The following is a 62,367-nucleotide window of genomic DNA, read 5'->3' on the forward strand; positions in this document are numbered from 1 at the left end:
TGGGTACGATCGCAATCAAAACCCTCTTCAAAATGTAAGCCAATAAAACTCTGATAATCATATTTGCTTAAAGTGGTACCAGCGCTAAAGGATTTAGATTTCACCTTTCATCCGATCGTGTTTGTGTTGAAATCGTAGCGTTTGACCGAATGGAAAGTGACAATGTACTTTTCTTAGATTGTATTTGTACATGATGTGAGGTGTACTTCGCCCGTAATTCGGAAAGATACTGGATTAAAAATCGCCTCTAAAGTGTTATTTCCGTCTTACTCCTTGTCGGAGAAGATTAGTCAGTGTCTGTGTGGAGGAGAAATATATGTCGAGATGATAATGACCTCCTCCAAACCACCACGGAATGCATCTCTTTGTTGTTGTTTTTGTTTATTATTCTTAGCCGTGAAAATGGGTAGAGAACGAGAAGTAACGGTAAGGATGTATGCAGTATTTCATCTCTACCACTCCATGTGGCTGGATGAGTCCAGTGAGTAAAGTTGATGAGAATGGATCCGAATTAAAGTCGCAGGCAAATCGTAACTCTCAGCAGTTTGTTTGTTTGGTGTTTTTTTTTTTAGATTTCTTTAACAATGAGATAGATGATGATGATAACAATAACAATGAAAATGACAGCACCAATAATATAATAATTCAAAAAATGACAACGAAAATAATCATTATCACCATCTTGAAAGTTTTAATGAGAATTGAAATGGAAGGTATTGTTGAGATTATTGGCAGATATAATCAAATTGTGTATTTGATGAATGTGTGTGTGTTCTCTGGGGGGTTTTGTTTTGTTTTGTTTTGTTTTTGTTTTGTTTTTTTATTAACGTGTTACCAGTTAGTAACATACAATCATACTTGCGCAATCCTTCAAAGATACGCTCCGGAAGTACATTTTGCATCTGTATTATATCTGGTCATTTAAAATGCTGTTCATTACCGAAAAAAAAAAAAAGAATTCTACGATCAATTTACACGTTCAGACTTAAACACACCAAAACATCGTCATCATCATCATCGTCGTCGTCATCATCATCATCATTATCATCATCATCACAGGCCATTTCAGACACACAGACACACACACATACCTACATACAGATTTCTTACAGTATCCTTTCCAATTAACTCTATTGTTCCGTCCGCTATCTCGTATACTGTAGTATCTATTCTGCATCAAGCGGCATTCTCCCCGCTTTGTGTAAGTTGCTACCCGTGTTTTGACAAGCAAAACCTGTGTCGCGGACTTCCTTATTCTGCGCACGCTTGAGAGCGTTCTGGCGACCGAGTGCACATTTTAGTAGGCGCGCGCGGGCGTAAAGTGCGCTGTTTTCTCTTTTTCCTCATGGCTGCATTCGGCGCCTCCCATAGGCGTAAGATTTGAGTTTGATGATGATATTAGCGGCGGGAAAGGTGTGAATTTCATCGCCGTACTCAATTGTGGCTGCTCCAAAAGTGTCAAAGATGCATTATTCAAAGATGGGATGGATGGGGATAGAGAGAAGACCAAGTTAATACTCAAAACATTTCCCTACCTGCCATATAAATGTCAACTTGATATTCATTACCTCACTTTAAATCACTTTGATTCTCATTTATTATACATGCTTGTAGAAAACGTTTGCAGTTTCTATCCACAAAAAAGAAAAAAAAAAGTGGAAAACGGAAGGTATAAGGAAAAATAGGAAAAGTGAATCAAAGCTTTTGGTATACTCAGAGAGAGAGTATCCGAGTGTAGGAGAAGAGAAAAGGAGACGTTATTAGGGAGTAAGTACTGAACAAAAAAATATGAAAAAGCATACAACAGAACTCTTGAATTATAATTAAATAGTACAATATATTATGCAAATGCATATAACTACATTCTACTACAATCTAAAAAGTAAAGGAACCATTTTGTTCCAGATTCTACGTTTACACGTAAACCCTGATCACGAGAACACATCCATCGTACACACACACACACACGCACACACGCACACGCACACGCACACACACACACACACACACACACACACGAATAGAAAGAATATACAGTGTATACATATGACATTACATAATGAATAGGTTTCTGCTCGGATTCCAACAAAGTATTGGTAGATCACAACAATAGTAATTAAGAAAACTCGGTGAAAGACGTTGTTTTAAGGAATTTTCGCTCATAGGGCTTTGTAAAGTCAATGGCAGATTTTATTAAAAAAAAAAGAATTATTTTGCAAATAAATCTGCCATTGACTTGACAAATCCCTATGGGCGAAAATTCGTTAAAACAACGTCTTTCACGGAGTTTTCTTAATTACTATTGTTGTAATATATGTGTATATACATATATACATATACAGTATATATATGAGATAAAAACCTAAAATGGCACTAGAACGCTTTATCCTGGCGAGGAAAGCGCATGTTTTTGAAACAAGACACCAAACATATATATATATATATATATATATATATATATATATATATATATATATATATATATATATGTATATATATATAGTTATAGGGTATGGAAGACCAAGCATAGCTTGGAGACCTACTTTCTTGTAGAAATTCTTTGTGTCCTTGATACAACTTTTCAACTTTTCTAAGATTTAGGGAGAATATAATTGAAAAGATAAATACTCGAGAAAAAAAATTGCGAAGCATCACTCAAAATTAATGACGGAGATACGTCGGCCGAAGTATGAAAAATGGCTTTTTATATTATAGACATGATAGACATACTATGTTTGAATTCTCATAAAACAACTATTGAATGAGTTGCCAAAGTTTGTAACGTAGAAGGACTTCATTTTGTCCGATTCTGCTCATATTTTCACCTCTCTGTTAGTAGCCATTAATCCCCCAGCGGACTAACAGACTTTAACATCTCCATTAGATGGTTTCAGAGTCTTTCTACATTATCATTTTTCACTCTAAAGCCCTCCAACTTTTGTTATAGCTTTTTATCACCTTTGCTTGCATTTCTTCAACGCCTGTTAGTTGAAATGACGCGCCCGTACAGTCAAGTCTATGTGGATCACATGACCCTTTGGAACTGTATTTGCCGCATTTGGGTCAAATTTTGATCAAAATAGCAATGTTGATCATACACCCGCTCTAGATGACTCAGGGCTATAATAATGGGGATGACATTTTGAGCATTGTCATCTTAATCCCTGGGCAGCGTGGTGTTGTTAGTCCCGAAGGAAGAAGCTAGCACAAATCCAGGGGACATGATAGAGGATTATCCCCAGGCCGAGGGGGTCAAGGTAGCTCCGGAAAACATGAACCATCAGTGTTCCTAATCGTGCTAAAATCCTTTCGTTCATTCGACAACAGATACGGGGGACTGCCTAATTCCCGAAGGTAATTGGATGCGGACGTTGCTGGTGCTTTTAGGAGCCTTCTGCCCTGCTAAGGGAGGCTTTACTCCGGCCACTTTCATTGTTCCAGCCGGACACTCACCCGATGCCTGACCACCGCAGCATATGGATAGCTGCTCAGACATGAATGTTCGTTTCTTGGTTTCAAGAGATTAGAAAGTCTTGCAAGTTTGAAGAGAGGAAGAGAGAGAGGGGGGGGGGGGATTTCGATGGTTTTTGAAATTCCCATAATGGACATGGTTAATCCTTTTTTTTTTCGAGCAGGGAAACAGATTTGCATAATAATGAGGCACAATATACAAAGTACTACTAATAATATATCATTAATGATAGAGTTTAATAGACGACACAATAGCCATGTTGTGTCTTTAGTTCAAGCTTTAATGACAACACACACACACACAAATGCACATTAAAATAAGTAATATGACGTCGGGATACCAGCTGTCACGGTTACCAGAAAGATTGTGTTTGCCACATCATTTCATGAAAACGGAACATTATGACGTTTTTAACAATTACAATACACTCGTTTATGATAATTGAAGAAGCTAGAAACTAAATGTACAATGCCACAAATGCTCGATACACCGCGACAATGACAATGACTGTATACCTTATAGTTAGTGGTTACATTAAGACAAACATACAAATCATTAATGTGGCATTCATTTTCATGTGCATGTTTGTGTAATACTCACTTTTTCTACTGCGCCTTGAGCACGTTAGTTATGTGGAATTGGCGCGTGATAAATACCCTGTATTATTATTATTATTATTATTATTATTATTATTATTATTATTATTATTATTATTATTATTATTATTATTATTATTATTATTATTATTATTATATACATGTATATACATACAGCTGTATACATAATATATACATACATATATATATATATACATGTATATATATATGTATTATATATATAGATAGATACTGCATTTAGTCTAGGTACAGTTTATTTCTTGATTCTTCGTTATATAGATAGATAGATAGATCGATAGATAGATAGATAGATAGATAAATAGATAGATAGATAGATAGATAGATAGATAGATAGATAGATAGATAGATAAATAGATAGATCGATAGATCGATAGATAGATAGATATAGATATGTAATATGCATGAAATAAATTAAACCGTTCTCAGGAAAAGAAACAAAGGTTTTTTTGTATGGGTTTGTTAGTACTTCGTCAACGTTCAGATGCAAGAAGAGGTATCCTTGCACGCTACATGGCATCCATGGAGTTGCCGGCAAACTGCTTTTTCGACAAGTTGTCACAATTACAACCTTCCAACGTGTGGCTCATAATCATTTTCTTAGACTTTAGCATTCACTCTTAAGCCGTTGAACTTGATGCCACGCATGACTTGGTCACGTTGGTTGCTTCATCTAATGCAACTATATACCAACCACCAATGGAGACAAAGAAAATATGACTCTACGAAGAAACGGGCCAGGCGAGAAATTTGACCAGCGGTAGGGTGATAACTTGTGAACCAGGCAGGTATTTCGTGTCTTTTTTTGTCTAAAGACGTCCTCCGACAGTGATTAAATGCGCTATTTGATTATACACACTAATTCGAACTTGCGCTGCAAAGTGAATCCCCTCAACGGCACTGGGGGTGGGGCACCGAAGGATATTAACCAGTTTTTGTGTTTGAACTTATTCCTAAGAAAAAGAATGCATTAGGATGTAAAGGGAGCTGGAGAGGCGAACAACACCGTTTTTCTATCTCAGATCCCTGTTCTCCATCCCTTTCGTTAGGTTACGGTGAAACTGCCCCTAAAATTGATCAAACTATTTGTCTGTCTTTGAGCCATGGCATGCCCCGCTGAACGGGTTCATCCCTCGTCTCTGCGCCTGCCCTCCGGGCTCGCCCGCGGCGTCGCTTCGCTAGTACCCGCGCGGCGTCCACTGATCTGAAGAAAGATTTGATATTATCTGACTGCCACGGTAAGTTTTCTCTTGTCCAGCCCACCTGACTCTATCGGCCTAGCTTGTTATTTTCTCTCTCCCAAACCCTTCTAATATACTGCATCGCGTTAAGACCTTTACTGGCCCGAGGCAGTGCCAGAATTAAAGATACAAGGGGAAAAGAGTCATACAAGAAAGTCTGCTTTAAAGAATCAAAATGTGTAGTGAAGTCGCTTAACTCGTTCCCATCTCTGTTCCATGTGAGAGATTGTCTCAAAAGAATAGGAGGCGAGAGAGGAAGGGTTGGGATCCAAATATTACGATTTCAAATCTAATTTGTCGACATCACTTTCTAATGCTGAACCGGATTTGGGAGGTTTAATAGAATTGGAGAGAGATCGTTACCCGATGCATGGGTCCTGCTAATGGCTAGGAAAAGCGACAGTGAAAGCTTTTATTTCTCGCCACCGAGTCCTCAGGTTTAAAGAAGACTAAGGCGATCCGACAGATGTGTGAAATGAAAGAACGAAACTGTAGACCTGCAAGGCGAGACATCCTTTGGAAGGTTTTAAAAGTCACATTCTACAATTTAAGTGAATTACGCAGAAACCACGCAAACAAGTCAGGACAAAACAAAACAAAAAACCTAGGGGAACAAACACAAGACAGAAACCTCTCTTTATCAAGTCGCATGAAGATGGTAAAGAAGACTGAAAGACTTTACTTTGTTAACAAACTTTTCTCATAATATTAAGTTTCTTGTAAAGTTGTAAAGGTCACAAGGTCACCAAGGAAAAGATATCAAACGAGAGATAATGAACTAGTCTTCTAAACAAGCAGAAGATTACTTTAATCATGGTTTTATTGCATTTTAACCAATACCATTGAAGGCCATCTACAGTGAACTAGTTAGTAAAGATAAAACTTGAAAGTACTGGGGGCCGTCTTGAGGTAGACAGTCATGTCGGTCACTTTGTTGTCACGTTCCTAATTAAAGGGGTTGTGTAGTTTGGATTAGGATGGGGCTTCAGGTTTCCAACTCTTTTGTGAGATTATGATAAACTTTTTATGAAATATGAAAGAGCATGAGGAATTGAACATTTTTTGAAAATGGGTTCTGAAATGGCTGAGATATCCAAAAACAAAGAGATCCCCCCAAAGATGGGGCCCACCATTGGTTTCAATAGGACCGCTTTGTTTTACTATGTTTTTTGACATCTCAACCATTTCAAAACCAATTTCATCAAATAGACTTTTAATTCCTATTAGAGTTGTGATATGCTCTTTCATATTTCGTAAGAGGTTTCTAATTATCTCTCAAAAAGTTAAAATCTGAATACCCCACCTCAACCAAAACTAGACATCCCTTTAAGTTTAGTATTCCCTATTCATTTCCATCACTGAATAATTTTGAAGTCATCTAATGGGTCAAGAAAGGCTACTTCGGTTATCTGCGCAAAGTATGTCTGAGTTAATAAATAATTAAATTGTTTCGATTCTTCAAAAACAAATAAAATAGAGGACTTAAAAAAGGACACGGGTTTGTTTGTTTGTTTATTTGTTTGTTTGTTTGTTGTTTTTTACTCCATTTTCCATCATACGATTCAAAATAACACCATGAAGAGTATTTTTCTAACATTTCAATACAAAATTATGACATCAATAATATTTTTCAACATTACGGACAAGAGAATATACAGTGCAAACATGACTTGCAAATCTATTATCAACGATGATAATCGACGCCAGATAAAAGGGAATGTTTATAAGGTGAAAATGCATCAGACCACATATTGTAAGCGTGTGCTTGAAATGATAGTGGCTTGAGAAAGTGGTAGTTTAAAAAAGGGGAATCGAAAAAGAAAAGGTCTTGTCAAAGCGACATTTATGACACTGTAATAGACAAAAAAGGAAACTATTTAAGCAGATTCCCTATAAACGGAGATGTCACATTTTTGTCTTTATGACATAGGAATAGACAGAGGCAATGTAAATCTAGAGATGTTACAGTTACTCTGAAAGGAAGAGCATCAATGAAATGATTTATACAAGTGTAAATGATATGAATTAAGGGGATATTCAAAATTACGTTAAATTTCCTTGGGAATGTACATCATAAAAATCAAATGTCTTTTCTTATTAACAGTACGTTAACCCAGTGAGTGCAGATGAGGCATATACGCCATGTTTTCAATCTACAGCATTAACTTTACTTAGCTGGCAAACAAGACACACTTAATCGCAATCGTTCATCTGATCCAGACTGGTGAGGAGATATTGTTATACATTGTATAAACATTAAGCCTCAGTATTATGGACAGGCTTGAATTCAGAATGACTGACATAATGGTATAGTTTTCTTTTTTTCTCTCTCTCTATTCCGAAGACGAATGGAATAATTAAAATCTATTATTCATTGTATCTGTTAGAGAGGGAGAGAGAGAGAGAGAGAGAGAGAGAAAGAGAGAGCCGCAGGATTCGACAATAATAGAATGAAACATAACGAGATGGCAGTGTATCAAAATCAGCATCAGCTTATAAACATTAAATGGGCTTTTGATATATAAAGGGGAGTGACGAAATGTGAATAAAGTGCATGGAAGTAATCAATAAATCGTGACAAAAAGAATGTATAAGCATTTTGTGTATTACACACACACACACACACACGTATATCACATTATACATTATATATTTCATAATAATTATATATATAATAGACGTGTCTGTACAGCTGTACGTGTGTGTGTGCGTGCGTGTGTGTGTGTGTGTGTGTGTGTCTGTCTGTGCTACTAGGTATTATGTACAGACAGGCTTGAATCAGCGCGAGAGAAAGAGAGAGAGAGGGGGAGGGAGACTTAATAGATCATGTTGATGAAAAATGAATGTTAAAAAAAGACTGCATTTCTTTCTCATGAATAAAAGTTTAACATGTTTTACATTACCGATGTGGGTAATGACCCCAAGACGTAGAATGTATGATGTTTTTTGTCTTGTCACATTGCAACATTCATTTACATGATCATCCTATGTATATCTGATTCACATTAACGTATTTTTATTGCCGACAGATAATTTGAAGAGGATTATTATTAAGCTCACTACATCTTCAAAAACTTGAGAACAAGGAGGGGGGGGGGGGTGCTATGTTTGAATAGGTATTCATAGCTCACAGCACAGCCCACATGGATTTTCTCTCGATGACACACATGAGCCCGGCGGGATGATTTTTTTTTACACATAATGATTTCAAAAAGCTGTTATTTCACTTAAAGAGGTAAATAAGAATGATCATTTCTGTCAGATTATTCGAGAAGCAAACAGCATCTCAAAATAATAACATTCACACCATTCAGCATAGAAAATGTGACATGCTATCTGCATTTATATTACGTTAGAATGTACAGTATTCATTATTTCCCCATTTACACATGCGCAAACACAGCACACACACACACACACACACACACACACACACACACACTTACAAACACACTAATCAAAGGCACGTGAAGAAAGAAACCGAAGCCTTGCCTGAATTACCTCCCAGAGTTACATTCTCGACCTGATTTAAGGCTTCAGCCAATCACAGAGCTCGACAGCGTTCGAGAGAAGGCAGAAGATATCCCGTGCTTTATCCAATCGCGCCGCAGCTATTACAATCGCCCCCCCCCCCCCCTCCTCCACCACCAACGCATTGAGGTTGGGAGGCTGGTGAGAGCCCACTATGAGTTCACGAACCAGCTACCTATCACGCACAACGTGTCGCCGGTCAGTCTTCGAGCACTGCTTGACCTGGTTTTGGCGTCCAACGTTCCCGCGTCTGCCCCCTCTACGTCTACTGAAGATTTCAGCGTGCCACCTCCGTAACCAACATTCAGAATACTTCACCCTTTTTGACGGAACATTACTGAGCATTGCAAGAGGTAAGTAAAATCATGAATGACAGACTCTGCGAATACTAGTAGGGGTTTAAAATTCAGACTCTGTATGTCCTAAGAAAAGTAAAAATTGCCATGTTTCTTGGAAAATCTTGCCCCGATTTTTTAATTTTCAAAAGGTTTCTTTTCTCTCATGATACATCGCGAGTGTAGTATGATCCACAAATATCTTAACGAGTTATCTAACATTTATGAATGTACATACCTGGCATTGTAAACTTCTCAGCAATATATACCATAAACCTGACTATATTTTTATGTACATGTACGTTACTATGATCTATATTAATTATGCTACATAACTGATGAAATGTAGCGTGATGATTAAGATCAAACGAAAATGTGTATGTGTGTATACGCGTAAACGTTCATGTTTCCCCATTTCGATTATGTCATTTACCTAGAAAAAAAACTGAAACCGGAATTTCGATTTACAATAACGAACACCCCCATCCTTGCACATGCCAGAAACCAAAATGGATTGTCATGTTGGTGATTGAGGTGATTTCAAAGACGATATAGGATTCTAACATATTTCTTCTAAATCTTGCGTTACTAATGTGTATATTTTTAACTTAATTTTCAGGTGTTGGACGGAGTGTAACGAGCTCCGACGCATTCAGCAAACGATCAATGTCAGGGCAGCTGAAATCGAGTGCGGTCAAGAGGCCATCGACATCGCCGAAATTCCCGCCCTTCTTCACCACTGCATGCCGTACGGGGCAATCCAGCTTTTATTTTCTGCAAGCGGAGGCAACAGCCTTAATCGTATAAAACTTTAACGTCATTACGCACGGAATTGGCAAAAATTTGAAACTTGATTCAAGTGGGTACAGTATTTTGACATTTTAGGTCTTTTCCGTTTCACTTTTCTACCTGGGAGATCTAAAGAGTTGAGACAATAGTATAGCGAAGAGTGTAACATCACGATGAATGGTGATCACAGAGACGGACCACTCTCCATTGGCGCGCCGAGAGATCTGGGCAACGAACCACGTAAGTACCCGCAAATATTTCCTTTCTCTTCGCTTGATTTGCACCTGATAAAATGTATGTGTATGGCATTATTTGTGTGCCGGGTCATGATCTCACGCAAAGTAGGATTATAATGATAGTCAAGGCTATTTTATGCATGAAGATTTTACCAAATTGAAGAGTTCTTGTATACTTATGATTACCATTGTTATTATTGATATCATTATTACTATCATTATCATGTATGACTTATAAATATGTCACTTATGTACGGAAACATGGTTGCTCGCAATCAAAATGGTGTCTATTTGATTTTGACTGATTTAATTCGTTACATTTGTAGATAGGCAACTGCTGTGTTATTTCTTCTTTGATATTTCTATTGCTTTCTTTAGTAGAAACATGAAAGTAAAAGATTATTTCTTTTACTCACAACCGAGAGTCAGGTTCTAAACTGAGCATAATATTTTCGTTTTGTTTTTTTTTTTCTTGGAGGGGGAGGTTAAACCCAATTTATGTTATATTGCATATCGTTCATTTTGATTGTTTATTACAGGTATGCAGGGTGTAATTATCATAATATTTCTCTATTGTTGTGTGCACTGTTCGTTTCATAATGTATCATTTACAGTATCCCTTGTTACAGAAGAGTGAGATGTATTTGATATGTTTTGTCAAAAAATAATAAAAATGAATGAAAAAATTGAATTGAATTGAGTGAATGCAGAACCTTTCATTTACAACTCCATAATTCAGAAGTATTTTGTCTTTTTTCCGTACCACTAAACCTATAGGCAAAATTTCCTCATCATAAAATTATGCTGACATTTAACGTAATCCTGGTTTTGAAATATCTATTTTGTAAATGGTGGGAATATATGATGACGACCAGAAATGAAAAATCCTTTCTTAATGTGCCATATATTCTAAACATTTTTACCATCAATATTTTCTTTCTTTTTTTAACTCTATGTCTTTAGCATCAAGTGGCTATAAGATTGACAAACTTCATTTTTTTTTTCTTTTTGATGACGTAGGGTTATCGCAAAAAGAAAAAATACTATGAATGATATCCATTGTATCAGTGACTCCAACCCCAAGCACCTTCTGATCTGGAGATTCTCCCGCCCGAAACCCCTAGCAAACGGGAGACTCCAAGTTGATGTGTGCGAAGCGCGAAGTTCCTAGGGTTCTAGATGTTCTCTGGTACTATCTAAGGCTTATTTTTTCAACATACGATAGCAATAAGTAAGAAATCCTTTCCACCGGGAGACACAGAGCTAGGGCGGGAGAAATCAATAATCTCAAGCGGGAGAACGGGAGATTTTGCAAAAATGGGCTTTCGGCGGGAGATCTCCCGTCGAAAACGGGAGAGTTGGAGTCTCTGCTATATTATAAACCGTACAGAAGACTTATGTTATAAAATTTCACATGCTTGCTTCTTGCTAGACAGGAAAACATTTTTTTTTAATTTCCAAGAATGATATCTCGGAATATGCTTACATTTGCATCCACAAATAATTCCTGTGCTTAAATAGGCACATCAGTGGAAACCTGAATAAATCTTGTGTCATACGATGAGAACTATATTGAAGGAATGTGACAGAATGTTGTATAGAAACCCCAACGTGCATGTATAATGTTCTTTCATAAAGGGGAGTTTTGACGAGCCAGATTCCTATCAACATATCACTCAATTTTTTCCTAAAGTAAGTTTGCGATGAATAATTACAATTCCAGCTTTAGATTTTTTTTTTTCTGTTTCTGACTTTAACTTGGAAAAAACATGGAACTCATTTACGTCTGAAATGGATGTTGGAGGATGGGGATGTTTGTCGCAAATTGACTTTGGACAAAACAAAATGACTTGGGTATTAATCTGCCGGGAAAAAGAGAGAAAATGCGGAGAAATGAATGTTTCATGAAACATTAGCGCGCATTTCCTACACCTTTCAAAGTCTACAAACTCTGAAATGAGAGGAAAAAGTCGCATGTACTTGGGAGCTTATAAAGACTTAGGGGGATAGAGGAAAAATATTATAGCTTCCAGTGGATGATGTTTCGTTCCATCCTGTTTTCACAAAGTGATTGCAAACGATTTCTTCTCCTCTAAACTGCGAGTCCATAGCAATCATTTCACTTGGCATTTAATCTCACCAGGGTTCATCTTTCTTTTTTTTTTACAAGTATCAAAGCGTAAAGTTGACTTTGAAAACCAAAAATATCTCACTCTGTTACAACAAAAGATTAAGTATTATGATTGCATCCAGTGCAAGAAACACTTTATTTTTAGGAAGTACGTAAATGAGAGAGTTTTTGTGTGTTTGTGTTTTTGCATATATATATATATATATATATATATATATATATATATATGTATATAGTTGTGACGGAGGAAGAAGGGCTGCTAGCAAACGTTGCAGTAGTTCACTTTGCCTTTTATTGCTCAAAAGATTTCGACCCTGTTACAGGTCTTTTTCAAGAGTTTGGGACGTAAACTTATATATGTTTATATATATATATATATATATATATATATATATATATATATATATATATATATGTCAGTGTTTAATTGGTATTGATTTTCAGATTATCTTGCTTAAAGAATCGGCGGTTGTTATTTGAATCAGCTGAGGGAAATTGATATTAACATCACGGTGTTTACGTGAATGATGCGAAGCGATTAAACAAGTTATTCCCACTCCCGTCAAAATGAATAGGTAGTTACACACAACACTGATAGTATAGAGGAAACAAGAATAATGCTCAGTCATATTGAGGCATTTATTCAATGTGGAACTTAAAGTATGAATGTGACCAATACCTGGTTGAATCAAGTGGCTCAAAGATAAATCTTAGAGTAACACAAAACCCTACCCGCATGGATGAAAATGCGTCTGACACGGAGAAGGCGGGAAGCGGTGATTTAATGACCTTGACGTCACATTTATGCAATATTCCGCAATATCACGTGACTTCGAGATTTTATTATGGCAACCATTTCATGGTGGGAAGGATGTTTTAACATCCAGATTAGCAAACAGATATGACATGCCGACTTAAACCCCAAATTCATCACGAACGAAGCAAAGCAACTTAGAGAATTAATGTAATGTACAACTTATAGATCTAATGGATTATTTACCATCAAAGCTTGAAAATTGTGTTTCTGTGGAAGTCACCATGTAAACTGCTAAGGCTCCAGCAGAAAAAAAGATTATGCTTCGTCTGCGTTGTATTCATTTAAAGTTTTTTTTTTAAGTTTTTGATAGATTTCTGTTCATGGCTTTTCTTTAGCCCATGATGCTTGATCTTGAAAATAATGTCAGAATGTAGTATGAAATTATGCATCAAAACACTGGTCAGCGATTGAATGAATAATGATTTACTTTTCTTCAGTTCAATTCAATTCAATTCAATTTATTAAATCACATTCAAAATAATCACAGCGATGTGTGAGTCAAAGGAGGAACTCATGCAAAAGCCTGAGGCTTTGAAATGGAGAGTTCCTTTACAATACACTTTAAAATCAGTTCTGAATAAACATATAGGTAAAAATGTACATAAAAAAGGATTAGATTATGATGACTACAGAACAATATATCATTTTATTAGACAAAACGAAACAAGCAAAACTAAACTATAGCAATAAAATACGAAACAAAAACAAATATGCAGGATAATTGATAAAAGTTTGTAAGATAATTGCATAATTGTTTTCTTCATTATTCAGGAGTATGTAGTTAATGCAAGTTAGGACTAAGCTGCTTATATTTGGTCATGAAATATTCAGTGTGTTTAACAGTTTTCAGTTTAGTGCTTAACGAATTTATTAGATTGGAATGACTGATTTTAAGGAGATAAAGTGGTAAAATATAACATTTCTTATTTCCAGTGTAAAAGTAATGTTTCGTGGCATGAGAAGAAAAATAGTAATTCAATAATCAGGTAAGAATGTGCAAACATACATGTACCTATACCCATGAAATGTATACCAATTTTGAATGAAATTCTGTCCCGAAGATTTATTGTTAATAAGGATCACATGACAATGAATTTTGTTGAGGGAAATATTCTATATATTCTATATATATATATATATATATATATATATATATATATATATATATATATATTTATATATTATATTTTGTTGAGGGAAATATATATATATATATATATATATATATATATATATATATATATATATATATATTTAGAGAAAGAGAGAGAGAGAGAAGACATGAAAACGGTGCAAGTGTTTGGTTTTTTTGAGACATAATAACTTTTTGAGATGTTTTGACGAAAATATTAGAATATTAGACAGTCTGTCTTCCTTTAGGAATGCTCTTGATTCAGTCGCAAATTTTCGTAGAGGTACTCATAGTTCATTTTGAAGTGTTTGCTTAACCTGGATGAAGATAATCACCTCAGATGATTGTTGGTGTTTTATTACAATTTGTATATTGATATTGATATTGATTTTAGAGTATGTTTAGTCTTTGTTTCGTTGTTTTTGTGTTGTATTTGTCTTTGTTTCGTTGTTTTTGTGTTGTATTCATGTTGTATTTTATATTCATGTCACCTCTATGTTTGATTTGATTTTGCTTCGTTCTGTATCTTTGATTTGTTCTGTTTATGTCAAATACCTTGTTTACGGCCTCTCTGAAAAACAGCCTCTTGGCTGATTGAGGGCTTTTAACCCCGTGATTAAATAAAATAAACAAACAAACAAACAAACAAAATCAACTGGACACCCAAGCTTAGATCTACACAGCGGAAAGTGTGGAAATGGGACACACCCTCCCACACAAATACACACACACACACACACACACACACACACACACAATGTAGGTAAAGAGATAGGTAGAGCTAGATATCTGATGTGGGGGGGGGGAGGAGGAAAAAGGAGAGAGAAAGAGAGAGAAAGATGATGATGTCGGCAGATCTATGAAAGAAATGGCACCTCGATGCATAATTGGGTGTAAAAATTCATGTTTTTTCAGCTCATAATTTGGAAAGGGTGGTTGCTCTCACACCTTATTATCGCGGGCCGTAACTGGTTGGTGTATTGTACCCTAGGGCCATGGACACGGCCTTTTCTCCTAGCTCCTGTCCTCTCCTTGTTTGTCTATGTCTTAACCGCTCCCGTCCCCATCCCACCCTTTTGCACAGTCTCCCTCCCCCGCCCCTCTCCCCCTCCCCCTCCCCTCTTTGCCCCGCTCCCCGTCTTTTTCTCTCGCACTCTCTCCTCTTTCTCGCATGCTTCCTATTAGCTCTCACAACTGCTACATTTTCGTCGAGTTCTGTCGGTGCCCAGATTTGTTTGTTTATTTGTGTGTGTGTGTGTGTGTTTGACTTTTTCATCATTTCTTGGAATTCTCCTTTTTATAAATTACATATTTTACACGAAGTATGATGGATATGGGATATATAACATGTTTCAAAGTGATTTATGTATAAAATTATTTTGGAAGGGAAAAAAATTCAGTCAATCAAACAAACAAACAAATAAAACGTTGCCAAGTCTTTCCTTGACCCCTATTCAGAAACAAAACCTACACTCATTTAACTTTGCAATCTATGGCGATGGATACCTTAAAGACACTATTTTCAAAAGCCCGATGATTGCTACGGTACCAGTGGTTTAAATCGCCCTTGTTGCTACATGGTCTTTCTCATTTTTTCCCTCTCTTTATCAGGGGTCTTTATTGCCCTGAAAGAGTTTGGCTACTCCCGTGACTTCTAACTCCTCGTTTCGTCAGCTAGCAGGCACAAAAAAGAAACAAAATTAGCAGTTCATATAATTAATGTTGGGCAATTTTTGCAACCGTTGTGTTTTCATAGTCTTCAGCGTTTCTGAAATATCATGGAAATGAATCAGCAAATACTTTGGTAACTTGTATCTGCTCCGCGTTGTAGGTCAACGTCTTTGGACTATCTGCAAACTAGCATACGAACACAGGATTTAGAAAAATCGAGGGTACAGGATCGAGATTATAGAGGCCTATAATTGTGATAAAATATACTTATTACAAAGAGAGATAGGTACCTGACCCAGAGAAAAAACAAAGAGAATAGAATAATGAGGTAAGAGAAGGGATGATGTTCCAATGAGAAAGAAAATTAATACTAACATTTATAGATTAAAAAGAAAAGAAAAAACAACCAGAAATAAATAGAGTACAACATGAAATCAATGATGCATGTCTTTCAAGAATTGCCTTGAGAAATTTATGCAGTTCCCAGATTTGAATTCAATGTAGTTTTCTTTTTGTTATTCTAGCGTACTTATCAAATACATGTATTATCCTAACCTGATGTAAAGACCGTTTCTTTTCCCCCATCCCTCTCTCTTCCTCTCACTATTTCTTCTCTGCCACTTTTATACAATTCCCTATTACCAAACTTATCTGCTGTGTCAAGTCATTGATATGTTTATTCTATGTTTAGGCGGGATTTTACAATAATTTGCACTTCTTTCATATTGAAGATTTTCCCACAATAACTTAATTATTCTATCAATCACGCAGCAATTATTCCATGAAAAGTCACATGTATATAAACAGACAAGATGATTATAGATGCCTGAATATATAATCATCACATCCTCTTGTTCGGACACATGTTGGTGCAAAACTCTGTAAGTCGGTGGTGGTTGCCTATAAGAACTTAGATTTGGTATTTTCAGCTCCGGAATAAACAGCTTTTGATGAATTGTTATATTTAGTTAGTTCACTACTTTCTTGTCCCCCTGTTAAAGAGGAGGTAGACCACCGCAATACCACACAGAGAGCAAAGAAAGCCGTGTATGTTGTAAATACTTATCGCACATAAGCACACACACACAAGCAAACAAATAAACATACAAACACTAAAACACAGGGACATAAATACAAACAGACACACACAAATGAGAGATACAAATATACCCACTTTGAGGCACATCGAAACACTTTAATAATCGATGTAATTGGGGCTAGGAGTATGACAATTTAACAAAAGCGTCAGCAGATCTGGTTAGTCTTTTGATCAGTGCGAAAATAAGTTTTACTATCATGAAGTGGCGAGAATCTACACGTGTACCCGTAGAACACGAAGGGTACTGTCATTGAATACTAATGGGATTTATATCAAATGGACTTGAAACAAGGATTTTACGAGTAATATCATAGAATTTTTTCTCGATTGATGAAAGAAGTATAATCAAATTTAAGAAAATGTTTGCCAATATGGGTTTTCAAACTCAAAACCAGGACATCTTTAATAGAAATCTGCAGTCAAATTATTAATACAAACCTTACACACATTTTTTTTTTTACTTTCTTTTTTTTCTTAATGTTAAATAAACGGTCATGTAGGCCTACAGTGTAGGATTAGGCGTTAAATCCCTCCTTGACGAGGGAGATGCGTTCCCCTATCTTAGTCCAGCTCAAGAAAACCTGGCTTTACATGCATCCCTAGACTCGCTTCACCCTCAATATTGGAGAACATTTCTTGGTTGTTGTTTTTTTTTAAATTCTGTAGGGTCTACCAGACAGTTACATCTGCTATTAAGAATCAAGAACTGCTAGCGTGTTTTTCTGTGTGCAGAGAAGAGGGGGGGGGGGGGACTGTTGCTGTTTGGCTAAAAGAAACAAAGTAAATCGAAGAATCAATTAAAAGGACTCTAAGTCATTAGTCAGGCTTAATCCACTGCTCCGCCTTCTACCAAGCCGAGCTTACCGACCCGAGAAGGCCCGGCTTAAAAATTCCATCAAATCTAGCTGGAACTACATTATCGTAAACAACCTAGTGAGTACACAATTTGCCTCGTTTATCTGAAAACGGCTAAGCCCTAGAAAATTGACCCACCAGGGTAGCGCCGTCCGTAGTTCTATCCAAGATAAAAGAAAAAAGAAAAATGAAACAAATCAATAATCTTAACTTGAAATGCATGTACGATTTGGATTAAGATTTGGAAGCAGAATGCAAAGTGATTAACTCTACAAACAAGGTACTGAACTTCTGTAGAGATCGAACAGCAAAATGGCTGCGCATTTTGATTCGATTTAGTCTTGCCTCTTCATATCTTCATGTTGATCTCACGCGGATAAACCTTCTTACCTGCTTGATTTCAGTCTAAATATCATCGGATAATTTGAGCCTTCGTGGAGGAATCAGTACCGTAAGCTTTTGAAACTTCGCAATTTGGCAGTCGAAATTGATTTTCTTGTACGGCCTTGTTTTGGCGCTGATTTCAATTTCTGTCTGCAGATACCCTCGGCAAACGCCCGGAGAGCTGTATTGAGCCTCCTTGAAGCAATTATAGCAAGGGATAAGCAAGGAAGATGTAATGCATAATACCAAAAGAATGAATAATATCAACATTACTAATATCATTAGAAGTATAGTACTGATAATGGTGATGGTAATAAAGAAGAAGATGATGATGATGTACATGCATTATTGCTGCTATTGAGCTATCAATATTATCAATATTAAAAGTAGTGCCATTATCGATTATTATAGCAAAAAGAAATAACTTGTGATGATGAAGACAAAACAATCATTGGCATGGATAAAATGTTGGTGATGACGATGATAGTAAGGTTTTGTTTTGCTTTGTTTTTCGTTTTGTTTGTTTGTTTGTTTGTTTGTTTTACCGAGGGTACCGTTTTTATCTTTGCAGTGCACTGTGTTGATCATGATCGATATAGGTGGTAAAACAATTAGTCCAATGGCGTCAGCCAAAGTAAGGAATAAAATTTATGATATTCGGGTACAAAATATTGTTCTAGTAACTTTTTTTTTACTGTTATCAATGCAAGTATTAATCCTTTCGCCACTTGATCAATGCCTTTCAACCCAAGTGTAGAGCTCTTTTAAGAGCAGATATCGATGCCTTTACTCATTAGGTTGTGTTGTGACTTGTGATATTTTGTTAAGTTTTCAAGCAGTCATAAAGTTTGATCTTCTCTACAGACGACGATAGCTCTGAGATGGAAGTCTTGAATGTCTTTAGGTTACACTCATGCTTTGGCTTTATTTACTTTTGCCATATTATTAGTTTTGTGTATTGTGTCAGGATTTTTTTTTTTTTTTGGAGCTGTAATGATTTTGCCTTCCTGTAAACAAAATCAACGATTATAACAAGGCAAAGATGTGATATAATCCTACACACGTATACTGTCTCCCACTACATACGAGCATCAAGAAGTGCGCCTATTACGTGGCAATCAGTGATGTGAGCTTTCAGTTCTACCAAATGATTATTGGAAGGTCTTAGGGTTGCTTATGTTTAAGAGATACCGTAGTGCCAGTTTATTTGTGTTTGTCAATTAATGGTACTGTTTACCGTTGGGAGCAGTGATTTAAAAAATGTTCGAGATATTACATTTGATGCATAATATGTATAGGTCAGTTGCATCAAAAAACATCCTACCATGTACAAATTTCGCAAATAAAACCACAAATAATTATAAGGAGATATCGCTAATTTTCTCACTAAATCATAACTGTAGACAGTTTAGTCTAGAAAAAAAAAATAATCAAAACTATTGTTCACGTTTTGTATATTTAACAATACCTAACATTGATTGTACTGATTCAAAATTTTACATTGGTTGTTTTTATCCCTAACTCACATTTTAGAACTGTTTTGAAGCACTTAAGCTGAGTTTTGTTTCATCTGTAAATAGTAAATAATGCCTTCAAGTTTTTTATGCGCTTGGCAGAAGACACAAAAAAATAGCAACAGATAATGGATCTAATGTCAAGACGTACTGACGGCATGTCTTCTCTGTATAGCTAATGCAAGCCGCATAATACACCTTTCTTATTTCAATCAACACAAAGAGGAATGATTACGTACACCACTACTATCCTGGGGGTAAAACAATACACAATAAACAATCATTGAAGTTAAGTGGACAAAATAACAGCTTGACTCAACCACACCATCAGATCCTGGAAAGACAGGAATATAATATTTCCTGCACTGATATTGTAAAATGGACAAAAAGATCGACTGATCAACCAATGGATAGATAGATAGATAGATAGATAGATAGATAGATAGATAGATAGATAGATAGATGAGTGTGATAGAGGAATATGATTTACAAATTGATTGATGGCTTGATGGATGGATAGATAGATGGATGGATGGGTGGACGGACGGTCAACTCAAGGATGGATAAACAGAGGAAAGTGTTAGAGTAGTTAGAAAGAGAGAGAGAGAGAGGAAAGGGGAAGGAGAAAGAGAAAAAAAGAGAGAGAAACAAGGAAAACTGACGACCTAATTCTGATCATTTTGTTGGATATACAGACAGTGATTAAGATTATCATTAGTTTGAATCTTGTCCGACTACTATCCGACTGAAGCATAACATGCTGCAAAAGATAGACGCCATATTGCACATTGCTCATGTGAGAGAATTCAGAATACAAGTTTTGAGTGAGAAAAGTGAGCTTTAATTAAAAGTTATATATCATAACATCTCACGGCATAGAAACAGCTGGTTCATATAAGAAAACAGTCAGGTCCTTAAATGAATTCTTAAAGGGTTTGGCAGTGCGTATGTCGACTTTTGAATATATATTTTTGGTCAGAATGGCAGTCTTGTTCAGCCACGCAGACGACGGAATTTTTCCGTAACGATTTCTGCAAAGCCGCCCTAGTTCTGATGCCGTGTCATAGCTATAGTGGGAGACAAATCATCCGAAATAATTGCAGCAATTAATTCCGGCCCTTTGCAAGTCTTTCAGTATTACATATCGAGCGACACGGTTGCTCTCCCCTCCCCCCCCCCCCCGTGTCATTTCCTAAAAAGTCATTAAAATATCCACAAATCCAACTTGATACCGTTGCAGGGGTTACATGACACATGACGCAAAGTGAAAGATCAATACTGTGGTGTAAGACTTTTCGTGCTTAATTTACCTCTGATAACAGGGCAGCGAAGAGACGTATTAACATCTGTTCTTTCCCCCGCAGAGCAGTGGAAGACAAATCTGGGAGAGACAGTATTTACAATACGTCAGGCGTCACTAAATTGCGGTTATAATGGCCGTGTGTACAAAAGAAATCTCTTCATCTTGTGCCAAAGAAAATATGTTTTCAGGTGACTCCGGGAATCAACAGCAATATCAAACGAGAAGCCATGCCAGCGAGGAAATAGGATTCACTGTTAATGATAGTTTGATATGTTCCTAGATATTTGAGATATCTGTGGTTTTTGCTTTGGTTGGATGGGTTTGGTATTTTGTTGGTAGTGCTGATTGCGTGCGCGCTATCAGTGGTGGAGAATGGTGGAGTAGTGGTGGAGAAGTTGGTGATAAAAAAACAAAAACAAAAACACGATGTTGATGGGGGAGATGTGTTTGGTGGTGGTAGTAGAAGTTTGGCGTCGGTAATGGAGACTAGGTTGATATAGGTGGATAGGAATCATGGAGAGAAAGGAGAAGGATGAGATTCAGTTAGTATAAACTTTTATTTATGTAACTTTTTATGCTGAACCCTAGACGCACAGTCAGTAACTAAGAATTATTCACTTCCCATATGTGCAAGTAGGATAGTGTGTCAGAGGATTACATACTCTCCTCGAATTGAACCCAGGACTAACTACAGCATTATTTTCACTGTTGGTAATCCACGCTAACTCATTGCGGTATATTGGAAATACAAGAGAAAAAAAGAGAATTCGATTCTGAAAATTCGAAATTGAAGCTGAAGGGAGACCCTTGAGGCACCAATGACGAGATACTTTGACGGTGCATGGTTATATTAATCATAATCAAAATGTCAACGACGCAAGGCATCGATGGTAATAGTGATTATGACTAAATCAACCCGGCAGTTAATACTTTCTGTAAAGTGTGGTTTTTCACAACTTGATCAAATATCAACATTGACGCATTTAACTACTTCGTCGCTCTCAATTACTGTTCTTGCAATTAGTTAACATGTTTTTTTTTTCTTCTTTCTGTCTTTTTTGTTCTAAAGGGTTACACTCAGTATTTTGCCATTTGAGTGCTGGAAGAAAACGATCATGTACTCAAGACATTTGGAAGTGGCAAATAGTGATCTCAAAAGTTATTACTGAGCGAGTGCTGAGAGTCCGCTTTGTCGGTACTCGTGGAAGTCAAGAGGTTTTCCGAGTGGATCCTCCGCGGTAGCTGCTACCCTTCTTCCGAAGCCCTGTCCGCACCAAGAAAATAAGAGGGAAGAATAGGATGGCGTGTGCGGTCTCGATACTCCGTCGTCACGGTTTAAGTTGCCTGGAGGGCGTGTTGACTTTTTGAAGTAGCATTGACAGAGAGCGAATACATTTGTCGAGAGGGGAAAGAGCCTAATCATATCAAGGCTAGAGTGGGGCGCGTGCAAAGGGTCACCGCTGCACCGCTGCGACTCCCCTCGTTCGATTGATGGCGACGGGTGATGGAGGTATAAAACGTGGAGGGCATCACTTTGTAAGTGGATGCAGGGAGGTTTGGGAGCGGAGCCGTCAGAAAGCGCTGCGTGACTGTCGCAGAGTCCGCTAATTGGGGTTCTAGATGGGTTTGAGGCGACAGGCACGGATGGAAAATTAAATCAAAAGAAGAGAAGGGAGGTTCTGGGGAGCAATATCTGCACAACGCCACTCCCGATCGAGTTTGACAGAGGAAAACGGGGGTAGAGAAATCACAAGAAAATTTTGTTCAAAACGCGCTCGGCGGCGCAAGTGTTTATTCAGACGTAGTTGTTTCCCGTTTGATTTTCTGGGTTTGATGTAGTTAAGAGTTTGGCACATGACGGGTTCGTGCGATGATAGTGTGCCGGAGCGCGGCGATGGATCGTCCGGCGGAGAGCGGCGGGCGAGGCGAGCAGGGAGACCCCAAAGCTGTGCAAATTCCCCGTGTTGGTTAAACGGGGACTGGGGTTGCAGCAACACGGCCGAATGTTTATCCGTCTTCGATCGCGCGCTATCGATCCTGCAAGTTACCACGCGGGAAAATATTTGTCAGCAGCCCGTGCCGCACGATCGCGCCAAAAATATGATATATTGTTTCCTTCTGTATTAACGCGAGTGTTTTCAAAGAAGAGAAGAATAAAAGGCAGAGAGATTGAAAACCAGGAGCTCGACATTTGGGAGGAATGAAAATGATATTGGAGGAAAGCAGTCCACGATCAAATCTCAATATGAACCGAAGATACATAGACGGGCAAAATGGCCATGTAATAATTACTGGTGGCAAGAAGAACTTGAAATTAAATTCATCGTCCGTAGAGATGGCTTCTTCACCGCTGAGATTTTGTTGATATTAGTCTGTATGAGTAATGGCCCCAGGAAGGATAGAACAGCACGCAACGCGAAAACTAGAAGCAGAAGAGGAAATAAGATTTGTTGAAGAGAGGGAAAATAGAATAAGAAAGAAAATCGTGTTCCGCCTAGCGGGCACAGGTGTTAAGCGGATGGGGAGAGGTGGTTTCGCGGGTATTTTATGATCGGCGAAGCAAAGACTAAACCTTTTCTTTGCTTCCCACACAGTCAGAAAATGAAGCAACGGGGTCGACACACTAAAAGGGACGCGTTTTTCCTACTGCGGTATGTTTTCATTTTTGTGAGTGTTTTTTTTTTTTTTTTTTTTTTTTTGGGGGGGGGGGGAGGAGTCGTGTCAGGAGGGCACACGGATTTTTAAATGTCATCTTTAGAGCTATCTCTCCATACTATGTGCATAATATGCATGTGCACTATATGCTATACACTAAAAAAAAAGGTGGAAAGAGAAAAAAGAGAAGGTATAAAGAAAAAGTACTAAGAATCAGTTTCAACTTATCATGTTTATATAGACCATTTTTCCTACTTTCGTTTATGCATTCGTAAGGGAAAAAATCGGGTAAAATGTCGCTAAAACTTTGTTGTTTAAGTTGTAATAGTAGTTGCTATTCTTCTGTGCATCACACAGACACACAGACACACACACATATGTCAACGTCTGGAATAATAGTCTGTAAAGCGCATTGAGATACTTAAAAAGTGTGAAATGCGCTATATACAACCAGCTATTATTATATTTATTATTATTAATATGATTGTTGTTGTTATTATTATTATTATTATTATTATTATTATTATTATTATTATTATTATTATTATCATTATATTGTATCATTATTATTTCGATGTGTATAATCCCAGTTATATCGTGCAGATGATTGATGCTGTTGCTGCTTTCAAAGAAAGAATCCATGTTATGGCGAAAGTGATAATTACGAAGATTGTGCAGTTGAAGCCAACATGCGTTGTAATTAAGCCCTCGGCTATGATTAAGAGATAATTTCATATTCATCTGGATTTCTTGGTCGCTTCATCTGAAAGACAAACATTCATTCTGTGGGTGTGTGTGTGTGTGTGTGTGTGTGTGTGTGTGTATTTCATCTAGAATACTGACAACCCACTGACGCTTGTGACAAATGAAAAGTTGCTGAACGTACTATATCACATTTAATTGATCTTAGATTCCATCTGTTTACTGGGCCATTTAAATCAATATTCTTGCTCATTTTTAAATTTCCAAATGACAAAAAAAAAAGGAATACCGACAACATAATATCCCGTCAAGAACATAATGAAAAATTAGAATAGACTTTCAGTGAAGCAGCTTGAACAGCTGGGAAAATGCTATCTCGAACTCTAAACATCAAAAAGTGTCACGTGCATAATGTGAAAATCTGCTCAAAAACTACAACAACATATTGAGAACGCTCATTTTGATGGATTACCAGGATTATACCACATAAGAAGTAGCTTACTTTACTTTCCTCCGCACTTTGACGCACATTACTTTCTGTCATTTTAATGCATTCTAGGATATAATGTATTCTTAATGAGATAGAAAATGAAGGGATGAAATAATCTGTCATCACGAATTTGACAGAATTCAAAGCTGAGAGATAAAGGACTGATCTAAACTCATCTCCTAGCTTGTAATGACATCCTTTCTCTTGCCCTCGTCAAGACAAGGAGCACAGCATTAGATGTATCATGCGAAAGCTGCCTCTCAGGAGCTCTGATAACTTCTCGAAATTTCGATGAATTGTATTGAGTAGTAAATTGACCCTTTCGGAATTCTTTTAAGACTTTAGCAAATAAGTTGATTTAATGACCAATGCCAAATATATCTGCTAGAGGTAGAAGGAAAAACGAAAACTACAATTAATTAATAGAATAATTATGAAGATGAAAATGGGTTCATAGAGTTCCTCATCTTGTTGCCAAAGGTTGAGAAACCAAGTTGGAAGCAAATATTAATAAGTACTTATTGATCATGTCTTCGCTGAAAATTAAGATTGGGGTTTTCGCCCGTCATCCTAACTTTGAGAGAGATTGCTGCATCGTGTAGTGTAACATCCGTCTCTGCCCTGGTGTATAGACCGCTAAGCTCCGCCTGGGAGCAGCCGATGCACTATGAGACAGATGACAGGCCGCGGGACAGACGACAATCAACTTTCCCGCCGTTTTAATTGGAGAAAAGTCAGCGCTGTTTCATTTTGCCGTGATCCCATCATGGAAATTGTGCGCGCACTCTGAGTGCGATGAATGCTATGGATAGAGGGAATAAGAAAGAGAATGAGAGAGAGAAAGGAGGAAAAGAAGATAGAATGTCTGTATTTTCACATCTGTTTTCTTCGGGCGTTTCTGTGCTGGTCTTTCGAGAGAGTGAGCCAACAAATAGCGCTGAATATTGAAAGATCGCTCAAACAAGCCGTCGTTCTCCGGAAAGAAGAACAGTCATCATAATTTTGGATTTGACATCTGAGATTCATTTATCTGACTGGTTTAACTTTTGGAAGGGGGTGCTCACAAGATTATGGGTCAGGCAAACCCACTCTCCCCCCCCCCCCCAAAAAAAAGGAAAAAAAAAGAGAAAGTGCGACAGTCAAATCCGGATTTCAGTGACAAGGAAAAAATGAGAGAGTGTGTAATAGGATCATACAAATAAAACACTACAAAATCATCTAGGAAGAAATGGAAAATGGAGAATAAGAAGAGGGGTGGAAGACGAAGGAAAGGTCATCAAAGGTCGTCATAGGCAAAAAAAAAATCATCTTAGAGCTAGTATGATTAAGTGTCATAGTTAACGAGGATTATAATCTTTGGATGTTTAGATGACGACCTAACATGTATGTTTAATGAGAACTTTGCAAATATTGAGCATGGTATTGAAATCTTTTGTATTGATGGTCTGAAGTAAAAGCTAACACTGATTCCACTTTACATTTTTTTTTCTAATCCAGCTTTTTATACGACCTTTAAAAAAATGTTGAAGGTAGCTGGTAAATTAATACTGACGGCCAAACAGGTTAAATGCTTGTTATTTTGCCATATTAGTATATATTTAGTATATATCAATTAAAACGGTTGAAAATGTCATGAAAAAGTAACAAGTAAGATATTCACAGAAGTGGGGGAGGGCACACAGTAAACCTTTGAGTATGCTACGCCACCCCCCGTTTAAAAAAAAAAAAAATCACCCATTAAAAAAAATCAGCGAAGAATCAAAAAGAGTAAATAGAAGAGGATTTCAAATCGAATTCGTTGTTCTCCATTATCTGTTTGTTGTTGATTTTTTTTTTTTACAAATGTGCAATAGTATCTGTCTGTTCTATGTGTGTTGTTATTTCTGTTTATTGGATTTCATATTTACAAGTTGCTAGCTAATTCTTAGATACCCAAGCTTAGACGTGATTGCCATGATGAAAAATTCTATAGTCATCACAGGAAGTTTTCGAGCATGGACAATGTACCATGAAGATCATTGTCCGACAGCAAACTCGCCTCCACTGTGTAGGTCAAAATAATGACCCGTTTCTCTCCTGGCCTCTGCTAGTAATCTCAACATTCCTCAAATAACTTTTATGGAGAATTTATTCTTCATTTCTGTATGAATTTATTCAATCATTATAATGATTGTAATATCGTCTGTGTTTCCCCTTCACAGCTGTGAAGCGCATGTGCAGCGGACTGACGTGCTCGGTGTGTGGCGACGTGTCCAGCGGGAAGCACTACGGTATTTACGCCTGTAACGGATGCAGTGGGTTCTTCAAAAGAAGCGTTCGGCGGAAGCTGGTTTACAGGTAAGCATGGGACTCCATCCCCCCCCCCCCCCTTCCTCCTCCTGAAATGCTAATCAGGCCACAGGAGATTGGGATTTATCACTAGACTATAAGAAAGTCCCGAAACTTAAAGGTAGCTCTAACTGTTTAACGTGATCAATCATTTTAATGGTTTTGGTTGCAAGGAGAATTATGATTGATTTTTTTTTTAAATCTTGCATTTCAAAATTGTACTTTTTTTGGATCAGTGCTGGAAGAAATTAATATCTGGACTTGTAAATTGTATAGGTTACCAGATGAAATTATAATGTTTTAAGGAAAAACGAAAAGCGCTTTATATTCCGTTCTGTAGGTTAATGTTATGTTCTTATGTAAATAAATGATACTCCAGCTGTGTTAGATATAATAACTCTCCTTTTGATTCTCCCATCTCTCTCGTTCTATCTTTCTTTCTAACCTCTTACTTGAAAATAAAAAAGACAATCATTTTAGTGGTACTATTTACTTGTATTTGATACTTTACTTGTATTGTACTATTAACATTGGGTTAACATCGGATGCCGCATATATTATCATATATCTTATACTAATAGCAGCACACAATAAATACACAATACTTTCGTGTACAGCAGATCTTTTATAACGAAAGTTTAGGGTACCGAATATAATTCTTTTGTAAAACTGGTGCGAGATAAATATATAAGATGTTTGATAACAAATACTTGATAGAACACTCTCTTTCGGAGGTTTCTTTAATTTCATCTCGTTCTTATCCTGACTAAACCTGATCAGAAATCCGTCTTCAAACCAATCCTTCTGATCTTTCAGATTTGTCGAAAATTTATCGGATATCTCTTCATCATTTCAACTTCATTTCAGTCTTTCAGGATGCTTTTTCATATCTTCTCCTTTTTATGGTGATTCTTGACACGTAATGATGAAGAGTTCTTTTTCCCTCAATGACACACTTGAGGGCATAGTTAATTTTACAGCCTGATATAATTATTACTATCAAACCATCTCGGATGACCCAACAAAAGCCCCAATTTCTTGAAAACGCCCTAACAGCCAAATAACACAATTCTTCTTTCACAGCATTAACGCATACAGAGCAAACACTCAGTTTTCTCGTAACACATGACATATTGATTTATGAAATTAGGATATTCATAACGTTTTGCCGCTTGGAAACGACCAAGACAAGTTAATTAAATTGCGACCGACCCCACCACACGCCTATTTTGTTTGTCAAAAAATGTAATATCACGCGTTATATCAAAATATCTTTTATCAAACATTCTCCAGGGGGCTTGTAAAAGAGAGAGCGAGAAAAGTGATTTTGTTAAGCGTTGTATCTCTGGGGCGTGCGGGCAACCACCGTATTTTGGGAAGGAGACAATACGTGTATTTACCAAGCGATGAACGTTGTCGAGTGAGAGCTCCGCGTGCACGTTGCATGTTGTTTGCTGCCATCAATTTTGAGCGAGAAATGTCGGACAAATCGGAAAAGGGCTATTATTGACATTTTTTTTTTTGGTAATAGTTCAGTTACTGCCACTCCTTAGAGGCCTCGATTCCCCCTTCACTCGAGCTGTCTGTTATTATGACATTATTAAACAGTTTCCCCTCTGAAAGTGTGATTAGAGCTACTTTTGCTTATTTATAAGTCAGAAACTATATCTGCACAAAATTGTTTGAAATGCTACTATGAAATTTTTAGTTCAGTTTATTATATTTTAGCATGGAACCTACTTTAACCCATGGCTGTTCTTCAGCTGGTCCGTGCCCGATAAAATGCAGATATCCTTATTCAGTATGCAATAACAGAAATTACAATGCAGACAAAAACAAAAATACGATACGTTTATTGAAATACAAACACACACACACACACACACACACATACACACACACACACACACACACACACACACACACACTTTTACCCTCCCCATCCCCCGTCCATTCATAACAAAATACTAATTATTCACATAATATCCCTGTTGGAAAGAACACAGTGTCCCACAGTATGAGAAACACAGTGTGAACACTGACAATGTGAACACAATGTGAACACATTGTGAACACTGTGAAATCTCTTCACACTGTTAAATTTGAGCGTTTTAACAGTGTCAACACATTGTGAATCGTCAATTCACATTATGACACAGAACATCATCATGTGAATTCACATTATGACACAGAACATCATCATGTGAATTCACATTATGACACAAAACATCATCATGTGAATATTACACTCTGTGAAAACTAAACCACAGTGTGAAATCATCTCCACACTGTTAAATACGAGCACTTTCACATAGTCGACTATAATGTGGCCACACTGTAAACCCACTCTTGGACACTGTGTTCTTTCCGGTATAGGGATGTTTCTTTATTTATCAAATATATTTCATAAATTAATACAATTTCAGTCTTACACGTGAACACTCATCTCAAACCCAGCAAATGACTTATTTTTGAAACGTACAGGTGATTCAATAGTCTGATTCCCCCTATGTGATAAACTCCGTTTCTTAAAATTTGTTCGAGGTCTTAATGATTCCAAATTCTTACATATTTTCTTAAACCATAATAAAATTCTTTAAATACAAAATATTTCATAAACTCACAGGGCATCATTTTTTTTTTCAAAATGACGCATGATATAAAGTAACTTGTCATATCATTCAATTTCTAAATATACAAACAAACACAGGCAGATAGACAGAAACAAACACACACACACCCATTCTCTTCGCGCATGCGTTTACATTTACGTGTTTTCCTCAAAGCGTCTCATACTATAATAGTATGAGACACTTTGAGGAAAACAGTAAATGTAAACGCATGCGCGAGGAGTACGGGTGTGCGAATAATTGACATGACTGCTAGCAAGCAAATAGTACAAAATCATGACATATTTCGTCACGTGATGACCAATATTAATATCTGCAGTGTAGAGATCATAGTATTGGGTAAACATGGTTCCATATAAACAAACTGATCGGAAAGGGGAAATGTCAAAGCCTTCCCTCAGAAATGTATAATGGTGATATTTCATTAAGTACAAATACGCAAAAGGCTGAACATTTCAATCAGTATTTTGCAGGAATTGCTGCCAAGATAAGTGAAAAGATCCCAAGTACATCCAATACTTTTCAGGATTATTTGAAACCTGCAAAAAACAGCAAATCCTTATTTTTGAAGCCCACTTCTGGATCTTAAATAGTAACGCTAGGTATGTCACTAAATTCCTCTAAGTCATCAGGCTCTGATGATATAGCTCCTAAGGTTGTCAAAGAGTGTATTCATAGCATTGCTGTCCCATTGTGTGACATATTTAATAAATCTCTGTCGCAAGGAATAGTTCCAGACAAGATGAAAATTGCCAAAGTAGTTCCTGTGTATAAGAAAAGTGATAACAGAAACATTGAAAACTACAGACCCATTGCCTTGCTGCCTGTATTTTCTAAATTGTTAGAAAAGATTGTATGCTCAAGAGTAAATAATTATTTATCTGTAGAAGGCATTTTGATCCCCGAGCAATTTGGTTTTCCCAAAAATTCTTCTAACAGTATGGGTGTATTGCATTTAACTAACATTATTGCTCATGCACTTGATGAAGGGGAATTTTGTCTGGGCATTTTCTTAGATTTGTCCAAGGCATTTGACACCATTGACCACCACATTCTTATATAAGCAAACTTAAATTTTATGGTATTCGTGGAGTTCCTTTAGACTGGTTCAAAAGCTATCTGCAAAACCGAATGCAGTTTGTGGTTGACAATGGGACCAAATCGCTTTCCACCCAAATTGATTGTGGAGTGCCTCAAGGCTCAGTGTTAGGCCCACTATTATTTTTTATCTATATCAAAGATATCATCAGTGCTACATCATTGTTTACTTACTCACTGTTTGCTGATGATACAAGTCTTCTGTCCTCCCACAAGGATGTGTGCAGCTTAAGATCTTCAGCAAATGATGAACTTAATAAACTTTATCGTTGGTTTTGTTGTAATAAATTGTCACTTAATCTTCAGAAGACACAATGTGTTATTTTCAGAACAAGGAATAAGAGGATACCTTTAAACATCCCCTTCTCTCATTATTGGTGGACATCAGGTAGCTACAAGCGGAAATGTATTATTCCTTGGTATTACTATCAATGAATTTCTGTCATGGAAGCAACACATTCTAAATGTATGCTCCAAAGCTTCTCGGGGTGTTGGTGTGATGCATAAGCTAAAATTTATTGTTCCTAAAAGTGTCTTGACTACACTGTATAATAGCATCATAATGCCTCACGTGATGTATTGTAACGTTGCTTGGGGTAATACTTATAACAGCCATCTTCATAAATTGTTCATTGTACAAAAAAGAGCTATCAGGCTAATAACAAGCTCACACTTTTCTAGGCCAAGTGCCCCCAGTTCTTACAGCTGCGTCGTTTACCTCTAAACGAGTTAGTGTCTTTTAACTCATTGGCATTCATGTACAAGCTTCACATGTCCAGTTCTCCCTCCTTATTTTTGGATTTGTTTGTCAAAAACTCAGTTGTTCATTCCCATAATACACGTCAGAAAAACCTTCTGCATCTACCTTATGTAGCTACCAGTATTGCCCTAAATTCTTTTTATGTGTCTTGCATAAAAGAATGGAACATGTTACCCTCAGATGTTAAAGATAGTACCACTTTTTCCAGATTTGAAGTGTTGACTCGGAAGTATTTGCTTCATCGATATTCTCAGTCTCATTGATGCTGCTCCTTTTAAATTCTAGATACACGACTTCATCTCATCGCTTTCCATTTGAGTAACATAGTCTAAATGCCAATTATGTTTTGCTTTAAAATTCCATAGGTAGTGTGTGTGTGTGTGTGTGTGTGTGTGTACACTTAGAATCCATCCATGTATGTTAAAGCCACTGTATAATTCTGGTTTATGGTAAAAATTAGAAACTCTCCTTTTGAAAGGGTCCTTACCTGTGGAGAAGTGAGGGTTCTGAGACCATACCACAAAGTTAAAAAAAAAAAATACTGCTCCCTCTTGTGGTCATATATCACTAGCCGATAAAATAGATTTTAAATTGACCCGAGGGGGGGGGGGGGGGCAATAAATTTGGTGTCAATTTTTTTGGTCTCTGCGGTGTGGTTGCTGCGCGTCTTGAGGGATTCCACTAAAATTATTCTGTGGCTTTAATATGTTTGTATATATTAGTGAGTTGTTATATTACATGTCTTAACTTGCCTTTCAGGGGTCTTATTATACAAGCTTGCTTCTCCAAGACCCCTCCACTTTACATCTATAATACATCTACATGCATTGTCAATTTATATTCAAATATTCTGCAAATTGTTTTAATCGCATATGTTCAACAATATATTCCTTGTTACATATTATTGTTTTTATGTAAATTTTTGTATTGTGGAAAATTTTGAATAAACTTGAACTTGAACTTGACTGTATTAATTGGCCTTTCTCTCGCCATGTGTTGAAAACACGGCCACAACCAAATGATAATGCCCTTGTCATATTAAACACTTTGCGCATGCGCGACATTTCTCTTCACAGATGTCAAGCCGGAACTGGAAGTTGTCTGGTTGACAAGGCTCACCGTAACCAGTGTCAGGCGTGTCGACTGAAAAAGTGTCTGGAAGCCGGAATGAACAAAGATGGTGAGTGGACAAACATACACACACACTTCAACACTTTGGTGATGTCGCCATTCTTGTATATCTAAACTCTATGATTTGCACATGTTTTGTTATTCTTACGGTGTTACTATCTCATTTTTAAGTAATGATGTAGCAAAATTAAATGATCATAATCATCACATTCCACCATGATGTCTAACAATGTACTATCAGGGACGAACTTGATGATACAGGGTAATCGAATTCAAGGAAGTAAAATGCTTGTTACTTTAACGCTTTAGGCTTAATCTCGAACACAATGTAGGCAGCGTAACTTGATATCAGCTATTTTCTAGGCCTCCCCACTACTTTCTCAGGATATGGAAAATGATGTAGGCTTATTCTGCGGCTTGTGCTATCCCCCCCCCCCCCCCATGTTTGACAGGGCTTTCGTGGCTTAGGTTTATATTCCACACTGCGCACCTTAAAAATGAAGACTAGCTCGTTGCGTTGGAGAACACAAAGCAATGAATGAACGCACAACCTCTCGGCATCCTGTGCTAAACTGGTGCTTTCATCCCTTACCTTGTGGTTTGATAAGACGCGCGGTGCAGAATTGTTATAATTTTGGATCTTTACCTGAAGGCTATAGCTCTTCACCTCCCCAACCCCGATCAAAAATGTACAAAATGATATGATACGCCATTAATATATCCATCTATACTGTTTCACTTAGTCTAAGTGCAAACGAGCTTCTTGCATTGTAGTAAAGCAAATCAGAAGAGGAAAAATAATACAACGGAGAGAAGATTTTGACAGACAGGAAGAGAGAAACAAGAAGTTATAGAGAGGGGAAAGGGAGGGGAGTAAGAAAGCAACACCATTATGACAGAAGACGATCTAAACTTTAGGCATAATCAAGGTCGAGGCCAACTGCGCATCAAACAAAATTAATTGACAATCCCTTGAAACTTTTCTTTTCTGCAAAACCTGAATTGACATGTGGTCGCTGGAAATTTCTACTCTTGAACGTTTTCTCGTCTGAACTTTATGTACTTCATGTACTACTTTTCCAAGCAAAAAGAGTAAAAAGAAGTTTTTGTCCTGGAATTTCTTCACATTCTTTCCCCTTTGATGAACAGTCTTGTCTTCCTTCGATACCCCGTCTGACAGAATTATCCTCTGCCTAATTTCAAAGCGATTGAAGTTGAATTGACCGGCCAGTTGCATTTCCTGCCTAAATAGACATTGATTACCTGAGACATTGAAACGCGATCTCATCTACCAATTTGTTAGAGTGAAAGTGATTGAAATAGTTACCAAAAAACTCCTCTTGTTGATTTTACGATCTTTTTTTCTCCGTCAGTCCATGGGTGCTGTTTCCGAACCAGCATAAATCAAATTTAAGGCCCGTGTCTTTGGGCGGATTCTTGCTTGACTTGCTGGACTCAGACGAGAACGTATACATTCAGTTTAGCTAATATTGATAGGATTCAAGTTTCAAGAAACTGTCCTTTTTCCCCTTTAAATACGACAGTTGCTAGAAGCTGCCTCGGCAGTGCATCAATATTTCTCTTGCCGCTTTAAAACAATAAAGTTTGACGGCAATTGGCGAAGAGTGTCGGCAAACAGTAACCCGTTACCTGATACTGTAGTTATTTCATTAATTAGATCACGAAGCCATGAGATGTCTGTCTCCTGCACCAGTAGGATATAATAAGAAAAAGAAGGAGTTGATTTGACGCTTGAGCGAATGACAAAGGAAGGAGATCTATAGCCGTTGAGGACGTGCTTGTAGCAACGTCAAACAAATTAAATCGGCCGCCTTGCCACGCGGTCTTCTAACGCTGAAGTACCATTAGCCATCACGCACTGCGATCACCGTTCGAAAGACGTTTTGCTCTGTCAATGTACAAAACTCACTTTCAACTTTTCTATTGGCTTTTGGATTCTTTTGGTGCATTCTTTAACATGTTTCATTCCCTCCACATGCTGCAATATTTCTCCCTTATTCAATTTTCTGATATTTTCTATTCTACTAAAAAAAAAAGTCTTAACAACAACAACAAAAGTCCTTAGCACTTACACTTAACGGTAATTAACGTAGGTACTTTCAAATAGTAACTGATGGCTGATTTGTTTCATATACATTTTGATTGCAGTTCAATTGATACTGCTGCTTTTACATTTAAACCAATTTTCAATGAATATTTTCCAACTTGATATATCATGATTTGTATGCAGTAAAATTATATCATGGAATTCTGTCGTTTTTTTTTCTACCGTTTGTAATCATTTTGATTTTGATGTTAGTAATACTTGATCTTGATGACATTGTTATCATAACTGCGTAAGAATGATTCACGTATACGCATATCATTGTTGCACCTGAACCTGTCGAAGATAGCAGTATACAGCTGTGAAATCGTTGTTAAGGTTTGATCAGAAATGGTTTTGTCTAATGCTTGACGTAACTTCTCTGATAGGGATATCACAATTGAGAAATACACACTTATGAAATCAAAGTAACGACATTTTTCATGACGTGTGGCTTGTAAGTATGAATAGTGTCTGTGCAACAGCGTGGCCAGCCTAAGAATAATGTATGTGCCGTAACATTCATTTCAATATTATTATGCCATCTATATTTTAAAAACAAAACGCGATGGTGTTGTGGACAATAATCAGGACTGTAATTCTGCAGGTCTTATTTCGATTTATGCTTACACCAGAATGATTTTTTAATGATAATAAATCACGTTGTTTTAATTTTTTTTTTTTATAAGATGTGAAAATGGAAATCTGATAAGAGTAATGGTGGAAGTGGGTCCCTCACGGAAGAGGAGGTAAAAGTGATGAAGCTGCCCACAGTACACAGTGTAAACATGACACGAAAATTCCTTATTGTGCAAAATTATCCGGTTGAGCAAGAAGAAGCTTCAGTCTGTGAATATTGCCACTCAACACCAACACGAAACCACTTCTAATACTGACACCAAGAACAACCCACCCCTGACACCAGTCTAACAACATCACTGACATCGACACGAAATCACCGCTAACACCAAAACGGTACTGCCATTGACACCATCAAGAAACTCCTTGCTGACATCAACATGACACCAACACTGAAGCCGACGAGAAGCTACCACCGAAAGCTAAAAGAAATCACCAATAACACCAACAAGAAGACCTCGCTGACACCAATAAAAAACAACACTACTGGCACTAACCTGAAACCACCGCTGACAAAGATGAGAAGACATTGACACTAGTAGGAAACAACCCTAAACACCAATACAAAACATTTATTGACACAAACAAGAATCCGTCATCAACTACGAAACCACAATGGACACCAACAGAGCCTCGACCTCAGCGACATTAATAAGAAGCGACATCTGACACCAACTAGAAGCCAACACTGACACCAACAAGAAACCACCACTGACACCAACAGGATGCCACCACTGACTCCAATAAGATGCCACCAATGACATTAACAAGAAACCATCAATGACACCGACAGGATGCCGTCACTGACCCCAACCAGGAAGTCACCACTGACACCAACAAGAAACCGCCACTGACACCAACAGGATGCCACCACTGACGCCAACAAGATGCCACCACTGACACCAACATGGTGTCGCCACTGATACGAATACGTGCCACCACTACCTCCAATAAGACGCCACCACTGACTCCAATAAGATGTCACCACTGAAACCAACAAGGATCCATCACTGACTCCAATAAGATGCCAACAGTGATACCAACAAGAAACCACCACTGACACCAGCGAGAAACCACCATTGACGCCAACAAGATGCCGCCACTGAGACCAACAAGAAGCCACCAATGACACCAGCAAGATGCCACCAGTGACACGAACAAGAAACTACCACTGACAGCAACAGGATGCCGCCACTGACATCAACCAGGAAGCCACCACTGACTACAATAAGATGCCAACAGTGACGCCAACAAGAAACAATCCCTTAATTCAATAAGATGCTACCACTGACACCAATATGAAAAGACCACTGACTCCCATAAGATGCCACCAGTGACACCAACAACAAGCAACCACTTACTACAATAAGAAGGCACCACTGGCCCCAACAAGAAACAACCACTAGCCTGACCCCGATAGGATGGTCCCATTCCCACTGCAATAAGAAGCCGCCTCTGACTCTAATAAGAAGCTACCACTGAATTCAATAATGATAATTATAGTAATAGAATATTAATAATAATTATATCAATATCAATAATAATAATAATAATAATAATAATGATAATAATAATAATAATGATAATAATAATAATAATAATAATAATAATAATAATAATAATAATAATAATAATAATAACAATAATGATAATAACAAGAATAAAACAACAACAAGAACTCACCCCTGCCACCAACCAGAAACCTTTCAGGCTATATGTGACTCATGCAGACATGCTTTCATCTCTAAAGTAGTACATGACCAATGGCAAATAGATGTCAACACAGGGCGATTAAAGACGCCTCGCCTTTCTTTTCCCCATAAGCCATCCAAATTGATAAAGGCACTAACGACTATCCATTGTTCCGGTCATTCGTTTGTTTCTTTGAATTCCACCGGCTTCCTGCAGAAACACGCCAAAAAATCTGAAAATATCATGCGACGAGATACATAGCAGAATTGCAAACACCCACGCACACACTCGCTCACACACAAATACACACACACGCGTAAAACCCTTCGTTATCCCATGGATCTAGCTCCATGGATATCCATTATGTGGCAAGGAGGAAACTACTTGAATGAATAGACGAGATCGAAGCAAAGGTAGCGTTGGGGAGTAGCCAACATGTCCCGCAGAAGTCCTAATTCATTTTGCCGCGTATAGTCCCGCATACTGTACTTTTTGTAGGGTTAGCTCTTTTGCCTACGTCGAAACGGCACTGGAAGCCAACTGTTTCTCACAACACAATCTCGTCAAATTATCGCCCGCAAAAATCATTCCATACTTGCGTATTACGTTTCCATTCACCAATACGCCAAACGTCTCTCACAAAATCAAGCTGCCCCAATTTTGGGGCTAAAGAAAAGAAGGGAGCCCGGATAGGTGAAAAGAGGAGGGAATTCCCCTTGGGAAATTTCCTACATGGTGAGCTGGAAAGGGATCATCAATGGGTACTGTGGATTTAATCACATTTTGTCTAGTTTTAAAACGGAAAAAATAAGGAAAGGAAAAAGCCCGCGCTCTTCTTTCACCTATCCTCATGGGGAAAGATGGGCCGGATTGGGAAGACTTTCCGATGAGGCAAGATATTTTCTATTTCAAAAATCCTGCGCCAGATATTACAACAAAAAGAGAGAGAAAAGCCTCGTTTTGAGGTTTGGCGCGGGAACTAATCCAATTTAACCGGCAGGAGGTATCCCCTTTCCCCAGCATCAAAGGTCAGCACATTTTGACGCCCAAAAGAGATGGAAATCACTTCGTAAGGTGATCTGGACGGAGCGAGAGGGATGCGCAGAAGCCAGGCTTTCCAGAAATGTGCCCTCTTCCTTCTTTTCAACGGACCTCCGCCCCACTCGTCGGGGGAGAGCTCCGCGCGAGCTGGCGGCTAGAGAAAGATGATCGCAAGAATCATTAGAGTATAGCCCGGGACAACACGGCGCAACGGTGATGGCCCGGGAGAAGAATATAATTTCCCGCTCCTTCTTTCTTCTGCAAGCCTTACACGGCTGTTGAATGGATTTACACGCACCTGATTTCATGCCGTCGTGACTGAATTTTTCTTTTCCGTGCAGTGATACTGGTGATCTATTTTCTTGGCTCTTTAACCGTTTTACATTATGAAACAGTTAATGGCCGCTTAAGATTGCATAATATATGTGGTGCCTTGCGTAAAGTTATTCCTGTTTTCATTAAATAATAACTACATTATTGGAACACAGCTCGTACGCAGCATGTTTGGTTGTTTTTTTTTTTTTTTTTTTTTGGTATTTTTGAAGCGTATAATCAAGTCTTTAATTTGTGATGTCGATACTTCATTGCACCAGAAGAAGGGAAGATTTGAAGTGCATCCAATACTTGAGTTCTATTCATGACTACGATAATGCGACTTCATAAAAGAATGAAACAAAGGTAATGGATGTTATTATGTATTCCACATGTCTTAATAGTACTGCTAAAGACTACAAAAGGGATGCCAACAACGCAGGTATATAAGAAATGACTGACCTATCTCATTACGGTATTTATTTCTCTCTTGATTTCAAAAGTTTTAGCGAAGATTGTATTAAAAAAAGTGATTTTTTTTTAATAGAAAACAACGCCCTTTATCAATCCCTCTTTAGCTTTAGGAGAAACTGCTCAACAGATTTAGCTATTGTACAGTTAATACATAAAGTTACAAAACAATTTTTTACAAAAAAAAAAGCATGTTATTGCCATAATGATGGATTTAGGTACGGCCTTTGATGCCGTCGATCATAAATCTCTTATCTATTAATAGGATGATTATGACATACGAGGCCTAACTTATTCTTGGTTAAACAGGGAGGTTTCGTCTCACCTCCCTGGTTTAAACGTTATCTATCTTATAGGCAACAATTAAAGTCACGCTTCATCCATGTTCAATGTGTAGTTCCCCCGGCTCAATACTTGGTCCTATTTTTTTTTTATACAGTCATATAAATGATATAACAACTCTTCGTCCATTCTTTATTCTAAAATGTTTGTGGATGACACTCATATTTTCTGCTTGTCATGAGAACCGTCATAACTTTACTCAGATATCGACTTCAGAATTGCCCAAAAAAGAAGAAGCATAATCTTGTTTTAAATGCAATGGATTATCTCTGAAACTCGCTAAAACAAAATTCATGCATTTTCATACTGCACACTCCGCATGTTAATCCGCAAATTGATTATGAGATTACGATTGATAGTAAATCATTAGATAAAAAGGATTATAATGACTTTTGAGGAGTAATACTTGATAACATTTGCGGTGGAATTTATGGCAAAAATATCTTAATAATTAGCCTAACGAATAGAAATCCATACTGTAAAGCGTTAAGCATTTCAAGCCTAAAATAATCCCTGTAATGCTTTATAACATTATAGCGTCACCCTACCTATCATATTGCAATCTCATAGCGCATTGTAGGGGGAAGTAGTGGTTATTATCAATTGAATAATTATTGTTATTCTACAGCAGAAGGCTGTAAGAATTTGTACAAATTCTACCCTTATAACACATACTGATCCTTTCTCCCCAATTGAAAGTACTCAAATCAGATGAAATCAATGCTTTAAACAACAGTTTATACGAAAAAAAAATGCTACCTCAAACGTTTAAGAATTATTTTTCATAAAACAAAAAGAAAAAAAAGTTATTCGTATCCAACACCTAACCTGCAATAACATTCATCTCAATAAGCCCCAAATCCTGTTGGTTCACAATTCCGTTAAGAGAGAAAAAACAAACAAACAAACAAACAAACAAACAAACAAACAAACAAACCCAAAATGAGGTCAAATAAAGTCAGTTGGTCAATGCTGCAATTACCGCCCTGTTTTTTATGCCATCATTATATGATAATGGAAAGTTATTACGGAAATGTAAAGCATCGGTCTTTGCAAAAATTAATCCCCACGTGAACACAGGGACTTGCACACTGTATTAATAATATTCTGTAGAAATGTTCTTACATTGTATATCACTTGATAAAGGAATTGTCTTGAACGAAGCCTACGCTAATGCTTATTCAACATGCACTACAATATGTAGGCCCTACAATCAGAATTCAGCCATTATGTCCATAATGGGTTTGCCAATTCGCCGAGCCACATTCCCGGAAATATTTAAATAAGACATTGCAAGAAGTCTTCCTATCTACATGTATGTTTTCCGCATTTTCCGAGCTTGATTGCGTTATATCTAAATTTCTTTGTCAAAATTAAGATTCTATTTCAATGAGATAATACAGGAATAGATTTTACGAAAATGACAGTTTTATACGTCTAGTTGATGTTTCAGTTAAGATAAAGATACTAATATTATTGTACTTTCGTGTATTTCATTGCATGAAGTAAATTTAAGGTCTATCAGGAAAAGAGGACAAGTCCGAATGGGCATACAGTCATAGATGGAGTTTGTGAAACAGAACTTTTCGTCCATGAGTATCATAACTGGCACAATATTCTGATCCAACTGTAAATTCTCATTGACACAAGCACTTTGAAATGATAAGGATATAGAACAGAACTATAAGTCTACAACAAAACAAAACAAAACAAAACTTATCTAAACAAACAAAGCAAATCGAAATAAAAATTAACGCCTGTTTCCGTTACATATTATGGAACACATACGTTTTAACCATGATATTCCATATCATTATGCCTATTACTTCGGTGAAAATTGACACAATAATCATGCTCAGTTATCTTGTTTATGTCATCGACATATAGTTCAGCTATATGGCATACCGACTTGCGTAACTTTGTCGAAATATTATTATCGCATAATCGAATAACAGGCACAATTTGCATATGATTTGCGCAGTCAGTCCTGCCAATGGAGAAGTTAGCGCGTGCGATTATTTTAGAGGAAAGACTTTCATATTTTTTCCGACTTTCTCTCTCCGATTTAGCACCGATGTGCTACAAGACAGTATACGTGTATTTGCATAACATATTCATAAGCCATATTTCTGTATTGTCCGCGGTTACCGACCTGTTGGATTTCTGTATTTTGTGATGCAATGTATTTGTCACTACATATTACTAGCAATATTCCTCTTGATTTGTATCGTTGATAGGGCAAGAAAGAGAGCAAGAAGAGGGGGGGGGGGGGGGAGAGGTGGGGGAAGGGGGAGGAGAGAGAATTCAATGTTTGCATTTGCAATTCATATGGATAATGATGGAAGCTGATAAGGCTTTTTGGTAATGGCATTATGATCTAATCAGCGTCTCCGTTGTCATTTCTATTATTGACGACATCTTTTTTTTCTTCTCATGTAACTACAACCGCAGCATCATCATCATCACTCCCATCGCTGCCATGGCAACCAAAGACATCCTTATTCTTTTCATCATCAATATTTCATCCTTCTTCTCTCTTTTTCTTTTCCTTTTCGTTTGCCTCCCTGTTTAGTTGAGTAGTTGTTGATACCGCCGCCATCACCATAAATGCTCTTGTCATCGTTACTATCATGACCGTTGTGACCGCTTTTCTCATTATCAGTAAGGCTGCGCAATGTATCCTCATAATCACTTTTCCCCAAAATATGCCATGCGACAGAATACTATTCTCCGTCGCTTTCTGTCCGTTGTTTGTTTGTTTTGGTTGCTTTTACGTTTTTCCCCCAAATTGAACTCCTTCTATACATTTGGAAAATCGTATCGTAGTATAATGATCTGTAACTCTTTGCGCTCAAAATCGAAAAAAAAAAAAGTATTAAAAGAGCTAGTATAAGTTATTATACAAAATATCTATAATATCACTTTGATGCAAAACCGACAGTCGCTTTCTCCCTAATTCGCCCTTGTGGCTGCATGCGTACAGATGAGCTGTAGGTTTAAAAGGGGTTTTGGCAAGAATCTACAAAACTTTGTAATGAATAATATGCTGACATCCTTGTGGAAGGAATGTTATTTACATAAAATGTCGGTAATCTTCAATTTTAATGGAATACTTTTTTTCCGTGTGTGAGTGTGTGTGAGTGTGTGTGTGTGTGCGTGTGTGTGTGTGTGTAACAAGAACTTCAATATGAGAAGTGTGACGGGTGCAACGACTTCCAAATAATAGAGGTCGTAAAAAGGATATGTTAGGCGTCATCTGCATTCTGCACTGACGTATGGTGATAACTAGCAGGCTTTGAATCTCTAGAAGCCTGGAATCAAAAGAGAACCTCTCCCCACTCTGCAGGGTGAAAATCCCACTCAACAGTTTTATGGGGATTTCCACGTGGAAGAAGACAATTCGAGTCAGATTTTGCCAGATGATCGTAAAGTGGTTGGAATAAGGGGAACAAGCGGTATTACACACGCGAGAAAGGCAAAGATATGACTCCTATTTTGCCGTTAGCTATTTAAACAACCACCGCCGATCGTGCAAATTCAGCATTAGTCAATAATCTTCAAATTTTGACGCGCCTGTTGTTGCTGTTTTATATTCTTCTAAAAAAAAGTCACTTTCGGGTCTGCCTATTCACGCTGCTTGTCACACATGAAGACAATAGAACGAGAAAGTGCTCGAGGCATTAGACACTTTGTTATGCATACATGCTTCCTTGATGGGATTTTGTTAAGCTAGCGAGTTGTCAAAAAACAAAAGGAGAGACCCCGAAAGAGTTCGTATGAATGATGGATGCCGTGATGCTTCTATTGGCAGAAGCGAAGAAGGATGTATTTTCCACCCTTATTGGGTTTTGATTGTTAGCTCTTGTTGGCATTAAGCTTATCTTTTCTCTCGCCGTTTTCCTTTTTCCCCTTTTACTTTTAATATTTTTCCTCTCATAATCCGCCTAAATCAAATAAATTCAAATGAAGGATTTTATCATAGATACTAGGGATTTCCTTTCATGCACTTGTCTCTCCTTCACTCAGGCTTATCTGGTTTGCTTTTCATGATACGTTTAGAACCTAAGCCAGACAATGTCGCAGATACAATTATAATCTTCTTTGTTGTTATGGTTAGGCCACTGTTGGAAAAGCCACTCCGAGCGAGTGAATTTGAATAGAAAAGAAGAAAAAAAAAAGTATCTCGTATCTCGTCAAAATCAAAAACAATGTACTAAGCGTACGCTATTTTTCATCGTCATAGAGATGATGTGCTTCTTAATGTCCTTCGTGTCCATCATGCATAATTTATATATATATAATATATACAATATATATATATATATATATATATATATATATATATATATACATATATTATATAATCATATATATACATATGGACAGAAAGAGAGAGAGCACGTATGTCTTTTTAGTTTTACCCATGGTCATGTTAACCGGATAAGCTTTCGGACATTAAAGCTGAGAATCTGTAAATAAGATGATTTTGGCTGAAAAATTAAGAGGGGGAATTTTAATGTCATTCAGTGAACATTAAATTTTTGGCAATCTCGTCCGAATATCAAAGTCTGATAACCACAAATTTTAATGTACAATCATCAATCTACACATTACATGTATTGATATATACATGTATACACTCAGCAAAAAAAGAAAAGAAAAAGAAATACTAAACAATTTTTTAGTTTATATTTTTCATAGAAGATTTTAATGACAATAAATGTATTATATAACATATTACAGATAATTTAATTGGCTATCAACCTAATTGGTCAATATAGAGGAAGCTTTATGCATAAGTAAACACATTCGTTTTTGTCCTCCAAGGCACAAAAGTAAAAATTGCAATAATTGACATGATCTTTTTCATTTGCTAATTCCCTTCAAGATAACAATAGTTACAAAAAGTTAAAAAATATATTTTTAAAGTTTAACAACAATTGTTTAATACAACGAGAGACATGAATGGCATAGCAAAAATAAGCTTCCGTTCTCTTTATCTCTTTATAACCTCAAACAAAATCAAAGTGGAAAACTAAAGGTGGAAAATAAGAATTCTATATCAACTCAAACGTCATATGGAGATGATTAAATGAAGAGAATATCTTTATTTCATTCTTTTAATTTAGTAACTCAAGAATTCATGAGACAAATTCGAGAACCAAATATTATTTACAATTTTCCTAACTTGAGAAATCAATTGAATTCCTACCATATTTGTTAATATTGCTTCTTCTCTCATTTCATTTGAAATTGGGATTTGACAGAATATTCTTCATTTTTCTTCATTAATTTTAGCCTTGATCTTTTGGGCTTCAAACATAATAATACAGATCAAAGATTTATTTTTGCAACTTCAATAATGTTTTTTGTTGTGTTAAATTTTTTGTTCTTATTGTTACATGGAAGAGCACTTACGCCTGAATGACAGCTTGTACATTTTTTGCAATGTTTACTTTTGTGCTAAGGAAGAGAAAAACAAAGCTGTTCACTCATGTGTAAAGTTTCCCTTTTTATTGTCCTACCAGGTTGAAAACCAATTGAATTACCTTCCCTAAGGTATATGATACGTTAACTTTTAGCCAAATATTCTATGAGAAATATTAACCTGAGTGGATATGCATGTATATGCATGTATATGCATGTATATGCACATTCTTCTTTTCTTTTCCTTTTTTTAATCGTGCCCAACTGAGTGTGTATGATTGTGGTTTTTTTTTTTCTGTTTGTCATCATAAACATTTTCCTAGTACACACTATTCAATGAAACGCGTACATTTGCAACTCCTCTGTACTTTGAAACAAGTACTGTTTTATGTTACCTGCATCATTCTAATTACACCAGTCATCAAATACTCCAGCAGTACATACACAACTTGTGGAAAATGCATTATTCTCCAAAATTGCTTTTCGAATGATCTTGGCCTTACAAGTTCCGCTCTTCAGTCCATCACTCTTTCCCATCGCTGTTTCCCGTTTTGTCGTCTTCCATGACCCTTACAAACTATTGTTTCTCTTCTTATACGTTCATTTGTATATAGCTTTATTCTGTATTTTTTCCTTTATGACTTGCATTTCTTATCGCTAGACAACATGAATTGCCCAATATTATGTATACTTTATATGTACATATGTATCACCTTTTGTTGAATAGAAATAAAGTTTACCTGAATTCATGAAAACTAGTGTAAGAATGAATACATCGAAAACAACCAACAATGTGTGAAATAATCGGGTCATCTCTCATGAAGCAGTTAAAACAAAATTACCATACACTTTGTGTGCGGATGTGCCATGTGGGTCGCTGGAATTGCAATACCTCCTTTTTGTGCACGAGAGAGAAGCAAATCAGAGATTCTTTACCTTTGCCGTGTTTTCCTTGATACCTACTCTGTATAAGATGTTATTTTCGCGAGGGTTTAATTTTCGCGAATTTCGCGAGTCAAAGTTGGATCTCGAATTTAACAACACGCGATAATGTCTCCATACGCTCTGGTAATCATGGTAATATTAGATTAATGTTAGCGTCGATGTCATTTCGAGAAAACAACATCTCCTGAAAATATCCAACATGATCTCCTCTTTCGCGAAAATATCTCTACGCGAAAATAACAGCGTATACAGGTTTATTTGCACAGACGTCTGGAAATAATGACCCGTCCTTCCAGTCGAACCGATGCACGTTGCTAATATATTTGACACGTCATTCAAGTTTGGATGAATAACTGAATGCCTATGAAAAAGCCTGGCAAGTTACACCATGTGCCTGGCAGCCTGGGTCCAGAACGGGTTAAACTGGAATTTCGAAGTTGTTACCCTTAATTTCCATTCTCTTCAATGTGGAATTTAAGGCCACGCAACGTTTAAACAATCTGATCGGGCGTTTCTTGCCTTATAGAAATGTGCTTAAAGCATGTAAAGGGCTGGGATAGTTTGGGTTGAATTGGGTATTAAGGTCTTAATTTGGGGGAGATAATTAGAAACTACTTATCTGAAATATTAAAGAACATGCAATTCTAACAGGAATTCAAAGTTTATTTGATGAAAATGGCTTTGAATGGCTGAGATGTCAAAAAGTCAAACAAAGTGCCAAAAACACTTGAAAAACCCACCCTTTATTTGGATTGCTTTGTTTTCGATATCTCAATCGTTTTCAAAACCAATTGTTATCAAATAAACTTTGAAAACCTCTTAGTATGGTACGCTCTTTCATGTTTCACGAGAGGTTTCTCATTATCTCCACAAAAAAAAGTTAAAAATCATGGTCCTATCTCAACAAAAACTACATCATGCCTTTAATTTTATTCGGTTCTAGTCATAACTTTGAAGCTTTTGTTGTCTATCTCTGTCATCTTTGGTAGCCGTACAGAACGAGCGGCAGCCACGAAATATGGCGCACATTCGACTCGACAGCGTGCCGTCAGTGACCACTGCAGAGCCGCACGAACTCGCTCCGAGCCCTCTCACCCGAGAGCCAACTTCGTCATCGTCTCTCTCATCGTCCTCCTCGTACACGCCGTCGTCCTTCAGTCCCATGTCGTCGTCGCACGCGGCGTTCACGTTCACCACCAACCACCGGTTCATGGTGGGGCTGATGACGGCAGAGACTAGCGCCAAACTTGAGCCAGAAGATGGTGAGTAAAACTCATGTAAAAATGTTTTTGCATCATCTATTGCTTATCAGTTTTAAATATTGAAAAATAGCTTTGAGTACTACAGAATATCGGGAGATGATGATGAAACCCCTCCCGGTCGATTGGTTTTAAATGTTAGTCAGAGTTAAAATCATTGTTAAATAAAGCAGTTGACAGACATGTTTGTTCGTTTGCCTTCGGGTATTGCTAAGATATATCAACAGATTTAGAATTGACTTAGAATTGTTTTTTTTTCTTCAATTTCTATCACTGACTGATTCATCTTTACACTTTTTAACGACAAAAAACAATTACAGTCAGCTTTAAAAGGGGAAGATGAAGCGAATTAGTTTAATTCTCTGTGAGTGATTTTGTATTGTTCAGATGAATTAATACGCTTCTTGTCAACTCGTTTTCTCTGAAAACTAGCAATCCCTCTAGATTCCATATTTGGCTTAACCAGCCTCCGCAAACGCTGAACTTCTTCTTCTCATACTGCCCACCGCCACTGATTCTACGTCTTTAGTTCCATGCCACAACGTCATCAAAGTATCCTGACACACTGGGTGTAAAGATCTTGTTCATGTTTAAAAGTAGAACGCTCTCACGACCCACTACGATCTATACTGGCAAGAACAAGAACAACACAAATCTTCGCCATTCAATTTTTGACACATTAATAATCGTGATTGAAATGGGATGTGTAACTTCACATTATAATACTTGAATGCTTGTTTCCTTACGTCTATAAACAAATAGAGATTATCTGCAAATAGTAATTCTCGTCCTAGGGCGAAAACCTTATCACATTCTACATTGTAGCTCTCATGACGCACAAACCGACGTGATGTTTCGTGTTCCCCCCGCCCTACTTTCCACTTACTGTATTACACAGTCATGACGTTGATGTGATTTATTAGACGTCACAGTGATAATGGCTCTTCTAATGATTATCGCACTAATTGTAGCATTCCAGGAACAGACTGAGGTGGACGTAACAGGTGACGTCGATCCGCGAAGACACGCCCCTTGTCTGATTGGCTCAGAGCTTGCGACCACGCCCAAAGAAGTGGCCGTGTATCCAGCCAATAACGACAGCATCTACGAGTCGTCGGCACGCCTCCTCTTCATGGCAGTCAAGTGGGCCAAGACACTCCCATCTTTCTCAGGTCTTCCCTTCAGGGACCAGGTAAGATTGATTGATTGTTTGATGATTGCTTGCTTGCTTGCCTGCTTGCTTGCTTGCTTGATTGATTGATCGATCGATCCATCGGTTGATTGGTTGATTTCTTCCTTGCTTGCTTGCTTGATTGATTGATTGATTGATTGATTGATTGATTGCTCGATCGGTTGATTGCTTGATTGCTTGCTTGATTGATTGATTGATTGCTTGATTGATTGCTTGATTGCTTGATTGCTTGCTTGATTAATTGATTGATTGATTGATTGATTGATTGATTGATTGATTGATTGCTTGCTTGCTTGCTTGATTGCTTGATTGCTTGCTTGATTAATTGATTGATTGATTGATTGATTGCTTGATTGATACAACTGGTAAGGTTGTACCGCATGCTTGCTTCACACTGGTAACCTCTATTTCTGTCTTGATTAAAACGGTATTATATCTAAACCACTACCAGTTATGTTTCAAACTTCAATGTGTTAATTTTGTGTCATATTTATAAGTGAAAGTGAAACTAAATGTTAATTCAAATCAATTCAAGAATTTAACATAAATTAATGTTCATGATGACAAATGAACGAATCGCTCACTGACCGACTGACTGACCCACAGGTGATTCTTCTGGAGGAAGCTTGGAGCGAGCTGTTCCTACTCTGCGCCATCCAGTGGTCAATGCCGCTGGACTCCTGTCCGTTACTGACCGGTCTTCACGAGCAGATCCAGACGGACAAGATCGCCTCAGCCTCGGGGGACATCCGTCTTCTGCAGGAGGTCATGGCCAGGTTCAGGGGACTACAGGTGGATCCAGCCGAGTTCGCCTGCCTCAAGGCAGTGGTGCTCTTCAAACCAGGTAGGCCTTGTTAGAAGGTCGGCCTTGTTAGGAGGTCGCCACCTGTAGCTTAAAGGGACGGTATAATTTTGGTTGAGATGGGGGGGGGGGAGGGCATGGGGGGTTCAGGTTTTCATTTTTTTTTGCGAGATGATTGTTGGAACCCACCTTTCTATTAGGACCACTTTGCTTTACTTTGTTTTTTCATTTCTCTACCATTTCAAATCCGATTTTCATAAAACAATTGTTGAATTCCTCTCACGATAATTGTGTGCTCTTTAATATTTCTTATACTAGTAAGTGGTTTCTACAAAATATTAAAGCCTGAATCCCCATCTCAACCAAAACTAAATCATCCCTTTATACTAGACTTCAAACAAAAAACAGGAAACACAACCATGACAATGTAGTGTGCACCGACATTTATAATGCTGAATGCTATATGAGATGATTGTAAAATCTTCCTGCAACTTCAATTACAACTGGCTGTCATTACAATAAAATTATAAATCTCTTATCAATACACAATTTTAAGCTGTGCGCATAAACCTGAAAAGACAACTATCAAATGACAATAAGAAGAGAAAAAAGAAAAGGAGTATTACGTTTTAACAAGCTTGCAATTGCTGTCTTTAAAACACATTTTCACTTGTCCACGACATAATCATAGCTTCTTTTTTTTTCTTATTTTACAAAATTGTCGGTATAACTTCTCAGAGTTGTTTTTTTTTTCTGTGTGTGTGTGTGTACGTACATATTATATCTTTTACCGATTTAATAATCTGAACTATTTTGGCGGTTAGTAGATCTAACAGGTCTAGATGACATTGTATATTCAATAGATAAAAGTAATTAATATGCGCTGTAGATGGAATAAAAAAAAAGTCAGGAAGAGAGGTAAGGTCAACATCGGAGGAGACCTTCATACGATGGTAGTCGGACTGATTTGCATGTTTACCGTGGATCCGGGGATTAACCTGTCACACTTTGAGATGGATAAAGCTGGAAGGTATTAATGAATTCCATTGACGTTAAATCTCCAATCCCACTATAGGAGCTCACGGGGATTAAGCATTAAGTAGATACTTCTCAAAGCGTGAAGCTCTCCACCGAGATTTAATCAAAGATGTAAAGTTAACTTTGAAAAAAAAATACATACGACTGATGGAGGCTGACTCTTCTTTAATATACACGCGATGTTCTGGGATAGTCGGCATTAATTTGCAAGTAAAATATTATGATGTTTTATCGTTTTTTATCTCGTTCTGTTCTTGGTGTCATCGTTTGTCTGTTTGTTTTTATGATGTGGATATAACAAGCAGTGATCAGATTGGAGACATTATCTAGTAGTAAAGCTTAAATTGTATGTCTTTGGCAGGGGCTGGGGGTAAGGCCGGGGCGAGAGTGAAACTGTCAAAGTGAGAAAGAGAGAGTAATGGGGGAGAGAAATATGAGGGAGGGGAGAGAGAAAGGAGATTGCGTTGTTTGTGTGTGTTTGTATGTGTGTGTGTGTGTGTGTGTGTGTGTGAGTGTGTGTGTGTGCGTGTGTGTGTGTGTGTGTGTGATTGAGCAAACGAGAAAGAGGGAATATGAGAAAGGCCTTTTTTGTGTAGTTTATGTAATGAAATGGGGAGAAACAGACAAACAAACCAGTGAACAAACCGTGTCTGTGGAAACTGCTGGTGTTCATCCTTGTCACAGTAATTCATAGCCCCCCCCCCCCCTTCTTCTCCTTCTATTTGACAGAGACACGAGGTTTGAAGGACCCCACCCAGGTGGAGATACTGCAGGACCAAGCACACACCATGCTCAGCCAGCATATTCGGGCTCACCATCCGACACAGACAGCTAGGTTAGCAGGACAAAGTTTACCCATTAAAAAGAAAAAAAAAATCACAAAATCAGCAAATAAGCCAACAAACAAGAAAACAAAAGAAACAGAAACAAATCATCAAACAAATAAACAAACAACCAAACAAAGCAAGTGACAGCCAAAAAATCAAAAGATTGATCGCAAAAAGCAGGTTAAGCGCCATTTTCGAGTAATCTAAAGGCCGTGTCACACCTTTCCGGGCAAGCCTTGCGTGCGACTTGTGAAGAACAATTTTTACTACCCGGAGGTCCCCGCAGATGACCCGCAGATGACAGTACCTAGCACGTATCTCACCCGTAGTCACCCGGAGGTGCGCACGCAAATATTTTTACCCGCAACCTTGTTTAGGCCCTGTCACACCTTTCCGGGCATGCAACGCGGGCATGTTGTGTGTGGGGATTTTCCAGCATACCGGACAATTTCTGAAGGCGGACAAGGATTTGGGCGAGTCAGAGCATGTGTCTTACTTGCTGGACGCGTTCTACTTAAATTCTACTTACGGGTATACTGTGTGACCTGTGTACCAGTCGCGTGGGTGCTGACAACTCAGTGAAGGAATTCCTCTGAAGGAATGGCAGAAGTCCCACAGAATGTCATTATCTTGGCTGCTCGCATACGGGGACTGCGAAGCACCTGCGTGGGAGTTGCCTGCGAGATGATGCCGCTAAGGGCCTCCTACTGGCGTTCTGCGTGGACCTCTCCGGGCATCCCCGCGACTCACCCGGAAAAAGTTTTGGTCATGCTCAAAACTTGGCTGCGGTTAAATGGGACTTGCGACCTCCGGGCAACTACAGGCGAGATACGCGCTAGGTACTGCCAGGTGCGGACCAACTGCGGAGAGCTCCGGATAGCAAATTTGTTTCCCCGCAAGTCAAGCTGCAAAACTTCCCCAGATACGGTATGACAAGGCCTTGAGCATGCTCAAAACTTGTTCTGAGTGAGTCGTGAGGGTTCGCTCGCAGAGGTACACGCAGAACCCCAGTAGGAGACCCTTACCGGCAGCACCTCTCAGGCAACTCAAACGCAGGTACCTCTCAGTACCTGTAAGTCGCTCGTAACAGAAATTTCAAAGTTTCAAAGCTCCCAGGCAGGTCACACGGAATACACACAAGTAGAAGATAAGTAGCGCGCGCCTAGTAGGTAAGAAACAAGTGCAAAACTCGCAAACATTCTTGTCCGCCCGGGGAAATTCTCCTGCGTGCTGGAAAATCCCTCCTCGCAACAAGCCCGAGTAGTTGCCCGGAAGCGACGCTGCCCGGAAAGGTGTGACAGGGCCTTCAAGTAAGTCCATCATCAGACAGAGCAAAATAAAAAAATCTTTCCGATTATATACCTCACTTGCTACATAACAAGGCATATTTTGAAGTTCTCATAATAGATACCCCACATTTTCTTTCTTTTTTTTTTGAGCAGCTTTAGCTGCAGATATTTCAAATTAATGAGAATGGCTTTACAACAAAATCCTGAAGTACTGAATGCCCTGATTTGAGTGCATGGGATACACGTTAAGTGTCTTCTCACTCTCATGCACTGATCTCTATGGGGGATACAGAGTATACTGTAGTCTACTATCCGTATCTCAGTGGTCTTATGCCATGTATGCCGAGAGGCTCTCGGGCTTTGTTGACTGCCGTAGATGGCGCTTGGTCGTTTCGGCCAGAGCGGGTTGATAGATCTATCAACCCGCTCTGGTTTCGGCGCATGACATTGCTGCACGTTCTCATTATGACGCAGACGTTCGTTCTCACCGGTTTGAGAAGGGACAACCCCTTCAAAATAAATGTTGGCTTTCCATAGCAAGGGTATAACTTACGTTAAAAGGAGCACTAAGTCTTATGTTATTATAAAATTAGAACTTTGACAAACCTAGATCACTGCAATTTTTCATACAAAGACATCACAGATTATGGTTTGGTAGTAGTCTGATGAGGAACACGAATTTGGAAAATTGGCATCATTTGAAATCACAGTAATATAAATCTTTTATGGTTGTACTCACTTCCAAAAGGTATAGTGCAGGAGTCACAGGAAAACGTGGTGTACAATACCTTGCATATCAGACTAGTTTGCATTTCATATTTTAGTAGGGAAACGATAGCACATTGCGTAGGACTTTATTTGACTAGGGATGCCTGCATAATGGGTCAAGTGGCACGTACAATCAAGAACGATAATTCTGCACCAAGACGTGCCTCTTCACCAATATGCAAATCATGATTTGCAAAAGTTACGATGAAGAATGTTTGCAGTAAAAAGTCAGACAAACTTTAGACTGAAGAAAAAAATGATTTCTAAATGCTAATCAACAACTTGTAGCAAACCGTCATTTTACGTTGTAGGATCCCTCACTCATATTTCCACTTGATTTCAGACACTTTATATCGCTTATTTGCTTTTATATATTTTATCACGTTCATTTCTATTTTCTCTTCATCATCTCTGTCCATTCTCCTCCTCTTCCCGCCTCCTTTTGTAAACAGGTTTGGTCGTCTACTCCTACTGCTACCTTCTCTGCGGTTTGTGGCGTCAGAGCAGATCGAGCGACTGTTCTTCCGCTGCACCATCGGGGACACGCCCATGGAGCGTCTCCTTTGCGACATGTTCAAAAACTAGACACTCCCACAGTCCCACTGGTACAAATCTTGTCTGAATAGACAGACACTTTCTGGGAGGACATCGGGTCTTTTCAGTGATCTAGCCGTGCCAGCCCCTCGCGAGTACAAATCATACAGGGCGCCCCCATTCGACGATGAATCATGTAGGATTGCGAAGTTACCAGAGCAAAGCCATTGTATGCACTCTTTTTTGAGTCAGTGTGAATTCTGCCCCGTGTTATGCTGTGGCGTACAATCCATTAATTGGCGTGCGACTACTTCAGAGGGAAGGACTGTGTTGAGGCCTTTTGAGAAGACGCCACGCCAAAGAGTACATGCAGATGATGCAGTGTCATCGGCTCAACAAAAACTCCTGGACATGTTAGGGTCTAATAAAGATATTTAACACTGCCTATCAAAAAAAGAGGTTGAATTCTTTACGTGTGACTGGAGTGGTGCTTCAGAATAGTCATAAACTAAAATATCTGATGCCATAGCTATTAACAGTTAGGTAATAACTATAATCTAATGTTAACATGGTTCTGAGAGGAACAAAAGCAAAACAAGACCAGCGTAAGTTCGGAGTCTCAAAATAATATTGTAATTCTGAGCTTGTCTTTAATATTAGAATCACTATGCCAAAGGCCCGTAGCAATATCTGAATGAAACCGTCATAATTTCCCGCCCTAAGATTATGTTGTTGTGTTGTGATTTTTTTTTTGTCATTAAAAAAAGATATTCTCGTGCTGAGTTGTTTGGATTGTCAGTTACTACTTGTAATTTCCTTGCGTGCAAATTTTTTGTGTTAGAGTGCAACATGCCAACGTGCAGGCCCTAAAAAGGAACCCAGTTTATTCTTGTTTCAACGAAGTAACTGTCTGTTTGCTTTGTTTTATCTGAGCAGATTGTTTAGGCTGTTTTTGAATAATTCATGTTGTCAGTGTAAATCATTTGTTTGTATAATTTGAATGCCTATCGGTGCAGAAGACCCTATGGCGTTGTACACAATGTCCACAGTCTCTGGCACAAACATGGTTTACAGACGTGTTTCTCGTCCTTTTAGAGAGAATCATAATGAAACTTTTTTTTTCTAAGTCAGTATCGGGTTGCTGCTACTTTTTTTTTTCCAGTAATGGTCGTAGGAAATTGGCCTTTACATGGTAATCTCAAAACCAAAATGATGATCAAAAGTCGAATCTTGGCACAAAGCAATGCAGGTGACGTCACTTGTAGCCTACAAGTACATGGGCAGTGTTTAACGTTCTCTATGTAATTTCAGACAAAGGTCACATTTTGCACGTACATGCCCGCGTTTTTTGGGTTTTATGTTCATAGGTCCAGTAGCAGCGAACCTACTAAATATTTATCATTTTAGCAGTGTTTAAGTCGCTAATACAGTATTCAGGTTGAAGGTAAGGCTGCATCGAAGTCTTGCTTGGTGTTCAAAAACAAAGTTAAGCAATTAACAAATAAAAGAAGAAAGAATGCCGGAAATATGCGATTAACCATGACTGTAATGAAAGGTGCCTCTATGCAGCTACTCAAAACGCCCTCTTTTGACGAGAGGCGTCGGGTTTAACGGTGACAGTTACGCTCTTGAACCAAACAAGCTACTTTTACAAGGTATTGACAGGTTAAATGGATGATATAGTATTGGTAGAGATGAGGGTCGAGCTTTTAACATTTTGCGAATTACTGTAAGAAACCACCGTTCAAAGTTTATTTGATAAAAATCGGTTTTCAAATGACTGAGATATACCCCAAATAAAGTAAAACAAAGCGATCCTTATAAAAGGTTGGTATCACTTTTTATTATCATCGCTTTGTTTTGGATATCTCAGCAATTTCACAACCAATTAATATTTTTTCAGTTACTATGTGTGTGTGTGTGTGTTTGTGTGTGTGTGTGTGTGTGTGTGTGTGTGCGAGATTTCTGTAAACATGAGGTACATATTACTGCTTGATATCATTAAAAGACATATTGAGTTCCTGATATGAGGCAAATGTACAATGTAGTCACAACAATTATTATAGCTAAGGCCAAATGTTTTCACATGATCATAATCAAGTTCATGGTAGCATTTATTTTGTACGCACACGTGATGATTTCTGTTGTGAGGTCAACATGCAAATGATATGGGGCCCAGGGTTATCTTTGAAAGGCTGAACGTACTGTACTGCTGACTTTTGTGATGATGAGAACTCTGTATATATTATTATTATTAGCTTCGTAAAGTAAACGCGATCAATACTTATGTAAATATGATAACCTTTACCTTTGTTTACCTTATATGCTTGAGATGTGACCAACCAGCAAGACTGGTGTTTGTTTGTGTATGCATCTGTCAGTGTGTGTGATTGAGTGTATTTTATTTCATTTTGAATTGTTTTTCCCCTGGCGTAGTAAACCGCAAAGGTTCTGATTAAAACTGTACATTATGAGTATGTACATAATACAATATATATATATATATATATATATATATATATATATATATATATATATATATATATATATATATATATATATATATATATATATATATATGTATGGGTATGTATGGGTATTTATTTGCAGATCGACTTATCATTATAATATAAGTCGATTATGAAAGACGATGGACATATCGTATATACATAATATTACAAATACACCATGTACTCTTAACGACCATCCATTTGCAGCCACAACTAAAACATGAAATTTATCTTTCTAAACTCTGTTGCATTTGAGAAATAGGGCAATATTCATATTATCACTGACCCGCATATCCCGAGTATCTGGTTTTCTTTCTTTCTTTCTTTCTTCCATCCTTTCTCTTTTCTTTCTTGTGTCTACAAAATTTCAATCTTTCCCTTGTGAATACTTTCTTAGTCATAGTAATTTTTACCCGAAAAAATTATGTTTACCTTTGAATACTGTGGTGGTCAAGGTAATACTTGCCAAAAACAGCAATATTGAGGTGCGATTTTTCTTCAATTTGTCTCCCTCTACAAATGAAATTTGTAAGATCGCAACTGATCTATAATTCTTCAATTTTTAACAAACACGTCGGAGCTTGGGAATTTGTTCCAAGTTCATCGTGTCACTGCCGGAAACCAGGGATAGCCTGGTGGTAGTATCGCTGCCCGGAAAGCAGTAGATGACAGGCTCGAGTCCCGTGGTTCCCTTTTTTTCTGACATGTTTGTTCAAAAATATAAATGAGCAGTTGCGATCTTACAAATTTAATTTGTAGAGGGAGACAAATTGAAGAAAAATCGCACCTCGACCTACACGCCTCTGCTTCATAATCTCTTGCTTTCAACAGTGATATGAGATATCTTGAAAAAAAAAACAAAAAAACTCCAAGAAATTCCCCGTTTGACGCGTACAGTTGACCAAATTCGAATTTGCTATGGTATTCTTTGATTATCACTCAGTAACTCCATATTAAATCATTATCTTTCATATGCACCAGTACATATGAAAGATACCATGTTTCATATGTACCAGTACTAATCCGCAAACGTTTAAATGGACACCATTGTCCTCTCATGTCCTTGTCTTCATAAGAATGTCCTCTAATAACGTCTACCTCTCCTACCTGTATCTGTGTCATCTTCAGCTTGTGTGTGTGTGTGTGTGTCTCTCTCTCTCTCTCTTTCTCTCACGTCTTGTAAGCCTCTTCCTTCTCTCCCACACAACTACTAGGTGTTACAACAAACATTTTCCACTTTTGATCCTTAAGAGTTCAAAACTATATATCAGATAAAACTGTCAATGATATGAGCAATAGCTGAATAGTGTACAATTTTGTTGGAGGCACTTTTAAAATGACAGTATAATTCAGTTTCATTACATTAAACATTAATTTTTCAGTTAGGTTTCAGATTTTGCTCTGTTTTCAACCCTCAGCACAAACTTTAAATTTGCACAGAAGTCACTCGAAATGGTGTGTATGGGAGTGTGTAGTTGACACCCAGACAATGGTCCTGGACAATGACCAGGACTGGAATGCTCCATCATTTATTCATGAGGAATTCCATTATCACAGCTAGTCTTTATTCATTCTGAAATGTGGTGCATGCAAGCACATGGAAACATAATTATGCTTACTTTTTTCTTGTCCATGCATCTCACCCTTTGCTAGGAATTCAGACTAGTAGTGCCCAAGGCAATCCATCATGAATGATATTAATAAAGCATTCATGTGCCTTGGAGCAGAGCTCTGAACAGGTGGTATCCAGGTCCATTGTTCAGGGTCATTGTAAGCGCACACTCACATACACATCATTAGTTCCTGTGTAAAGTTCAGGTTTTGTACAGAGGGTTAAAATTTGACCAAATCTGGAACCTAACTTTGAAATTAATCATGGATTTCATGAAACTGATATAGGTTTTCATATTCAAATCATCTCCAACTAAACTGTACACTATTCATTTATTATTCGTGTCAATGACAGTTTTATCTGATATATGGTTTTCGAGCTATCAAGCATCAAAAGTGGGAAATGTTTTTTTTTTTTGTAACACCTAGTACATATACCATTCTTTATTTTCATATCTAACACCACAAACACTGACATACATACAAAGACATAGATTTGCACAAACAATGAATGTGTTGGTCATACTCGTCTCATATGAAACACATCGAAGACGCACAGTATCATACATCACGTTGACACATAATGAATGACAAAAGGCCATCGGTATTTTTTTCAGTATTCTTTTTTGTTCATTATATGAAAAGTACTGTATTTAAAAAGAGACACCACACACGGGTGTGATCCTTCCTCAGTTACATAAATCTCTGTCATAATCAATATATGTACAAAACGATACCCCACGTAGTATTTCAATAACGGTTTCTATACATTTCATACATGATAGCGCATATTGTTACAGTCTGCTTGTACGATAATATCAACGATAGTGTGATACCATGTAATAGTCATTCGGCAGTTATAAAGACACTTGAGTATACGTGCAGTTTTCAAACGCTAGTATAAGTGGTGATTAAAGCATTTTACAAGTACGAACTTATTATTACTAAAACATCATTTGCGGCGTTATTACATAACAACCCGACTGTAAGGCTGGGAAAACGAATCGCGGTCACGCGTAACTGGATTCTACGACATGTACAGCAAACAGTGTGCGGGTCACACATACATTGAAGCATGCTTCCAAGCGAACAAGAAACAGAATCAAATTTGATATGGAATCTCTACGTCTTCACTACCTGCCCGGCTGAGTATCTTACAGCTTTGCATTATTCATACATGGACATTTGGCGATTGCACTGATGTATGGCCTGGAAACAACCCCGTGTCGACTAATTCACTTGGGGCATATTTGAAAATGTCAAACATAACATTATTCCGAAGAAGAAAATAAAGTTTTGTTGAGAAAGCCATGCGAGTTTCTCACACCAAAAATTCATCTATCTTGCTTGAAACTTCCCGATGTCAACGTGGTGATCATTTCATTAAAGGTGTTCTACCGCGGAATCGAATATATCACCTTTTGGGCTGTAACAAGTATTTCAATGCCGGCTTCGATTCAAACGCCAGTATACCACTTGTTGTTGAAATGGCGCATCTTTCAAAGTAATTTGAAATGTTACCTTATCCGACCGTACCAGTAGCGATACATTGTTCATTTAAAGGGGTCTCGGGTTGTTAAGAATCTATTCTACTCTAGGTATGCATCAAGTATCATTTCTTATCGAACTATATAATGTACTCGGGATTAAAATTGTTTTCACCATGCCTCCCAAACGAGCTTTCACAAAGGATGGACTTTGGAATATGGGCCCGTATATTTTCAACTCGCTAATTATTTCATCAAACTGAATAACACGCTATTTAAACATTAAAAGAAACAAACGAGTTGTTTCCTAGCGACGATGGGCCACGCATCTTGGAATGCCAAACGAAGTGCGCTTGTCAGTTTTAAGTTTCTTGAGAATTAGAACAAACAAGCCAGTAGAACAATAAGCTACATCACAAGGTAGAAGGAACAACAACAACAACAGAAAAGGGGATGTTCAGTATTGAGTTCTACGAACAAGCATATTTCATTTTGAGAGCATCAGTTATTTTGAAATTAAGAAAAACCGCTAATCAGGACATTAAATTCAGTATCTATGTTGCTTGACAAAAAAAAAAAAACACACACACAAACAAATAAAAAAAAATATGGATTAGCTTTAAATTCTCTGCCTTAGCTTTGACACACGCAAACTGAAATAGGTCAGATCAAAAATCATATTCTTCTCACTTACACATAATGTGGACATTTCAGGCTGCTGCTGAAAGCTTCAGACTGTTGTTAGTGTTCTTGATCAACGGTAGGAAAACAAAAACAAAAACTTAGAACCGAAACTGGATGTCGTGTATTTACAGGTTTGTCTGGGCAGTGAGGTATTATGTGACGTCTATATTAGACTGATGTTTGGCAACAACAACCATTTGGCATTCTAAGTAATATCTGGTGATACTGGCTCAGAAACAATTGTTATGACAATCAGCTAGAAATTATATCACTAATAAAGTTATATTATGGCTACCCTTGTAATATCTATTCAGAAACAATCCTACTCGAAGGACTGCTTTAAGGCTTTCCTCCGCTAAATGTCCAATTTAATCGCTAGCCGCTAGAAGATGTGAAATGAACAAGAAGGCAGATGCGGCAAAACTACTACATCTCTTCTTTTTCAGCCACAGGGAAGGTGATAACACGGAATAAAGCTAGACCTTGACAACAGACACAAAAATAAAATAAAGAACAATAAACCAACCCAACCCAACGAAAACCTTTTGTGGAGACCGTAAAATTTTAAGCTCTTTATTGTGCAATCACCACTAAATCGCTTGGTATAAATAGGATTGACGCAAATATTCTACCCAGGCTTTTCATCAGTAGAATATCAATGGTTCAGCTAAAATTCGCCCACACCAAAGTAGTTGCTGCGATATTTCGGGATGATGATGCAACAAAATCATGCCACAAAATTACTTTCTCCCCTGTCGCCTTATTTCGATTTTTTCCACCAAATATCAATTTCATTTTTCTGACCAGCGATGGAAAATTAGTAGGCGCTATTTTGGTATGGTACTGCGATTATTTGGCTTTAGTGAAGTTCACTACATCTATAATTTCACTAATGATAGCATGGAGGATTTTCAGTTGGTGTTGGAAGATGTGGTGAGGGAGGGTTAAGCCTACATTTTCTTTATACCCAGTGACCTTACGTTTTTCACTAACCTTTATTTTACGCGTTCCCGTAGTTTAATTCAATCGCTTATGTGTTTTCTCATGCGATTAATGGTATCGTTGTCTCATTTCTCAACCCCATATCCTGGATACTGAAATATTATGTTCGTGACATGGCGTATGAGACATTCAAGTTTCCTCTTCGACCTTTCGAAATCCGTTTCCTACGAGATCCTGGATTCGCCATATATTTTACAGAGGACGTACAGACAAGGCTCCCGTAGACGATGGATTCATTGAGCATGTGAACATGGAAGGCACAAAATGGTGTCGAAAAAGTAAGATTTCATAATGTACTACACAGCGCAAGAATCTTTTCATCGAATGCAAACATAAGTATAGCAAACTATAGGTGCTACTTTCGAGGGAGTTTACGTCAGAGCGGCAATGGTTGTTCTCCTACAGCCGTGGACGCAGTCAATGAAACCGACAGACCAATTCGGGAAAAGGTTTGCGCAAAATGGCACGATTAGTCACAGTGATTTGTTTGCAAGAAAACCCTCTGTCACAGCAACGTATGGAGACCACAACTTGCAAGTCCAGAAACACCACGTGACTACGACGTCACATTTGTAGAATTCCTCAGTGGTGTGTGCATGGCGAGACCAGAATATATTTTATTATTGCTTAAGATATTGTATGAAGAATCACCATCAGTCTCTGTCATTAAGGATGTTAGTGAAAGGAAAAGTATGATAATAATCATTAGAGGTGATAATCATCATTTTTGGTGCCTTTTCTTTTCTTGATTAGAATAAAAAAAAAAGAAGAGATGATTGGTTCAGCCAATGAGAAAGTCTATCATTCTAGAGAGTGTGAAACAACTGATCTTTTACTGTCATCGGAATCCATGAAACAGATTAAATTCATTGTGTGACGTCACAGTCACGTGGTCATGGTAAATCTTTCAGGGTGTCCATAGAATCTCATGTTTAATAACTGCTGGCCTGCACATTTTACCATCTTTCTATCATTTGTTAGACTTCCCTCATTTTTTTTCTTCTTATTATTACTACTTTGTATTTCTTGACAAAAGTTTCCCATCGATAAAGTTGTTTCTCTTATGCCAAGACTAAACCTGAATTGATGATCTTTCATGACCTCCCCGCCCGCTCATCTTTCAATTCAACAATAGCCATGGTTTAACTATGTCAATTCACACATCACTTAAAACTTAAAAAAGATAAAACATTCCTTCATAATTGTTTATATCCGTGAATAAAAAAGAAAGAAATAAAGGTAACCATAATCAATATCAATTAAAGTGAAAACAAGAGCACAAGTGCTATAAATGTATTGGTTACGACTATGCAAGTAAAAATTAGGAAAGTAACATCAACTGCTTTTGGAAATAACGATGATGTGGATAAAAATGATATGAACTATTAGAAAAAGAAATCGCAGTATTATAGTACGTGAATAGAAATAATTGTAAAAAGAAAGTGCAAAGAG

General features: G+C 37.6%; 1 protein-coding gene across 1 annotated transcript; it reads left to right on the plus strand.

Moving 5' to 3' along the window:
- Positions 1-9,033: 9,033 nt before the first annotated feature.
- Positions 9,034-53,676, plus strand: LOC140231242 (photoreceptor-specific nuclear receptor-like). Its single transcript, XM_072311389.1, has 9 exons — positions 9,034-9,232; positions 9,834-9,962; positions 27,194-27,329; positions 32,885-32,988; positions 46,902-47,174; positions 48,143-48,363; positions 48,970-49,207; positions 50,933-51,038; positions 53,540-53,676. Exons 1-9 carry the CDS (start codon positions 9,034-9,036, stop codon positions 53,670-53,672), a joined length of 1,539 nt encoding a protein of 512 aa, XP_072167490.1. The 3' UTR covers positions 53,673-53,676.
- The last annotated feature ends 8,691 nt before the right edge of the window (positions 53,677-62,367 follow it).

The sequence above is a fragment of the Diadema setosum genome, chromosome 7 (genome assembly GCF_964275005.1).
Source record: "Diadema setosum chromosome 7, eeDiaSeto1, whole genome shotgun sequence".
Lineage (NCBI taxonomy): Eukaryota > Metazoa > Echinodermata > Echinoidea > Diadematoida > Diadematidae > Diadema > Diadema setosum.

Coding starts and splice junctions, on each gene's coding strand:
- LOC140231242 (XM_072311389.1), top strand. CDS start 9,034: ATGAGTTCACGAACCAGCTACCTATCACGCACAACGTGTCGCCGGTCA. Junction 32,989..46,901: donor AGCCGGAATGAACAAAGATG/GTGAGTGGACAA, acceptor CATCTTTGGTAG/CCGTACAGAACGAGCGGCAG. Junction 47,175..48,142: donor CAAACTTGAGCCAGAAGATG/GTGAGTAAAACT, acceptor CACTAATTGTAG/CATTCCAGGAACAGACTGAG.